The sequence below is a fragment of the Rhinolophus sinicus genome, linkage group LG10 (genome assembly GCF_036562045.2).
Source record: "Rhinolophus sinicus isolate RSC01 linkage group LG10, ASM3656204v1, whole genome shotgun sequence".
In the NCBI taxonomy this organism is placed as follows: Eukaryota; Metazoa; Chordata; class Mammalia; order Chiroptera; family Rhinolophidae; genus Rhinolophus; species Rhinolophus sinicus.
The window spans coordinates 8,394,476-8,461,457 of NC_133759.1; the positions used below are offsets into that span (position 1 = coordinate 8,394,476).

The 66,982-nt window shown below is 53.8% G+C and overlaps 5 protein-coding genes across 15 annotated transcripts in view; 4 read left to right on the forward strand and 1 right to left on the reverse strand.

Moving 5' to 3' along the window:
• Positions 1–586: 586 nt before the first annotated feature.
• PRSS45P (serine protease 45, pseudogene) lies at positions 587–15,395 on the forward strand. 2 transcript variants are annotated; one of them, XM_074312484.1, is made up of 6 exons: positions 587–1,688; positions 3,792–3,818; positions 4,543–4,690; positions 5,209–5,483; positions 6,310–6,473; positions 6,789–7,266. In XM_074312484.1, the coding sequence occupies exons 1-6, from the start codon at positions 1,580–1,582 to the stop codon at positions 7,020–7,022; spliced, it is 957 nt and encodes a 318-aa protein (XP_074168585.1). In that variant the 5' UTR covers positions 587–1,579; the 3' UTR covers positions 7,023–7,266. The 2 variants fall into 2 exon arrangements, with proteins under 2 accessions (XP_074168585.1, XP_074168586.1); XM_074312485.1 differs by lacking the exons at positions 6,310–6,473; positions 6,789–7,266 and adding an exon at positions 15,046–15,395.
• Positions 15,302–26,519, forward strand: PRSS46P (serine protease 46, pseudogene). The gene is made up of 3 exons (XM_019724020.2): positions 15,302–15,659; positions 16,428–16,591; positions 26,164–26,519. The coding sequence occupies exons 1-3, from the start codon at positions 15,404–15,406 to the stop codon at positions 26,416–26,418; spliced, it is 675 nt and encodes a 224-aa protein (XP_019579579.2). The 5' UTR covers positions 15,302–15,403; the 3' UTR covers positions 26,419–26,519.
• Positions 26,520–27,349: 830 nt separating this feature from the next.
• Positions 27,350–32,491, forward strand: PRSS50 (serine protease 50). Its single transcript, XM_074312483.1, has 6 exons — positions 27,350–28,246; positions 28,334–28,555; positions 28,947–29,109; positions 30,094–30,377; positions 31,497–31,663; positions 32,124–32,491. The coding sequence occupies exons 1-6, from the start codon at positions 27,970–27,972 to the stop codon at positions 32,352–32,354; spliced, it is 1,344 nt and encodes a 447-aa protein (XP_074168584.1). The 5' UTR covers positions 27,350–27,969; the 3' UTR covers positions 32,355–32,491.
• Positions 32,492–33,621: 1,130 nt separating this feature from the next.
• On the reverse strand, positions 33,622–42,759 carry TMIE (transmembrane inner ear). The gene is made up of 4 exons (XM_019724024.2): positions 42,247–42,759; positions 38,655–38,772; positions 35,214–35,363; positions 33,622–34,918 (listed from the first exon to the last, which is right to left on the reverse strand). Exons 1-4 carry the CDS (start codon positions 42,346–42,348, stop codon positions 34,833–34,835), a joined length of 456 nt encoding a protein of 151 aa, XP_019579583.1. The 5' UTR covers positions 42,349–42,759; the 3' UTR covers positions 33,622–34,832.
• Positions 42,760–46,916: 4,157 nt separating this feature from the next.
• ALS2CL (ALS2 C-terminal like) overlaps positions 46,917–66,982 on the forward strand; it is a 23,561-nt gene continuing 3,495 nt past the window's right edge. Inside the window, exons 1-23 of one of the 10 annotated variants that reach the window (XM_074312491.1) lie at positions 46,917–47,255; positions 49,989–50,060; positions 51,083–51,206; positions 51,965–52,163; positions 52,493–52,558; positions 53,002–53,167; positions 53,641–53,772; positions 54,466–54,585; positions 56,055–56,113; positions 56,254–56,320; positions 56,790–56,986; positions 58,097–58,162; positions 58,573–58,671; positions 58,773–58,934; positions 59,605–59,716; positions 60,860–60,937; positions 61,802–61,932; positions 63,117–63,290; positions 63,407–63,503; positions 63,699–63,856; positions 64,414–64,482; positions 65,323–65,496; positions 66,523–66,565. In XM_074312491.1, coding sequence (XP_074168592.1) covers positions 51,104–51,206; positions 51,965–52,163; positions 52,493–52,558; positions 53,002–53,167; positions 53,641–53,772; positions 54,466–54,585; positions 56,055–56,113; positions 56,254–56,320; positions 56,790–56,986; positions 58,097–58,162; positions 58,573–58,671; positions 58,773–58,934; positions 59,605–59,716; positions 60,860–60,937; positions 61,802–61,932; positions 63,117–63,290; positions 63,407–63,503; positions 63,699–63,856; positions 64,414–64,482; positions 65,323–65,496; positions 66,523–66,565 — 2,472 coding nt within the window. In that variant the 5' untranslated portion in view covers positions 46,917–47,255; positions 49,989–50,060; positions 51,083–51,103. Of the gene's footprint in view, positions 47,256–47,295; positions 47,415–49,736; positions 49,839–49,985; positions 50,061–51,064; positions 51,207–51,942; positions 52,164–52,492; positions 52,559–53,001; positions 53,168–53,640; positions 53,773–54,465; positions 54,586–56,054; positions 56,114–56,253; positions 56,321–56,789; positions 56,987–58,096; positions 58,163–58,572; positions 58,672–58,772; positions 58,935–59,604; positions 59,717–60,859; positions 60,938–61,801; positions 61,933–63,116; positions 63,291–63,406; positions 63,504–63,698; positions 63,857–64,413; positions 64,483–65,322; positions 65,497–66,522; positions 66,566–66,982 lie in introns of those variants that run through there. The other 9 variants (XM_074312489.1, XM_019724030.2, XM_019724027.2 and 6 more) reach the window with 9 other exon arrangements.

Sequence of the window (66,982 nt, forward strand, 5' to 3'; positions counted from 1 at the left end):
TGTGAAGTTGGGGCATGAGAAATATTTCTCCTCTTCTGTTGCTTTTACTTTCTGCTCACAACTCTGCTACCCCACCACCCCCAACTTTTTTAGCAAAGGCTGGCATCCCCCAGGGAGGAGAGCAAGAGAGATTCACTGTATTAGGATCAGTTCTTCATCCTCATTCCAGGGCCGAGTGTCCCAGGGTGTCTCTCTCTAGCTGCTGGTCAACTCCCTCCCCATCTTCTGTCCCCTGCCCTCCCAGGGGTCACGGTTGTAGCTCCCAGTTATCCGTGGGTTACAGGGGGCAGTCTGTGTCCGTCCCATGTGTTGTCCGAGGAAGGCTGGGGTTGAGAGACCGAGAGCTTACATCAAAACCAGTCTATTAATAAGTATCGAACTAGATGCTTTAAGAAGCCACTGAATAGCCGTGGGTTAACAACATTAATTTAACTTCTTGTTCCTATAACATCCCAACTAAGTGTTCTTGGTTAGCAGGTAGCTTTTCTTCTTACGGCTCCACTTAGCCCTGTGGTGATGCTTTATCTGTATCAGAATTGTCTGGAGGGCTTGTTAAAATATGGATCTCTGGTTCCATTCCCAGAGTTTCTGATCCTGTAGGTCTGGGGTGGGATCTGAGCAGGTACATCTCTAATAAGTGGCCTGATTTTGCTGGTGCTGCTCTGGAGACCATGCTTGGAAAACCACTGCTGTGCATGAGTACAGCAGACCTCCTCCTCTTGACTGCCTTGCCAAGTACACCCCACCTCCACTCACCTCCTATTGGTGGCAACTCATGTGAAGCCCCGTAGATGCCAGGCTAGGGAATGTGGTCCCCAGAGCTGGGACCCCTCCCACTTCACACACACACACACATTGGATAAGAGAAACAGGAATCTTGGTCATCTCCCAATCTCGGCCACCACAGCAGATCCAACGACGGCAGCCTTCTGCAGAAATGCCCTGTGAACGCCAGGGGCCTGGCGAACTCCGGGATCTCTCTCAGTTGCACCATCCGGTTGGTGGTCTGCAGAAGAGGAGGAATGCCTTTCCTTTCTTGACTCCCAGACTCCTTGTTCAAGTCTTAGATCCAGCTCAAATGTCACTTTCTCTAAGACATCTTCCCTGATTCCCCAACTTTATTGTTCTTCTCTTGTGCTTTCTACAGCTTTCCAGATTCTCAAATCAATATAAATTGTGCAACTCTCCAACACGCCAAGCTCAGGGGACCCAGGGTATAGTCAGAGGCTGGGTGACAAGGTGCCATCACTTGTCCAGGGATGTAGGTGTGCTTTCACCGTCCTGGTTCTGGGGGCACTGTCACCCATTTAAGGCACTAGGGGTGCTTTCCTGGTGCTGGCCGCAGTGGAGGCAATCACAGACCCAGGGCTCCAAGGTCATCTTCCAGAAGCAGACAGGAGGTGGGGGCACAGGAAAGCGTTCACCGCTTCAGGGGCGCCGTCACGTGCTCCGCCCGTATTCATGCGCTGGAGGGGCCATCACGTGCCTCGATCTCCGTCAGGTCACGTGCTAGTGGGGCCTTCATGCATCCGGGTACTTTCACGTCTCTGCAGCCACCAGGTGGCACGTCCTGGGCCTCATGGCCGCCCCGCTGTCCCGCCTCAGTGCTGGCCCTGCAGCCTTGAGGTCCTGGGGCCTGAACTGCAGCCTTCTGCTCTTCCTGCTGCTGCCGCCACTGCTGAACTCAGGTGAGGCTGTGTCTCCATAGCGGCTGTTCTCCTGCCTTTTCCCCCACCCCCTTCCTTCCTCTTCCTCACCCCGCAAACCGCATTCCAGGCACAGACAAGGACTGGTCCCAGGGGGGTGGCTGTCCTTTCTGGCCATCTGGGACTCTGTGACCCACCCACCTACAGTCACCTCTCCTCTACTTCCCCCTCCCAGGATCTCACCAGGGCTGTTCCAGGGGTACCAACCCCCTGCCCACTTCTGGCTTCCTCCTGCAGGCACCACCTGCCCCGCAGCCTCCTGGGCACCCCTGGCTTTTCTTCTAGCCGGTCAGCCACTTCCTTCTGCTGTCAGTGTGGATATGTTTCTTAGGACCCCAGCCACGCTCTTGCCAGCAGCCTTAGGCCTCTGCACTCTACCCTCCGCTCCAGGCTCTGTCCTCGCAGGCCGCTGGGCACCGCCACTGGAGACCTCACTGGAGATGTGCTCCGGCCCAGAGAGATTGGTGGGCTCCATCTACTTGAAGAATATTCCAAAATTCACCTTCTCAGACCCTCTATTCAAACCCAGTGTGCCTTCCTAGCAGCTGCTTTGTTCACCAGTGGGCCCTCAGCACTCTCGGCGCTGTCTCCCTGCCTCCCTCCAGCCCCCAGGGGCCCCTCCAAACCTGACTACTCAACACCATCCTCACCTATTTCTTGAGGAGCGGGAGACAAGCCTCCTGTTGAAGGTCAGCCTGTTCCCAGGTGTGAACTGCACGCCCTCCCTGTGTGTGCTCCCTCCGCCACCCTCTCGTAGCCCTTTATCCTGTCCTCGCTGTCAGCTGTGCGTTTGTCCTGCCTCTTGACCCTCACCGCCAGATTTCTCAGGGTAAGAGTTTTCACTTCATGCTTCCTTCCAGTGCTTCTTCACTCCTCACTTAGTCATGGGCCCGTTCCTGGTACGTCTCTGCCTTACTGTCCCTGACCTTTCTATCACTGTCTCCTTTCACTTTCTCTAGTGCCTCTGCTTCTCCTCTGCTTCACGGTAACGCCCTTGCTCTTCCCTTGTGTCCCTCCCAGCCACCTAGGCTCTGTTCATCCCTGATGTATTGGTGTTCCCTAAGGTGCTGTCTGGGTCTCCTCTTCACGCTCCCTGGGTGAACTCGCGTGGCCTGGGGCACTGAGCTGCCATTTATGTGATGCTGCCTCACCAAACGACCTCTCTGGACATGCATCCACCTACTGGACGATTCCCACCTGAATGACCTAGAAACATCTCAGCTTCCTGGGAACTGAAGTTGAGGCCTTCATCTTCCTGCAAACTGTGTTCTCTTACTCTGTTTTCTGACTGAGTGGGTAGAGGCCACTCGTCTCTAAATGCAGACATGGGGCGGTGTGGAGGGGGTCATCCTAGACTCGGCCATCTTCCTCAGTCCTACCTCCAGTTCGCCATGTGTGTTCTCACTGCCACTTCCTCATTCAAACCTCATGTCTTGCCTGGTTTCTGCAGAGGCTCCAGCGGGCTCTCCCGGCCTTCAGTCTCGTCACCTTCCTATCTGTTCTCCACGCTGCCTTCACAATAAAAGCCTGACCTTGTCACTCCTCCACTGGCCTCCTTCCTCTCAGAAGGTCTCACCTCGGCTTCTCGGCCTGGCTTAGGAGGTCCCTCGTGATTGACCCCTGACTCTACTCCCCTGGCATCATTTCTGGCCATCACAGGCCTTGCCCTTTATCCTCCGGAGCCTCAGGCATGCACCACGATGTTTCTTTTGCAAGGAATGTCATTGTCACTTCTCATTTCTCTTTTGCCCTCTCACCCTTGAGACCTGGCACAATATCCTGTCTTCTCAGAGGCCTCTCTGTCCACTACTTCTTCTGGGCTCACCTGCCACCTATGGTCTTGTTCCTGCATTGATGTCACGTAGGTCATTGTGGGTTTCCTTTTTCTCCCCTGCTGGACAGCGTGTTCCTCAAGGGCAGATACAGCGTGTATCTGTCTGTCATACCTCTGTCCTCACCAGCTCTGGGAGTGGGAGATTAGAAAATATTTGGTGAATGAATGAATGAACTTATTAATGACAATAAACCTCTTCACTGTTATCCTGTCATGACCTCTTGGTTCATCTCTGTCCACCTTTTCTCCAGGTTACAAAGAAGACAGCACCAAACCAGGTGAGTAAGGTGAGCCGCTGCTGTATGAAAGTCTCGGCTCCTGGGAGGGTATGTTCTGAAGAGGGTCACATAGACGGTGTTTCTGGGTGTGTAGTAAGCAGGAGTTTAGCGTAAATGTTGGCTGATATTTTATTTATGCTGTCTGCATCTCCATTCATTCGTCTAGTTGCACAACTTGATTGTTGGACTCTGTGCACACTAAGAGTATAAGCTGTGAGCAGGGCGCCTCTGCCGGCTCCAGGCTGGGCTCTTTCTGGAATGGTCTGTGTGAGACTTCTGACACCCAAGTCTGGAGCTTTTCTGCACTCTGAGCAGTGTGGGCATCTGGGATACTCAGCCAGCATTATAGCCTTTCAGGAACATGGCCTAGGGACTTACTTGAGACACAGGAAAACACATTTCTTATTCCGGGGCTCCTTCTGTCTGTCCCTTGTGTTGAGGTTCTGTGTTGATTGTTTTCTGTTATCTCAGTATCTCTCTCCCCCCTCCTGTGAAGTCTCTATTGATGCTTTTTTATCTCTGTCACTGTCATTTTCTGCCTAGCTCAGTGCCTTTGGGCAGATCACTGCCCTTCTCTCCCCCTCGGGTCTCCCCTTCTTTGAAATGTGACAAAGCCCTGGAGTTTAGAGCCTTGTACCAGTTGCCCCACGGGCATCTTGGTTTCATTCATTCTTATCCTCATCTATGTGTGCACTGTGTCTCCCTGACGTGCTTGTCCCTGAAGCTTGTGGGAAACCCTGGTGGTCGGAGGATTTGGACGTGACCCGCCATTGGCCCTGGGAGGTGAGCCTCCGACTAGAGAATGAGCACGTGTGTGGAGGGGCCCTCATTGACTTCAGCTGGGTGGTGACTGCTGCCCACTGCATCCAAGGGTGAGTGTGGCCCACGTGTCCAGGGCCTGGAGACTCAGGACTGCCATGGGCCCAGCCTAGCCGCCTCATTTCTCCTGTGGAACAAAGTAGAAGTGGGGGAGGCAGGGGGAATGGGAAGGGATGCCCAGAACAGGGGAGTCATACTCAGGATCTCACAGGGGCCAGGGACGGAGCTAGGGCAGGAGACCAAAAAATGAAGACTGTACCCTACGCAGGACAACAGACAAACCCAGTATAAAGCCCCCACCCTACACACGCACAAGAACGTACATGTAGACCAACACCTACACACCTGCATACACAACACGTAGACCAGGCCACCTTGAATCAACTTGAATGATGAATGGGGAGGCAGTCCTATCTCTGACCCCAAGGGCCCCCAGGCTGGATTAGCAAGAGAGCGAGCAGAACAAATCAGGTAGGATGTCTGCTGGCGGGGAGGGTCCTTGGTCGAGGTTGGAGCGTCATGCTGCTTGGGGTTCTGACATCTACCAGGTGGGGTTCTGTGTCCCCTGTAGCACCAAAGAGTACTCGGTGATTCTCGGCACCTCCAAGCTGAAGCCCACGGACCCCACAGAGGCCGTCTCGATCCCCGTGAGGGACATCATCATGCACCCCAAGTACTGGGGCCGGACTTTCACCATGGGTGATGTCGCCCTCCTCCTGCTTCATACTCCTGTCGTCTTCAGCAAGTACGTGCAGCCCATCTGCCTCCCGGAGCCCACCTATAACCTGAAGGTTGGGACGCAGTGCTGGGTGACCGGCTGGGGCCAGGTTAAGCAGCGCTTCTCAGGTGAGCAGGATGGGATGGGGGGGAGGGTAGCACAGAGGGTACAGTCTGTTCTTTTTCTGGGGCCTTGCCTGCTGGACCCCCCTCAGGGTGCCTCTCAGGAAGCTCCTGCTGTAACCTCTGCCTGTGGTTGTTGGATGCTTTAGGACTGCCGCTCACATGGGAACCACTGTTTGTGCTTGCTGAGGGCACCTCATGCAGGTCTAGCCATGCCTGGGCTACACGTGATCATTTGCCTCCCAAAAGCTCAGAGTCAGGGATTCATAAATTCACTCACTTATCTATTCATGCCACAGACTTCAAGCATCTTCCACACGCGGAACCCTTGGCCTTGGGGACACATGTCCTGCCTGCAGGGAGTGTGGGTGGGGTACAGGCTGACAGGGAAAGAGGCAGAGACCTGGTCAGGTGATCTTGAGATCAAGCCAGGAGGGATCTGGGATGAGTTTTCAGTGGATGATCTGCTTGAACTGCCCGAGGGAGGAGAGAGTATTACTCAGGTGGCAAAGGGCACGGCCAGTGCAGCGGAGGGTGGCAGTTTGTGGTTGGCGTCTCCATTTGTGAGCGTTTCTGTTGCAACTTGGATTGTGGCCTGCTTGGTTCAGAAGCAAAAGCTCCCCCAGAAAAAGGGGTCCTGAAACACAGGCTTAGGGGATGAGGGGCTTGCCAGACATGGTCCACACGGCAGGGGGAAGGGCTGAGTGAAGGAGGGGGTGGAGGCGTGACGGGGTGCGGCTGAGTCTGAAGGATGGAGGTGACAAGACACAGGAAGAGGCCAGGGCTGAGTGGAATGAGGAGTCAGTGCTCACCCCACTGGGCCCCTCCACAGCCAACTCCACACTGACCCCAGAGCTGCAGGAGGCCGAGGTGTTTATCATGGACAACAAGAGGTGTGACCGGATTTACCGCAAGAAGTCCCTCATCCCTCGCATGGTCCCCCTTGTCCTGGGGGACATGATCTGTGCCACCAACTATGGCGAAAACTTGTGTTATGTGAGTTTCGGGAAGGTTCTGGCAGCTCCCCTTCTGTTGGGAACGGCTCCCAGGTTTGGGAGGCAGTTCCCTGGGGAGGGGTTTGCGTGGCTTCCCTCCTTGTCTCCAACACCAGGCAGTACCTTGCTACCATCTTTCTTCTCCCGTGACTTTGATTTTGCCTGATATTCTGGGGCAAGGTCCCCAACTGAGGACCTGAAGGAGGCCCCCAGGTAGTGACATCCTCAAGGAGTGAAAGACTCTTCTAAGTGGAACTCAGAGGGTGGGCATTCCAGGTGGACCCGGATCCTCCGTTACTCCTCTCTCTTTGCCTAGGGGGATTCTGGGGGTCCATTGGCTTGTGAAGTCGAGGACAGATGGATTCTGGCTGGGGTGTTGTCCTGGGAAAAGGCCTGTGCCAAAGTACAGAATCCAGGCGTGTACACCCGTGTCACCAAATACAGCAATTGGATCAAGCAGCAAATGAGCAGTGGGGCTCTGTCAGGCCCCTGCTCCTCCTCCTGGCTGCTACTCCTGTCCTGGCTGCTGCAGCCCCAGGTGGGCGCCTGATCTCCCCTCTTCTTCCTGCTTTGCCTCTGCTGAATGGGGCCCCATCAAGGTTAGACCAAGGTCATGTGTCCATATTTCACAAGAGTCAGGGTGGGGACAGGGAGGTGCCTGGGAGACTGGGTCCTGCTTTGGCATCCCAGTGGGGAGGAATGCGGTGGATGAATGGCCTTGGGTGTCCAGGAGAAGGGAAGTGTGGCCTAGAAGGGCTCTGGAATAGCAGAATAGCAGGGATTAAATTTGTGCAAATGTGAGCTGGCTCTGTTCTCTTTTCTGGGTGGCTGTGGGGGTTGGGGGTAGGTGGGAGGGCAGGGTCTCCTGGAATTAACTCTGCCAGATGGTTCCCCAGAGTGGGGGCTGATGGTTTTTGCTATATTACTAGTGCTGGGGCACAGGGAAAGGGCTTGGGCTTGAGGCCTCAGTTTCCTCATCTGTAAAGTGGAAGTGTTGTAGGGAGCAATTGAAACACTCCCTATAGGCTAACAGAAGGAAGGACCCACATACAGTGCTCCAAAATCAGCTTTCAGTTTCTTAATGGCATTTAAAAATCTCGATTACAAAAGTATTACAAGTTCACTTCTACGTTTTTTCTTTAACTGTTTTTTTTAAAATTATAAGTGATACCTGAATACATCATAATTTATGAATAAAATTCAGAAATCCATGTAAAGATTCCCCCCTTACCCACCCCCACTACCTGTGCTGCTCCCTTCTCCAGAAGGAATCATCATTAGCATCCTTAAATAAAATACACTTATGAATTTAAATAAATGGGATCCCATATGAATATTATTAATGACCTACGTTTAAATAAATTTTGTGCCTTGAAAACCTTTGTATGTCGGTACCTAGAGCGATGCATCATCTAACATTCCTGCTTGTGTTCTGTGATGGAAGTTATTTAACCAGCACCAGTGTCTAACTGGTTTCTGACCTGTTGGCATTGGGGCCTTGCAGCCAGGAATACACTCCTGTGTGGGGGGTTGGGGGGGGGAGGACACCCTCCAAGGCATTTCCACAGCTGTCTTCCTGGGGGCGGGCTGAGGGCAGGACAGTGAAAGGAGACAGTCTTTTGTCCATTCCACCGATATTTACTGGGAGTCTTCTGTGCAGGTACTGTTTTGGGCCCTGGTGACCCACTAGTGAGCTATTAAGCTAACAATATGCTTTTTCTTATTTAATTTGTTCACGTAGTGAAATACATCACCAGATCGCAATAGATATCTTAGGTGAATCCTGTAACACACTGTGGATTCAAATTTCCTGGCATTTTGTTTATAATTTTTGCCCCAACGTTGGAGTGGCTTACAATTTTCCAATTTTTCTCCACCCTTTGTTCAAGTTTGGTGTCATTGTTATGCTAGCCTCTTAAAACATGTTGAGACACTTTCTAGTACCTTCCTGTGCCCTAGGGCGATGCATGTAACACCAGCATTATCTGTTCCTTAGGTTTGGTAGACTGCGCATACAACTCGCTGGGCCTGGTTTTATTAATCAAATCTGCCTGTTTTAGGGAACCAATCTTTGGCTATTTAAAAAATATCTTTTATAGTTATTGGCCTAATTGGGTTTCCCCACCTCTTTTTGCGTTAAAGTTTTAGTGCAGAAAAATCACTTAATTTAGCTTAGATGTTAAATTTCAAACTGATGTATAATATTTGAATCTATGGCCCTTTATTATTTCTAGTATTATTTATATGTGAACGCTCTCTGTTTTCTTAATTATTAAAGATCAGAATCGCCAAAGTTTGGTCTATTTCATAGGTGGTTTCAAAAAATCATCTGGTGTACTTTTCTTGGTTAGCTTTATGGAATCCATCCTTCCCTCAAATTACCCCAGGTCCTGCTCAGCGGCCCCTACCCTCTGCCATGCAGCTCGTGTTCTTTAGAAGGAAGCGGTCACACTCGTAGCTCCCAGGACGGGTGGCTCACAGGCACGACCAGTTAGCATGGGCCAGTGCCCCAGCCCCCTGACCTCTGGTGGGTCATCACAGTCACCATAAGGCATGGTTAGAGGACAGACAGGCACACTGTCTCTGTGCATGTGGATGAGGAAGCAGAAGGATGTGGGCTGTTGGCAACCATTTTTCAACAAGGGGACCAACTCAGGATGAGGCTGCCGCCACTGAAGGGAGGAGGTAGGAATTTTAAACCTGTTTGGTTAGAAGTTTCTCTTACTTTGGACTTCCTGAATGGTACAAACTAACTTGGTTTTTATTCATCAAATCTGCTATTTTTATTTTATTTCGTTAAAGCTCATTTAGCTGTAGTAATTCCAGCGGTCTACTTTTAGGGCATTTACTGTTCTTTTTCTAACTTCTTGGTTATGCTTAGTTCTTCATTATAGACTTCTTTGGTTTTCACTTAATTGCATAAAATTTCCTCTGAGTCTCACTTTGGCCATATTTCATAGGGTTTGATATGTACTGACCTCATTGTGTTTCATTTCTATGTTTTTAATTTCACACTATATTTCTTATTTAGCCTGAGTCATATAAAAGGGTGTTATTTCATTTCCTGATGGATAATTTGGGGGAGGGATAGAGGCTTCTCCTTTTTCTCTATTAAAAATTATATCACAATATTAACTTAATTATTTCTGCATTTTGGAATTGATTGAGGTTTTATTTGTGCCTCATAGTTGGTCAATGTTAGTGAACGTTTCACGTGTGTTTGAAATGAAAGTGTTGTGTGTTTTCAAACAAAGAGTTCTAGCTATAAACTGGTCGGATAAAGTTTGTTGATTGTGTTATTCAGATATTTTATGTCTATATATAATTCGCTGATTTCTGAGAGATTTGCCATGGGAATGAAGACTTTTCCTATTTTTTCTTTAAGTTCTGATAATTCTTGCTTTACGTTTAAAAGCTGTGTTGTTAGGAGTGCAAGGTTCATGCCTACTTTACCATCTTGGTGAGGAATATCTAGCAATACAAAATATGCCTTTTGTCCTATTTAATATTTGTGTTTTCAAAGATCTGGATCGTTGAGTTTATTCGTAAGTCTGCTGTTCTAATTGATTAGGATATACTTTTATATTCTGTTCACATTTCCTACAGATTTTCCTTGGGTGTATTTTGTACCTTTCATAGTTTCTTGATTTTAGTATTTAATTCATTTACCTTCATTTTTGTTCTTCAATAATAAGTACCTTTAAGGTTATGGATTTGCCTTGAACACACCCAGTAAGATTTTTTATATTCATTATTTTAATTATTAGTATTTTTCTAAATAGTTTATAGAATGCTTTTTCCTCAAAATAAGTTAACAAAGTTTATTTAAAATTTTTCAAATAATTTGTTTTGTCTACTCTTGTTATTAAATCCTGTTTCAGTGCATCGTGGTAAAAAACGTGGCCCAAACTCATTCAGCTTATAGGGAAGTTATTGTGGTTTTCTTAGTAGTCTAGTGTGCGGTCGGTTTTTGTAGGTGTTCCATTCCTCATGTATCGCTGGCTGATTTTGCTTTATATGTTTGATGTTATGTGATGGATGAGCAGGGCTCTTTGATGTTACATGGTCATTGTAATTTTTATCTATCTTTTTTCAACATCAAATGACTTTTCTTTTTCTGTTTTAGCTTTTGTCCTGAATCACATTTTTAGAGATCAACATTGCCTTTTCTATTTTTGCTTGCATATACTTAATATTTTTTGTCCATCTTTTTACTTTTAACTGCTTCATATCATTTTGTTTTAGGTGGATCTCTTAATAAGTAGCATGTGAGTGGATTTGTTTTCCTACCCAATGTAAGAATCTGTGACTTTTAAGAGTGGAGTTGTTTTGTATTCATATTGGTGGTGATAATGGGTATGTGTTTTTAGTCAATTGTCCTCTGGTTTATTATTGCTTGTTTCCCCAAAGTATTATTTTCCACAAAGACAGAAGAGTAGATAGGGGTTTTCGTCTCCGGATTTTCTTTGTGCTCTCTCTCTCTGCACACCCTCCCTCCCCAGAGGAAATCTGATGGTAAGGATGATCATTTCCTTGATTTTCTACCATGTAACCCGAAAAATAGTTTGTTTTGCCTGTTTTTGAGTTTCATGCACTGTAATCTTTTTGTGCCTGGCTTCTTTCACTGGACACTGTGATGACGAGAGTCACCAAGCCACTGTGTGCCCATTGTCACGGCTGTTGAGGATTCTGTGCATCTATCCTGCCCTTGGTGGCAGTGGCGTAGCTTCCAGGTGGGGCTCTACCCAACAGCGCTGCCCCGTCTGTCTTTCCTTCCGCATACGAGTATGCGCATGACGTTCCTAGGGCAGCCACCAGGAGAGGAGCTGCAGGCTGTGGGCTGGGCGCTTTTTCTGCTTTCCTGACTGACTCCAAAGTTCTCCACGGGTGTTGGCCCCAGTCCACCTCTCCTGCAGTGTGAGAACAACCTCTGTACCTCGTGTCCTTGCCCACACTGGTGACAGGGTGGAGCAGGGGTCAGCTGTCCTCGTGGACAGTGTGAGGAGCGTGGCATCCTTGGGGAGGGTCTCAGTGGAATGGTGGGGAGAGGTCCCAAGATGTCATTTGTTCTGCGTGGAAACCCAGGCCTGCAAGCTGCTTCCTCTCAGGAAGCCACCTTCCCAGGCCTGAAACACCTGGTCCCTCTCTACCTACAAGCTGTTCTCTTGAAGATGCAGAACCTGCGGGGGGGAAAAAAGGAAATCTCCAGCTCCAGCCCAATCACCCACAGCAGGAATTGGCCGTCCCCTTCTCTGTGCCTCAGTTCCCACACTTCCAGGGGGGCCATCAGAAGGGCTTCATAAAGCAGCGTGGACTGGGCACTAGAGGTGCCTTATAGGCCAGGCACCAGGAATTGTCACAAGCCAGATACCTGGTGCTGTCACAGGCTAGGGCTTGGGCATACAGGGACACCACCAAGGCCCATGCTGAGCCCAGGAGGCACTGTCCTGGGCCAGGCAGCAGGTGCTGTCACAGTCTCAGGGCGAGGCACCAGGGCACCATCCTAGGGCGGTGCCCGGCAGCAGCATCATGTCCTGCCTTGGTGGGGCCTTGCCGCGATCGCTGTCTCCTTCTCAGCACCCGGATGCTGCCCAGCTGGGTGAGCCCCCACCCCTGGGGCAGCACCCCCTGCTACCCTGAGCCAACAAACCATGAGTTCTAGAATGCGAGCACGTTGGAGACGCCCTGCCCCCACATTGCGTTCTGAGGGTCAGTGAGGGCTGGGCACCTGTTCGCCATGGCGTGTGGATCCGGAGCTCTCCAGGACCTCACATCTCCACTTTCTTCTGCCAGATTTGGTGAGCCACTCTATGTCAAAGGTGTGGCTTTGGGGACATGGGAGAAGAGCAGGCGGGCTGTGTTTGCCTGGGTGTCTATGGCAGCTGTCCTCACGTCTGACAGGCACGTCCTCACCAGACTGCATGGTGTGCCATGCCCGGGACCCAGACAGTGTCAAGACCACTCAAGTTTGCAGGGTGACATGAACACGAGAGAAGAGCCTTATTAAAAACTGGGGAATAATGGATGAGCTTTATTCCATGGAACGGATGAGCTTGTTTGGGAGACACCATCTAGGAGAACCGGGCCTTGTGATGACAATGTGACGTGTGAGTGACTGCTCACCCGACATAAGGCACGTTTCAGACGGCTTTATGTCCCCATTTCATAATAGAAAACCAAGGCCCAGAGACCTTAAGTGGCTGTGGAGCCAGGATTCAATATCAGTTTTTAGTAGACTCTTTGGAGGTGAAAAGTTTGGGGCCCCATGAGACAGAAGATCTCTGAGCTCCCACCCTAACTGACCACATGTAATCTTGTGGTGGCAACCCTGGTTCGCGTCACCTGCCAGCTGTCTATTCTGCCGTTTGGCAGAAAACACTCTGGCACAGTATCTGTGAGTAGGGACGTGTCCCCCAACTCAGGGACTTTGTCTTTTTTCCTCACTGTGTGACTTGTCTTCCTGGACTGGTACGTTGTTGAATGAGTAAGTGAGTGGGTGAATGCTGTCCTGCTTTGCCTGCCCTTGGCCATCTGTGATGTTTCGGGGTGGTGAGGATGAGAACTGCTTCACATAGCTACCTGCTGTGCCTTTGATCATGTGGGCATGAGGGGCTGTGGCCTTATAGGGAAAGGTCATGAACCAAGACCTGTTTTCCTGTCACCATGTGTGAGTGTGGGCGGTGACTTCAGAGTACATCTTGTAAGTCAGTGCTCTGACTCTGGGACTCCAAGAAGGGGTTAGAGGTAGTCTGCAGTGAAATCCGTTTGAGCCACTGAGTGTCCCCTGTATATGGGATGGTGACACTGTGCCTATGGCAAGGTTGAGCTGCAACACCTTATGTCCCCAAATAATCCATCATGGCTCCCCCCAGATTCAGCTGCTGTACTTGGAGCTGGCAGGTGGTGCTGGCACTTCCAGGCTGAATCCTGCAAATCCTGTGTGAGGTTTTGGGGAGGGAGGTTGCAGTCGACGTTGTCCTGGGTATGAGTTCTGAGCAGTGCTGTTCTCGGAGACTGGGGAGCCCGTGATGGTGTGGAGCTCAGGTGACGCCCACTCCTGCCCCTACAACTGTCACTTCTTTTAAGTGGTGACATTCATTTTGCAGGACCCCGGCTCTGCGGGGCCTCAGCTGTGTGAGAAAGGAAAGGGCAAACCTCTGGGAGCCCTCTCTTTCTTCCCAAAGTGGAATAGTCTGGACTGCGGCAGACTGTAATGTGAAGCAAGGTAGCTGCATGGCCACCAGAGTATATTGAAGGGCCAGAAATGAGGCTCTGCCTTGGGGGAGAAAGAAAACAGGACAGCAAGCCGTGGGACAGGGACCTGGGTGAGAATGGAGCAGTGAGAGGGCCAGGCAAGACCCAGCTCCGTGGAGATGCGGGGGCTTGTGCAGGTTCCCATGAATCCCAGTGGGAGGTCCCTGGTGGAGGGTAAACATGTCCTGCAAGGGAACTGGCCATCTATACCTGATAGGACCAGGGGCCCTGGGACACGGGAGAATGATCCCAAACATCAATGGCTTGTGACCCTCTGAGGGATTGCTCTGACGCAGGGCTCAGCAAATATTTCTGCTAAAGTGTATGGGTCACCATAGGTTATTAACCTTGTCCATTTATTGTTGTACCCCCCCACCTCCACTGCCACCATGGACCCCTGCCCCCCACGGCAAGGACAAGACTTGGTTATTGTTGCTGAGTCCTCAACGCTCTGCTTCCCATTGCATACTGAGCGACGGGGGGAAACAGACTTCCTGGAACCATGCCAGCTTGTGACAGTATAAACACATGTCCAGCTTTGCCTCTGTAAGGAGGTCCATGACCACAAGGAACAGCTTGTTGGTCAGCCCAAACTTGACAGCGGGCTATTTCATTTGTCTTTAATCTTGGTCCCCAAGCTTTGCTGTAGAGGTTCTCCCTTTCCTGTTCTCAGTGATGTTCCAGCCAAGATGGTCCAGTTCAAAAATCTCAATTTCATAACAGTTCAGTGCAGCCCCATCTCCTCTCACTCCTGCTCTGGGGGCCAGTGAGGGGCCAGAGGGAAGTGACAAGCATCTCTGCTCACTTGCTTGTATGGTCACAGAGAGCACGCCTCCAGGGGTGGTGGTCTGTGAAGGCAGGTCCTGGAGTTGTACAATGTGACATCACTGTCCAGTGCTTTCTGGCTACACTGACAAGCAACCGGGCTCACTGTCCCCATCACTTACCCCTTGACTGACAGCTTACCCCTCTGATGATTGTCTCTTCTCTTTCACTCCCCCAACCACCTGCTGTGTAAACAGCAGGGCTGAATCCTGGGGTGATGGCTGGTAAAAAGCGCTGGAAGGATTGTCTGGTCCCTATTGTTGGAGGGCTCTCTTTATAATGTGGGGCACCTGCTGTCACTGGGCCTTTGGTTGCCATTTTCGGGCAGTGGGAAAAGCCCCTTTCCACGTGTGCGTGTGGCAGTGGCTGCTTGTGATGGCTGAAAGGTGGGTCCCTCTGCCTCCATGGTCTGCTGTATACGGGCCTGAGGGTTGCCTGTGCTTCCTGGGAGTCTGCAGGGGCTGGCATGACCCCTTCTCTACCTTTTTCCTCAGAGCCATTGTTCCACGGCTGTGGTCAGACCAGCGTCTCCTGTAAGGTGGTGAAGGGGCGGCTGGTGGAGGTTGGCAAGTGGCCCTGGCAGGTGAGTCTCCTGTTCCTAGGTGTGTACATCTGCAGCGGCTCCCTTGTGCACCACCAGTGGATACTCACGGCCGCACACTGCTTACAGAGGTCAGTCAGGGTGGCCAGCTGGCCCCTGGGGCTTTGCTTTCTGGCCTGGGTGGCCCTGGTGAAGCTGGGGTTCTGGGAGTAGGGGCCTGGCTGAGTGGCTCTGTGCTCAGCCTGTGTTTCTCCGACAACGTTTGGCCTCATTGCTGGCAATCTGCCTCCTACCCATGGCCCTGCAGATCCATGAACCCCAAGGATTACGTCGTGATGGTGGGTGTCCAACACCTCCCGGAAAATGGTACTCAGCTCCCGCTTGTTCGCATCGCGATTCACGAGGATTTCAACAACCTCCTATCTGATGACATCGCCCTCCTGAAGTTAAGGGACCCTGTGTTCTGGTCCCCCCTCATCCAGCCTGTCTGCCTACCCACCGCCAATGTCAAGCTATCTATTGGAACCATGTGCTGGGTGGTCGGATGGGGAAATACCAAAAGTCCAGGTGAGTGAAGGCAGGCAGTTTCCAAGATGCCTGCCTCTTCAGAACACAACTCCATCACGGGCTCATTCATTCATTCACTTGTTCACTCCATCACCAAACATTTCCTGAGCACATTCTCCTGACCTTTGTGGCTAGGAAGATATATATAGTGCTCTAGTGTAAAAGATACACATGGCCTGCGTGGACCTCAGCTCCCAAAGTTAAATCCAGTGCCAAACCCTCACGTTGCAGCATGGCAGGAAATTAATCCTTGAATAGGAATGAGGTTTCCTGTCAACAGGTGGCACAAGGCCCATGTCTAGAACGAGGATTGGGCAGCCCTCATATACATTTGTTACCTTGTGGCACCAGTAATTTCTGGAGATCTGCCCTCTGTTGGTGTCACTCTGGGATTCTAGAATCTAGGAGCCTTTGTGGGATCCTGTCTTCCAGGGGGTGGCACACTCTGGACTCTCGGGTCTTGCCACCTTGCCAGGTAGCCATGGAGCGTGCTCAGCCCTTCACCCTCATGGAACCTGAGTTATTGGGGGTGATCTCGCCTTGTCTTCATCCAGTGTCGGGGTGTCGTTCTGAGCGCCCCGGGGAAACTTTTGCTTATTCTTTTTAATGAGCTTGAACTTTTTCAAAAGTGAGGCTGTGGGCTGGGCCTTTATAAATCACCACCCAGGAAATGGTTCTGCCCCCCACATTAGGGGATGTGGCTAACCCCAAGATGGAGTTGTGCCAAATTGTTGGGGAGATGATGAGGCAGGATCTCTCTCTCTATAGTGACCTCAAAGACCCCCTACAGTCTTCAGGAAGTGGCTGTGAAGATCGTAAACAACAAGATCTGCAATCAACAGTACCAGTTCCTGTACTTGAAGGGACAGAAGAAGTTCATCGGGAATGACATCCTGTGCGCCAACTCAGAATGGGGCATAGACACTTGTCAGGTACGGAGTGTGTGGTCCAGGGAAGGGAGGGGGCTTTGAGGGATCAGGCCTTCCTTTGTACATGGCATTGGGAGATCTTATAAAAAGCTCTTCTCCACACACTTCAGCTGCCCACGCTGTAAAATAGGGGTGAAAATAATCTTGGCTCTTGTCCCCGTGGTGGTCGTAATGGCAGTACTTCCCAGGCCATTTGAACACGTCTGAACATCAATCAGATACATGCCTGGATCTGGGCTGGGTGTTAGCAGAACCTGTTTTGCACGAATGGCATCATTCTGTAAGCATACCTCTGTCTCTTGCATCTTCTATTCAACATTGTTTTTGAGATTTATCCATAGTAATACATGTAGCTCTAATTCATTAATTAGTTGTATCTGCAATATTCTCTTTTGTGAAAGTGCCACTGTTGGTCCATTCTACACTGAGGTAGTTTCCAGTTTTTTCATATCACAAACTCTGCTCCTCCGAATATTCTTACACACATCTTCCTACTCGACATATTCCAGAATTTCTCGCCAGGATGTGCCCTGCAAGGAACTGGTGGGTCATAGGCTCTGTATACCTTCATCTTTAATAGTCATTGCCAAATTGTTCTCCAAAGTGATTGTATTAAGCTATATTCTTACAGCAGTGTTTAAGAATTCCATTGCTCCGTATTCTTGCCAACTTGTGGTATCATCAGACTGAAATGTTTTCCATTCTGATGGATGAGAAATAGTGTCCCATTGTGGTTGCAATATATATGGCCCTAATTACTTGTGCGTTTGTGCGTCCTTTCATATGTTTATTCACCATTCACGATTCTTCTATGAATCACTTATCTGCACATTTTTCTATTGTGCACCTTTTTATTATATTTTTATATTTTAGATATTGATTCTACGTTCATTGTATACACTGCAAATACCTTCTCCCAGTTTTTGATTTACCTTTTCATTTTGCTTATACTGTCCTTTGCTGAACAGCAATTTAGATTTTATATTAGTCTAACATATATCCATGTTTTCCTTTCTGGTTTGTGCTTGTTATGGCTTTAAGAAATCCTTCCTTTACCCAAGGTCCTAAAGACATTTTTCTTTTCTTTTTTTCTTGAAAGTTTGGAAATTTTGGTTTCTACATTTAGCTCTTGAATCCACATACATTCATTTTGTGAATGGCGTTAAGATAATGGTCTCTTTCTATTTATTTCCCTGTATGGACTACCAGTTGTCCCAATGGCGTTCATTGAAAAAAAACATTTCCCATACTGACTGTCACCATTTCTGTCATAAATCAAATTTCTATATACACATAGGCTCACTTCATGAATTGGACACCTAGAGAATTTATTTTTGGTCTGTTTTTCTTTTCTAATACGAGTATTTAAGGCTACAAATTTCCCTCTAAATATTGCTCTAGGTTAATGCCACATATTTTGATATGTAGTGTTTTTGTTGTCATCCAGTTCTAAATATCATATATAATTTCCATTTTTATTTCAGTTTGAGCCATGACTTATTTAGAAGTGTTTTTTAAATTTCCAAAGGCATTTTTGCTTGTTTGTTTTTCTGACTGATTTTCAACTCAGTTGCCCTCTAGTCCCAAAGTGAGTTCTACAGTGATACCAGTTATATGGAATGTGTTGAGACTTGTTTGGTGGCCTGGTATGTTGTTACATTTTTCAATGTTTATTTATTATTTTCGATTTCTGTTAATTTTTCTTCTGCTTCCTTTGGGCTTGATTTGGTTTTCTTTTTCTGTCTTCTTGAGCAAAAAGGTTTATTCTTTCTAGTTTTGTGTTTGATATATTTAAAGCTATGCAGTCACCTTTCAGTTAAGCTTCAGATTTGTCTCTTAAATTTTGTACTGTTGTGATTTAATTATCACTACCTTATTTTAAAATATTATGTTTTGTGATTTGGAAGAAAATCCAATAAAAAAAAGTGACACATAAATGCAAAAATTACAAAATGGGACTTTCCTGTAATCAAACTACCTAGATATTTCCACTCTAAATTGTTTAATTTATATTCCTACATTTGTGTGCACATCAAACATTTTAATAAATGTTGACAAGTTAGCCTCCTCAAAGATTTGACCCTTTTATATTAATACCAAAAATATAGGAGGGCCCTTTTCCCTACATCATCACCAGCATTAGGCATTCTTTTTGTTTTAACTTTTGTCTTTTTGGTAGACTAGGACTTTTATTTTTGCTTTAACTTCATGAAATTGAGCAGTTTTGTAAACTGCTTGTGTAACAGGATAGTAAACAGGAAATTTCAACTAAGGCATCAAGATACACTATGTATCAGGATTCAGAGAAGGTTGTGACTGAGATTCCTCTACATGCGTGTGCCAAGGATTCAGGAGGGTAGAATATGAGGTGATTTGTGAGGAGGATTTTCTGGAGAGAGCTGCCTGTCCCACACTTCAAATCTACTGGGAGGGGTGTCAACAGGATCACTCAGAGTGTGACGTGTGACCCCTGAAGCCAGGGGGAGAGTTAGCTGTAAGTCTCCCCTAGGGTCCGGAGAGTAAGTGCCTGTGAGGAAAGCTGATTCTCCTGCCTCCTCATTCTCCTGTTTTAACCTTTGCAGATTCAGAAGACAGGCTAGCAAGATGGGGTAGGAGGAGCGGGAGCTGAAGGGAGGGAAGGGGAGAAAACAGATTCGGCTTCCGCCTCCCAGAAGCCCTAGCTAGCGGTAGGGAGATGTTTTACTGTAAATCAAGTCTAGCATTGTGATTACTGCATGGAAATGGATGTTCCAATTTCTGACCTGAGATGTTTTTGTGACAATATAATCATAGTGATTATGATTCCATTCATCACAGTGAACAAAATGTTCTGGTTTTGCCCAAGTTTTTAACTCAGGGTGAGGGAAAAAAATCTCACCTTCTAAATAAATTTTAAAGGGAGTCCAAATAAAGATGCTTGCTATGTTCAGTGTACCATTTACACTTTCCCCTGTTCTTTGCCCGTGTTTTTCAATTAAACTACATTTGTTTTTGTTGATTTGTAATAACTCTGGATTATTATTTGCTGTAGTAAGTAATGGTAAAGGAACATCATGTCTTTTTCAACTATTTTCAAGAGGTTAATAAATAAACACACACAAACATATATACATATGGCGAGAGAATATAGTAAAACATTATAGTAACAATGTTTTATAGAGAATATAGTAAAACAAATATAGCAAAACATTAACAATTAGTGAATCTCAGTAAAAATATTATACTTGTGACTTTTCTGTAAGTCTCAAATTATTTAAAAATAAAATGTTATACCAAAAAACTTTGGGAACCAGAAGTTTTAACTCTTTGTAAAATGCTAATGCTTTACAAAATTTTACCCTGCTTGGTTGTCATTTACCTTTTTTGGGTGTGGATGTGTGTGTGTGTGTGTGTGTGTGTGTGTGTGTGTGTGTGTATTTGGCGTCAATTTTTTCCCATCGAGTTATTTAAAATTTTGATGTGTTCACATTTGTCATTTCACTTGATGACTGTAGTTTTTGAGCTGTGCTTAGAAATATCTTTCCCACCCTAAGATTATTATTTACTCATCTGTGTTCTTAATTCTTTAAATATTTAAATTTTGATTCATTTGGAAAGTTGAGAGAGGGAATCAGTTTTATTTTTGTCCGAATGTTTATCTCCAGATGTAGCCAGTGATGTAAAAAAAAAATTTCATTGAATACTTATTTTTTTGGCAATGAATTAGAAATGCCCTCTTTGTGATATTCTACATTCCCATCTTATTTTGGTCTCTTTCTGCCCTTTGCAGTCTCATTCCTATGCCAACACCACTCTTTTTAAATTATTGTATCTTTATAATTCTTTTTGTATGTGGTAAGGCAAGTTCTCCTCCTTTATTCTTCTTTTAAAGAAGTGACGTCCTGCCATGTTCATTCTAATTGAACAATCTTAATATCATGTTAAAAAGAAAATCATGTGGGAATTTTGGTGGCACTTAATAGATTAACTTAGGGAAAATACTTTTTTATTTTACTCTATTTTTTTATGTCCCTCAAGCAGGAGTTTATAGCTTTCTCTACGGAGTTGCTGCATGCTGCCTCTTAAGTTTATTCCTAGGTGTTTTATATTATATTTCTACTGTGAATAGTATGTTTTCTTTCATTTTATTTTCTGTTTGTATTATATATTGATTTGTGTGTGTGTGTTTACTTTGTAGTAAGAAACCTTCCTGGGTCTAGTTGATTCTCTTTACTTTTGTAGGTCCAAGATTGATATGTCTGTCATCTGCAAACAAGGATAAATGTGCCTCACTTTTTTTTTTTCCTATTGCAGCGTCAAAAACTATATTCTAGAACAACTTCTCTGTCTTCTAGGAGACACGGTGCCATTTGTTTTAAGTGCTTCTCTTGTAAATAGCATAATGCTGGATGCTATTTTTTTCCAACACATCAGGGAAACTTTCCTTTAATCCATTTACCAAGAAGAATGTTCTTTTTGTTCCCCCAACTTACGATTTGGTTTGATTTTTTTTTTCCAGTCCACTTTTCCCCTGTAGTGGTTTAGAAGTTGTTATATTTCAATGTCATTCTGCTATTGGTCACCTTATATTTTCCATATCTAAACTTTTAAATTTAATATTAAATATTTAATATTTAAATATTTCCATATTTAAACTTGAATTAACACCTAGAGTTAATGTCTCTAGCTTCCTCCTTAGCAGGATGAGGACCTTCCTTTGTTTTTACTTTCCTCATGTCCACTCCCCAGACTCACTCTCTTGTAGAAAACACTTGGGCTTTCAGCTTACTCAACTCTCTTATTATTAACGGATCTTAGAGTTTTGGGCTTTCCAGGCCTACACTCCTGTGAACTGCAGTTAGTAATGATTTCGCCTTTTTCTCCCCCACCCTGTGATTTTTACTTTTTTCATTGTTTTGGGTACCTCTCAGCAAAACAGCCTAGAACTGTAGCTATGCTTTTTCTTGTTGCCAGCCTTCATGGAAGTGCTTCTCACACTTCATCAGGAAGTGTGGTGCTATTTGCCATCTCATCTGTTGGGGAGAGAGCCATGCCTTTCTGTTTTTCTCTGGCATTTTATTTCAGGAGTGAGGGCCCTGCTTCATACAATGAGTTTTCTGCAGCTACCAAGATGACCGTCTGCTCTAACTCAATGTACATGGCCAGTTTCTACAAGAGATTCCTCTCGTCCATCAACATGCATGCCAGGGTCATCCCTCCCTGGTCATGGTGTACTTTTGTTTGATTTATCTTTTGGATTCAGATTTATAATATCTTTTTATTTTTTAGCGTTTATTTATGGAAGTATGTTTTTTCAGGACTCCTCAGCTCCAAGTCAAGTAGTTGTCTCAATCTAGTTGTGGAGGGCACAGCTCACAGTGGCCCAGGTGGTGATCGAACCGGCAACCTTGTTGTTAAGAGCACTGCGCTCTAACCAACTGAGCTTACGGCCACCCCTATAATATCTTTTCTAAGAACATATTTAATTTACTTGTTCATCCAGCCGACACCGTGTGCTGTGCACAGGTAACGTTGGCGCACAGCCCTGGGAGGAGCAGTGCTCTGCGGCCGAGTCTGCACCGTCTTTGTGTTTTGTCTTATTTTCTCCCTCCGGTGAGGCTGGGCTGCATGTTAAGGTGTGATCCTTTGTCAAGTTACAGAATAGTCTTGAATATGCTTCACAAATGTACCATGTCCTGGAACATTTGAAATTACATTAAGTACCTACTTTGTGAACTCTGGATAGAAGTTGCCTATAAAACCACATAGGCCCATTTTCCTTTGAGGGGTAGTAGTTCGTGGGCAATATTTTAAGTTGCCCACGGTTATTGGACTTACGGGATTTGCGTTTCCTAAGAAATTACTCATTTCATCCAGAATTTAAATCCATACAGAAGAAGTTATAAACATTCTTCAGGTTCTGAGAAAGTATATTCTTCCTAGAGGTGGGTCTAGCCTCTTTTCGCCTCCCAGCATGAAATAGTTGCCTTTTCCTTCTCTTTCTGTCTTTCTTGTTAGGACTTTCAAGGTGCTTATCTACTTTGTTGGTGTTGTTTAAGCACAAGCTATTGACTTCATTTCTCAAACCTATGATTTTCCTGCTTTCTAATGCATGAATTATCCCTTTTTTGTCTTTATTAATTCCTTTTCAAGTGTCTTGAGCTGAATGTGCAGTGATAAAGAATTGATGATAATAATGAATAATGTATTTTCATTCTCTCCTGCTTGATATTAAAAGTATTTTTAGACCAGGACTCTTCTTTTTTTAAAGAATTTTTATAAAAGTTTATGTGAGCCAAACTGCCGACATATGCTGAGGAGCAAGATCTCAAATGCTCCCTAGACCAGGACTCTCCTGTGTAAAACGCAGGCCCACATCCCATGGTCTTCACAATATGCTGTGTTCTTACCTTTCTACATTCGAATTGTGGATTTTAATTCCGTTTTTACTGTAATATTTTTGAAAGTTAATTTTTTTTCATTTGGTGAGGTGATTCACATTTTGTTATTGGGTTCTGGTTTTACTTCACAGTGTTGAGAGAATGTCCTCATACGAGATATCTCCCTCCCTCCCTCCCTCCTTCCCTCTCTCCCACCTTCCCTTCCTCCCTCCTTCCTCCCCCCTTCCCTCCTTCCCTCCCTCCCTCACTCTTTCCCTCCCTCTCTCCCTCCCTCCCTCCTTCCCTCCCTCTCTCTCAGTTCTCTTTTCTCTGGGCTCCCAGAGCCCAGTTAACCTTATCTGTCAGGTAAGGATCCTCACATTATCACGGCCAGCTTGATTATCGCTGCCTTGATTTTTTCCCCCCTCGTTTTCCATTTTCTCTCCCTGCAAAAGGCTCCTACTCAAATCTGTTTAATATATGTCTTTAAAGATGTCTGTAGCTTTGAAAAGTACATAGTGTTGCTATTAATATATGTGCATTGTAATGTGCATAAATGCTATTGTGCTACGTAGCCCCTCCTGTATTTGTTTGTTGAGGAGTCTCAATGTGTTAGAGAATACACATTACGTGGTTTTATTCTTTCAAGTCGTTGCCCCTACGTGCCCTATGTCAAACCTTCTTTCCTCCCCCAAACATCATTTTGAGCTGAGTCCATAATTTTCGGTCACTTTCAGTTCTTAAATGCTCTGTCTTATTGTAAATCTCAGTTTAAAAATTGGTTTGATTTAAACCTTAACAAGCCTTACCCCATCTCCCTCCTCTAATCCTCCTAGGGAATGGGGTCCCGGGCTCCCCAAACTATGAGGGAACTGGCAACTGGGTAATCTAGAATCTCTCTCAACTCTCTTTCTCTACTTGTTAATTTTAAGCATGTCCTTAGATAAGCTAAATATTGACCTCTAGTTGGTTTTGAGCAAAGCAAATGCCCTCTCCCAATTTATCATCTGTCTTCAGTGAGATTTGTTGTCCTTCACTGAACAGATAGTCTTAATTTTGATGTAATTAAGCCAAACACATTTCCCCTCTGCAGGTTTGTGGGGTTTGAGTCTTATTTTAAAACACATACTTCATCCCAAGTCATAAAATCATGTCCCTGCATGTTTTTAATTAGCTTTATCTTTGTACCTTTTCACGTTGTAGGGTTTTAATTCCTTAGGAGCTTTGTCATGGTGGGATCCAACTTCATTTTTCTCCATCATTTCCGTACCATCTGCAGCAGAGACCTCCGTTCTCACAGACATGACACTTTCTGGAGCACGTGCAAGTCTCCTCACGTGCAGGCATCACGTTGGCTCTCCATTACACCATTGGTCTAGTTTTCTGTTTCTATGCCAGTACCACAGTTTCTTAATTATAGCTTTGAAATAGATCTAACTCTCTGGTAGGTCAAATCTGTCCCCAGCCTGACTCTCTAATTTGCTCTTTTTTTCTCAGACCTGCCATAGAATTCGTGGACTATTATCCTTCAGTATCAATTTTAGAATCAGATTGTCAAGGTCCTGAAAAACTCCTGCTGGCATTTTATTAGGAGTTGCTTGAACTTTAGAGATTAATGTAAGGAGAACTGATGTTGAATAGAGACAAAAGAATATTTATAAAATATGTCTGAAGAAGAAAGAATAAGACAAGCAACACCTAATCCCCCGCCCCAAGCTGACAAATTAGTGCATTACCAGGAGCTTCAAAGCTTCTGTGTGATAATCCCGAATCTCGGCAACGTGAAAGCTCTGATTCTGCTCTAGGTATTTTTTCTGCCAGCTGGTATTTGCTCATGGCTCCTCATTGTGTCTGAGTGTGGGGCGATGTTCTAAGGGTGAGGACCTGTTCTTTGGAATGTTCTCTGTGGGAATTCTCTGAAGCATGGCTTGAAAAGTGGGTTCCTTTAGACAGACTCTGTATTTGCGGCTGCCAGATAACTGGGCATATGACCAACCCAGGACCACTTTAAACAACATCTGTGGCTTGGGTTTTTTGAACCACCCAGACTGCATGAGTTCAAGTTGCAAGTTCACGTGAGGGCGGGTGTTCCCAGTTGGTCCTCACTTGGAAGGTGTGGTCCTATTTTCGGAGGTATAGCTTCTTGCTGGAGGTTTCCTCTTAGGCCCCCGTTCTTGGGCAGCATTGGGTTTCGCCTTTTGTCTCCCATGAACAAGGCTGGGAAAACCGAAGCTTAATGTCACTGAGTTTGGCAAATGACCTTGGGCCAAAAGCCATCTTTGGGGCTTTGCCAACAACACTCTGGGTTTCAGCCCTCCCTTGAGTTTTGGACTCTGGGAGCCTTTATTTTCTTGCCAGCTCATCCATACATTTAAAATGATAATTTTTAAAAATCTCACATATTTAGTTGTCTTCAGCAAGGTAGGGTAGGGTAGCAAGTTTTTCATACTGTAGGAAGCCACATGCTGAGAATTGATATTTTTACATTGTTTGAAGTGGAGTCACCTAAGAGCAGTGGTATATTTGTACATTCAACTAGGTCTTTTATCATGTTAGGTATAGTTTTATTTTCTCCTTCGGTGTCTTATGCACTCTTCATTAGATCGTATCCTGGAAATCTTGCTTTGCATTACCTTTTAAAAAACCTGTATCTATATCCATATCCATGTCCATATCTATATACAGAGAACTGTTTTTCTAATTTATAAAAGTTTTCAATGATACAGAAGAGTATAAAGAAAGTTTTTTAAAAATAATAAACCTCCCATCAGCAGAAATAACAGCTGTTACCTTGTGATCTATGATGTCGCAAACATTATTCTTATACATGCATCTGCTTTGCACAGAAAGAATCGAGGTGGTTTGCATTTCAAGTAGCTCACTCTGCAAACAGGACTGTAGGAAAGGAAGAGGTCAAGAGCAACTCTTTGGAGGCCTCCCAGGATTTAAGGGGAAGGCAGATGAGGGGGCCAGGGAGTTATGGTCAGATAGTTAGCAGGAGAGTGAAGAGAGAGGCCAGTGTGGTCTGGAGTTTGGGCCCTGGTGCAGCGCTTCTGTGTCCCAGAGCAGGCCATAGTCAGGCCTCCTTATCAGGGACAGCAGAAGCCTTACGCAGCTCATGCTAAGCATATGGCCCACGAAGGGGCGAGTTCATCCAGGGCCCACAGTGCAGCCCTCCTGCTGCCTCCCTTATGCCTCCCTTCCTCCCCTCCACAGGATAACTCTGGCAGCTCCATGGTCTGCCAAGTGAACAAGACCTGGATGCAGATGGGGGTGGTGAGCTGGAATTTTAGCTGCAAAAAGCATCGCTTCCCGGGCATCTACACCAGCACCTCCTACTTCATCCACTGGATCAGGAAGCAGATTGCCGATGGGAAGTTCATCAGTAGGGCCCACCTCACCTTCCTGAACCCGATCTTACTCACTGGCTATATTCTGCTGGTCTCCTTGGGTTCCCTGTGGCTCCTGTGAGTGGTGTTTCCAGGGCGGTCCCTCTCAGAGGCCGCTTCTTCCTCCCCTCTGTCCGCCTTCAGAAGAAGTGAAGACTGGAGGAGCGCAGGACATCAGGGCAGAGCGCCCGTGGGCAGGGCCCCAGAGCCACTGTGTTTTCAGTTGTTCAATGAAGATGCTCTTGAACTTTACACCATTGGCCATCATCTTTCTTCTTGACTTTGGCAGGAACCCTTCAGAGCCTGCCCTGCCCCCAAGAGGCCTGGCTGTCCTCTCAGGGGAGCCTTCCCTGATAGTCTTACTTGTGCTATGTGCGTCACGTTCCCCTCTCTGAACTGCAGTTTCCTCCTCTGCCAAATATGGAGCTGGACTCTGTGACCCCAGCCCCTGCTTAGTCACCACAGCACTCCAGCAATCCCCAGGTCCCATGGCACTCACCTGGGTCTCTGACCAAGTTTCCTTCAGGCCTTCCTGTGAGGGTTGGACTCTTCCGAAGATACTCCCAATAACCAGACCTCTGTGAACCCTGTTCCAGAACCTGTGGACCTCCCCCAATCCCTGCTGTCCCCTTCAGGGTCTACAGAACCTGACCAGTTCCTCTTCTGTCTCTGGCAGGAGTGTGTGATGATGGAGGGTGGGGGGAGGGCAAGGCATAGTCCTTGCTTGGATGAACTGCGTGAACTGTGCCCTGAGCTGCCTTCAGTGGCCTCCATCAGATGCTGGAATGCGAGGACAGGCTGGCCCAAGCTAGCCAGGCTGAGCGGTTAGAGTCCTACCACATGTGTGGAGGAAGTCACAGACCTGGTGGGCCTCAGGTTTATAGTAGCCAGATACCCCTGCCCCAGAAAGGTAGTGGGTGTGATTTGCTGTCTTCTCAGAGACTGGAGCACTGGATGGCCAGCCTGAGTGTCTCTCCCAAGGCAGCAGGCCCTGGCAAAAGTTAGAATGTCCTGGTTTGATTTAACTTTGACCTTATCTTTTATTAGGTTGGAGTTTTCCAACAGTTTTGAACCAAAGCTTCTTATAGGCTTTCCCTACACTATTTAAATGCATTATTCATCTGTCACAGAGCCATCAGAATGTTCCCCATATTCCAACATACAGAGTGGACTTCTGCTCTGAGAAGGGCCTGATGGTTACCATCACTCTTTCTCTGTAAGTAGAAACCTTACCACACCATCTTTCCTAAGCAGGTGGATCTGTAAGGGAAGTGCATTTGCTGAACGGAGGTTGGATTGGGAAGGGGGAACACCACTTAAAATTATGCAATCTTCAAAAATCTCTATTGAAAACTTTTCAGTCTGCTTAATTTCAGTGTCCTGGGCAAAGCCCCACTATAGTTACCAGGCTGGAGGGAAGAGGGAACCACTTGGAAATCATGGATGCCAGCTTCAGGGGTTGGTCCATCTCCCCAAGGGAGGGAGGAAGCCGTGAAACCAGCCCAGGGCAGTGGGCTGCAGGAGCACGGAGGTACAAGCATTGGCGAGGTTACTTAGGGGCTCCAGGAAACTGCTTAGCCAAACAGAGTGAGGAAACCAGGGGGACAGAGGCGTAGCCAGAAACAGGGCAGGTATGAGGGAGGCCTGTCACGAGAGGCATCCTCCTGGGACACGAGGAGCACCATCGCTAGTGGCCGCTGGGGGGCGCCACGCAGGCCGGAAGCAGGGGGGCCGGCACCCACCACCGCACACCAGAAGCCGTTGCGGGCAGCCAGTGGGGGGCGCCATCAGGAGAGGAGCTCCGCGGTGCAGTCGCTACTACCCCAGAATGGAGCCCTGGTGCAGAACACCTGCCCCTTCCCTCCACCGGACCGTTCTGCTGCTGCTGCTGCTGCTGCTGCAGCCCGTGGGTGAGCCCGCCCCCAACCCCCCCTCCCCCGCCGGACCTCACTGTCCACCTCTGATCCACCTCTGACCGTCTCTGCGTCCTTCCACAGGTTGCGCAGACGAAGCCCCGGGGGCACTGTCCTCGGCTGCTCCTGCTCACCCTGGCGCCCCCTGTGCACCTAGTGCCACCTGTCCCTCGGGCGGTCCTCACCTCCTCCAGCAGGCCTCTATCACCCAGTTGCCGACCTTGACCCCTCTGCCGACCTTGACCTCTCTGCCCAGCCTGCAGTCCCAGAGCCCTACTTCTCAAGTCAACACCGACTTACCTCCCAGTGAGTACAGGGGTCTCCACTGGGGAGGAGCGTGTGGGAGGAGTAGTCAGGACGGTGCATCCCTGGGGACAGAGGAGGAAGGAGCAGGGAGGACTGAGAAGAGATCTGTCTTTTACAAGTGTTTGCTGAGCACCTGTTGTGGCCCAGGCCTTTGGTACTGGTGAGGCAGGAGCCATGGAAAGTCAGAGAAGGCCCTTCGGAGGCGGGAGACGCTAGTCTCCACAGAGAGGGCATCGTTGCATGATGACCAGTGGGAAAAGGGGAATCACCGGATGGGTTTGGGCCAGAGGCTGGAGAGGTGGGAGGTCAGGCTGAGGGGAGGGCAGGGGAGGGTGCCGTGGGATGTGGCTGAAGGGCCCCTCCCTCATGAAGCTCTTGCCTTCCTCCCCAGTCTGCGGCATGTCGCGTGAGCTGGACCCCACCCTCAGGGACCCAGAGGCCATGGTTCGGCGATGGCCATGGATGGTCAGTGTGCAGGCCAATGGCACATATATCTGCGCAGGAACGCTCATTGCCTCCCAGTGGGTGCTGACCGTGGCCCACTGCCTGACCCAGTGAGTCGGGGCCTAGGTGGGTGGGCAGAAAGGCATTTGGAGCCACCGAGGGCCCAGTCACCCTGCCCGCTAGCCCAGCAGTGGCAGCTGTGTCCTTTGCGGAACCCCACAGTCCCAGCTCCAGCCTCACCCCAGCTCCAAGCAGGTGGGGTCTGAGTTCTACAGATTCCTTCCTGGAAGCCGGAAGCTTGCTCCCCTCACCTGGTCTTCCATAGATAGGAAGTGGGGGCTTCGAAGCCTTTGTCCAGGCCTCCTTCCTCCTGTCCGCAGAAAGAAGGTTCTAATTGTTTCATTCCACCCCTTTTGCTTCACTTACTCATTCCTGCCTTCATTCAGCCAAAAGCCTTTGACACTCCTTTGAAGCTGAGCACTGGCCTGGGTACTGGGGGCAGAGAGGAGACACAGCACTCCTCTCAGGTTTCTGGGGAAGATAGACAAGAAGATAGGCGCTCACAGGGGAATCTGGTCAGTGTGGGGACAAGAGAGAGGGCATGCCCAAGTTCCAGGGCCAGGGTAGTGGCCTGTGTGTAACGTCTGTGCTGGCTGTGAGGGCTGATGGGTGGAGAAGCACGCTCCAAGCCTCAGGGCCGACACAGAGACCCCAGGGGCATGCCGGGAAAGGTCAGGGCTGATTACACAGGGCCTGTCATTTCCAGGGCCTCGCACAGGGCGCTGGACAGAGTCTAGTTTGGAACCAGAGAAAACTGGGTTCACATCCCAGCTCCACCACTTCCTGGCTGTGTGGCCGTAAGCCGCTCACTGGGCTTCTCTGAGCCTTGGTTTCCCCCTCCATAAAATGAAGGGTGTGGTGAGGACATGACCACACAGTGTGTGCAGGGTTCTTATCGCATCTGTTGGGAGGAGTTGCTTTGGGGGGCTTGAAGCAGGTGGGTGGCCTGCCTGGATTTGCTGAGTGCAGCAGGGTGGTGGAGGCTGGACTGGGGGCCTGGAGCTGACGGTCGACTCACCTCGCGGTTCCCCTAGGCATGGTGTTATCTATTCAGTGCGGGTGGGCAGCCCCTGGAAGAACCAGACGGCTCCGATGTCCTCCGACGTCCCAGTGCAGCAGGTCATCATCAACAGCCGGTTTCGGTCCCGAAGGCTCTGGTCCTGGGTGGGCCGCGCCAACAACATTGCCCTCCTGTGGCTTAAGCAGGCAGTCAGGTACAGCCAGCACGTGTGGCCCATCTGTCTGCCTGGCTTGGACTACGTGTTGAAGGACGGCTCCTTCTGCACTGTGACAGGCTGGGGACTCCCCAGGGTTAACGGTGAGTCCGTGCCTCCCCAGACCAGGGTGGGTGGTGTGGGAGAGGGCCTGGGCACAGACGAGGGTGCCGTATACAGTTGTGTCTGAGACACCGCCCCTAGGAGCCCCCTGCTCCAGACCTTCCTGTCGGGCTCTCGTGTCCAAGGTCTTCTTCCTCTTGAGGGTCTCAGTGGTGAGTGTGTTATGGCCATTCAGGCCTTAGGGGGTCCAGATTGCCCACGAACCCTCAGGCCCAGGCCAAGATATGGAAAGAGGACCTTCATGAAGCCAGAGGGGGCCCAGAGTAGTTTCTTGCTGTCTGCACACAATCCCAGGGCATCCATGCCTTGAAGCAGAACATCCGAGATGAGAGGAACAAGGTCTGGTTGCCCCTCCCCCCAGTGGCCCTCAATCCCATGTCATCCCAATTTAGGAGCAAGGCCCAAAGAGCAGGAGTATTCTCCCTGGCCCTCCAGGGTCCATTTCCTTATGAGCCCCAGGAATATCCACTCCCTTCAGGGACACCTATCCTTTCCAATTAGAGAGGTACCCTTCCCTGTGGCCTCAAGGAGCCGACTTGCCTAAAAACAACCCACGGGCACTCCAGCCCAGGGTGGGATTGGGGTGGGGTGGCTTTTTGTCTTCTCTGCCATGGCTTGTATGGGGGATGTCTGAGAATGGTTGGAAGTCTCCGATCCCCCAGGAGCTCAGGCTAGAGACAGACGGGGGGGAGGGGAGTAAGCAGTGCCTGGGGCCCACAGAGGGTAGGCTGGGCAAGCTCAGGCAGGAAGAGGACTTTGGGAAGGGCTTGACGAAAAGGAGGGATCTGGACCCGAGAGGGGCCTGGCAGGCATTGGGTATGGAAGGGAGGGCAGAAACCAAGATGCTGAAGGAGGAATGGACCCAGTGGATTGGACTCTGCGGGAAGTGAGACCAGGTCCAGCAAGGCCAGACTGTGGGCAGCCTGCTCCAAGCTCTATATGGAAGGGTGCTTGGGAGTGTTAGCTGGGATGGCAGGTGGGCTGACCTCCAGGGCTGCTGCTGGAGGCGTGGTGAGGCGCCAAGGGAGGTTGGACAAAGGCTGGCGGCAGTGGGCAGCAGAGAAACCACCAGGCCTGAAATGGGGGGCCCTGTCCCACAGGCAAATGGCCCCAGTCCCAGGCCATTCAGGAGAAGGATGTCACCATCCTAAACAGCAAGGTGTGTGACAGCTTCTACCGCAAATTCTTCAAACTCCCCTCTGTGATTCGGATCATCAACTCCCAGATGATTTGTGCACAGGACGTCGACAGGGGACAGTTCTGCTATGTGAGCCCTGTCTCCTTTGTTCACTCACCTCCAAGGCACCTGGTCAGGGCTGGGGCCGGGGGCGCAGAGGAGGAGGGGGAGGAAGGGGAGAGGATGAGCAGGGGTGATCAAGCAGGAAGATGGGGGAGGACGGAGGAAAATTATGGAAGTTGGGGTGAGGGATGGGGAGTAGGGGATGGAGGTTGGAGATGAGCGAGAAGCATGGTGGATGGTGGGAAGATGGAGGGTGGGTGTTCAAGGGGTGGGGACTAGAGGAGTGGCATGAGCGAGAAGGGAGATGAAACCCTCTGAGGACATCTCCTGGGCCTGGACCTACGTGGTACCTCTCAGCTATTGATACTTGCGGCCTGTGGGGAAGCTCTGGTGTGACGGTACCCTGCTGGTCCCTGAGCTGGATCACGTCTCCCTTAGGCCACATCTGGCCTCCTGATGTGGCCTGTTCTCCCACCCCTCCCCACAGGAGATAAGTGGGGAGCCCTTGGTCTGTCTTGTGGAGAGCACGTGGTACCTGGTGGGAATGCTGAGCTGGGGCCCAAGCTGCAAGGAGAACAAGGTCCCTCCCATCTACCTGCGGATCTCTTCCTACCAACACTGGATCTGGGAACGCATCAATGGGCAGGCTGTGCCAGCCCCATCCAGGGCCCTGCTCCTGGCACTGCCGCTGCCCCTCAGCCTCCTTGCTGCCCGCTGACACTTTCTGGCTGTGCCTGGGGGTGCCCACCCTTGCCCAGGCCCCTCCTCACCCTCCGTGTTCAGAATGCTACAGGTGCTGCTCTCCCATCCCCATAAGGCCGAGCAGATACTAAGTGTTCAATTAAACACTTTTCTTCCCCATGCCTGCTCGCTCCCTGGGCCTGCTTGAATGGGAGATGAGTGAACTAGATGGGGGTGGGATGGGGATTCTGGGCACTGAAAAGTGCAGAGGCCAGGATCTCCCCCATCTAGAGGTTTGGAGTGGCTCCTGCAGAAGGTGGAAAGTGTGTAGTGACGGTGCTGTGGTCAGAGGATGGAGGGCCTAGAATGTCCTGCACAGGCTGAGGCTGGCAGTGTGCAGCCCTGTTGGGCCAGCAAGGTGAGTGTTTTTTCTGTGATACTTTTGTGGGAGTCAGGCTGTCCTTGACTTTAGCCCCTGTCCTGGCCAGTGGCTGGAACACACTCTCTTATTGCCCTGAAGTACCACAGTGAACTGGAACCTTCCAGCGCTGCCCTCTGCCTGGAGCACCATCAGCAGCCATGCCAGTCCATAAAGGGCTAGTAGAGGCCCAGGTCAGAGGTCAGGGGGGCAGCGGGCAGGGCAGATGGAGCCCGGGCCTGGACTCCCCCAGGCTTTACCAGCTGCTCCTCTGCTTGACTTCAAGTGGCCCCTGACCCTCTGGGCTTCTGCTGCTGGGCCACACACGAGGGCTCTGGTCTGTACAGTAGAATGTCCATTGCCACAACCCTCTGTATGAGAAGCCGATAGGCTGGAGTCTGAGGGCAGAGTCTGGGTTCCCATCTGGTGGCAGAGTGGGGACCTGGCTTGCACAGCAGGGCTCTCTGCAATCTCTCTGCCCCCTTACTGCTCCACTGCTCCATGACCCTGAGCACCTTCCCCCATGCCAGCCTGGATCCCTCTCCTTGTAGAGTAACGATCCAGGTCCTGGTCAGGATCCAGGTTTGACTCCCCTGTGTCCCCAGCACGGGGCTTGGACCATCGAAGGCCTGTTGAAAGCCACAGGGTGGTGTGGAGGGGAGTGGAGAGCTTCGTCCCTGGTCCTGTCGCCCTGCCTCAGCGCTGGGCCCAGCTGGCCCTTTGCTTCTGCATCACTGTCTCTCCCTCCAGCTCATCCTGATTCTGGGAAAAAGGTCATGGGAGGGAACTTCAGCCTGGCATGTGCCACCTGTCACCGATGGCCACGTCACCCTCCACATAAGTGCCCCAGGGAGGGGGCATCCTGAGGGGTCATGGGCCACACAGGTATGAGAAGGCACTCAGCTTTATTCACAAATCTGCCGGCTGTGGGAGCAGTGTCACTTTTTCCAGCAGCTCCCCTGGCTTGGAAACCTTCTCTGGTGTCTCCTCAGTCACGAGGCCCAGTCTGAAAGCCTCAGCTGATGTTCGCTGCCATCTGGAAGTCCCTCTGTGCGTCTCTCCCAAAGGCATCAGTCCCCAGGTGGCCTTTGGGCCTTCGCCTTTTCGTCAGCAGTGCTTCTCTGAGGCACCGCAGTTGAGAGTGGCACGAGAGGAAGGTGCGTGCTGTTATATTCAGCAGGTGGAAGGCTGGTTGCTGCCTCAGCGCCTAGCTGCCCCCTCTGGTGATCTCCTAGGCCCCTGGCACTTCCCACCACAGCTGAGCAAAGGGCCACAGAACAGCCCAAGGTTCCCCCTGGCTTCTCAACTATTCCGTATTCCCAAGATGGAGACCAGGTGCCAGCTTTCTCCCTCTGGCCTGCTGGCCTCTGCCTCCTGCACCTGTGACCCACCCTTACAGCCCCCAGCCATGAGCCCCTGGGCCTCAGGTTGCCCTCCCAGCAGCCTCCGCCCCATCACAACGTGTGAAAGTGTGTCCCATTGCCTGGAGTTTGGTCTGCTGGGCTGGGGGTTCTCCTGCTCCCCGGCCACCTCTGCTCACCCCAGAATCCCTGCCAGGCTTGGGACAGCCCCCTAGCCACCAGGACTGCTATCTAGTTACGTCTGGGAATCTCCTGCTGCCCGTTTTCCACAGTGACCCTCTGTCTCCTCATGGCCAGCCTGGCTGTGGCCTCACCCCCAGGCCATCCAGTTCACATCCCTTTCCGGAAGTGAACCCATACCCCATCATCTCTTTAGAGCCACTGCTGTTTCTGGCAGAAGGGGTGGGTCAGAGTCATGTCTGGGATGTGTGAAGCTGCTCTGGATCTCTGTCGGGACAGTGGCCCAAGACCAACTTTGCTGAGCGGCCACGTGGATGGTGTAAAAGGAGCAGAGTCCAGCCGGGAGGCAGGACACTTGCAGGCTTATCCCTGCCCCTGATTAGCCAGAAGGACATGTCATGGGCTTCAGCAACCCCCTTTGAGCAGGGCGAGGATGTTCTACAACCTCTGTGGTCCATGTATGAGCCTGGAGTCTAAGGTGCCTGGAGCCGAGCCGGGACTTGAGCCCCAGGGCCTGCCAGCCCCAGCTGCCACCTCCAGGAAGCTCTTATTTCTCTCATTTCTTGGCCTCGTTCTTCTCATCCTCCTCTACCTTGATGGCCACTGTGTCTACGGTGTCCTTTTTCTTCTTCTTCTTATCACCTGTGGGGTAAAGAGGCACGTGAGCGGAGTGAGTCGGGGGCCTAGCCTCCCACACCTAGCCTTTCGCTTCCTTCTTCCTTCCAGACGTCTCCTACCTGCAGAAGAGCTCCCTGTTTTACCTGCCTCACAATGGCCAATTTCTGTGCTCTGGGCTCCAGGGCCAAAGAGGGGTCCCCTCCCTGAATCTACTGTGGGTGAAGGGCAGGTATAGGGTGACTCTGGGTGGCAGGACAGAGGAACTGGCTGGCTGAGCAGGATTGGATGGTGGCGGGGCTGGGGGCCCAGGCCTGCTCACCTCCAGGGACATCTGTGAGCTCGTCGAGGGGTGGCACAGTCTCCAGTTTGTCAGTGTACATTTTGGCTGCCCTTCGCTGCAGATAACGGGCTTCAATCTCCTTCCGGGTCCGGGGCACGCGGCAGTTGAAAACACAGCACAGAGTGATGACTGCAGGGATGACAGAGTAGGCTTGGCCAGGGCTGGAGCTCAGACACCCCGGGAATGGTACCCAAACTTCAGGCATGCCTCCACCCACCTACGTATGTCTCACCCCAGAGACTCCCACAGGAGGCTCCACATCTTGACCACACCCCTGTGGACCGTGGGATTTCCGGCATCTTTCCTGAGCAGGGCGGGCTTCATGCAGTCACATAGGGCCCTACCTCTACAAGCGCCTGGTACTTGGCTTAATGCTGTGCTATCGCTGTCTTGAGATTCTTGCTTATTGTTGGACAAGGGCTCTCATATTTTCATTTTACACTGTCCTTGTCACTGGTCCTGGTCCTGAGGGTCCTTCTGAGTAGATTGAGAGTTCCCGGAGTTCAGGGCAGAGGGCTGTACCATGACACAGGCTACAGCTTCCGAGAGGTGTCCCGTGCCTCCCACCTAGGCCTCTGGGCTCCCAGTACATTCTCATTTGTCCTCCCCAGGCTCTGAAGAGCAGGGCCAGAGCAGCCTCAGACACGGGAGGACCTAGCTGCATCCTCCTCAACCTCCCTGAGGACCAGCCTGGGCTCCTCCTGGCTGTGACAGCCAGGAGAGGGCACAGACCCTGCCCTGGGGCGTTCACCTCAGACAGTTATTCCAGGAGTGGTTTTCCTGCCAAGGGTGGCTGCGCCCACGCAAGCTGTGCCAGGGCATGGAGCTGGCCTGTCTAGTGATGGGTATGGCAAGACAGGGCTGCCAGGACCTGGCTGGACTGAGTTTATTTTTCTAAGGCCCCCACAGTCTGACCACCTTGGCCCCAGCCTCAGAGGAGGGGATGGAGCTGCTTCCTATTATAAACCAGATGACCAGACATGACTTCCTGGGGCCAGGAGGGCCAGGCAGGACAAGCCAGGCCTATTTTGGGGAAGATGGGTCAAACCTACGTGGCCTGGGTTAGAGCACCCTCTGGAGTCATCTTGTGTAACCTGTTCAGCCAAATAGTGTGGCCCCACTGAGTCTCACCCAGACAAACAGAGTGAAAGGAACATGAATGAATGAATGAATGAATGAGGTAGTCTCAAAGCTTTTGCTGCTGAGGACAGGACTTGACCCCTGAATGAATGGATGGGGGAGCCAATAGTATCCAGGAGCACTCTGGGCTGCATGAGGGCCCCCAAAGTAGGTCTGAGTGGACACTGCTGTTTAGAGGTGGACTGGACAGCAGGCCTTTCTTATGCAAAGTGCTGGGTCCTGGTCTTCTCCAGACTCCTGTCGGTATGCCTGAGGCCTAAGGTTGGTCCCCAACCCTGACCCTACTGGCTTGGGCCGCCTCTTCCACCAGGCACCTCCTTGGGACCACGCACACTCAGCCTTTCCACAAGGATGGGTTCCAGGCCCTGGGAGGCCTGAGCTTCAAAGGAAGCTCAAAGGGCAGCTACTGGTGGCCAGAGCTTGGCTCAAATACTGCCCCACCCAGCCTGGCCTGGTCACTTCTCTTCAAAGGAGAGCAACCAAGCGTCTTGGACTGAGTTCTCGGGCCCAGGCAGGGGCTTACGACATGAGGCCCCAGGCTGGAGGAGACCCTCAGAGGCACCCCATCCAAACCCAGCCCCTCTCCACAGAGGTGTGGAGGTGATGCTCCACTAATAGCACCTTCCAGGCAAAAGCAGATGGGGAAGCAAGAAGCGGTCTCCTGCACAGGAGACGGGGCCGTCATCACCACTACCTAGAGCCCTGTGTGGAGGGAACGAGCGCTGCCCTGCAGCTCAGGGGCCTTTGGGACCATCCGTTACCCTTTTCTAGGAAATGGGGTGAGGAGGAGGAATCGGTCTGTGTGGATGGTGTCCACGTGCCTCTTTGGGTCTGGCACTGCAGCTTTCTCGTGTGGCCCCAGTCACCTCCACTATGTGGGGCCGAGCAAGGCCCGGGAGAGGCCATTGTGTGATTTGAGGCTGCACGGTGCCCTCACCCTTGCTCCCCAAAGTGCCCCTGAGCTGTGCCCTAGACTGCTCCTGTGGCCTGTACAGGGCAGATGCCTCCCCCACCCTGCCTCTTGGTCCAGGGGGTTGCTCCCCATTGTGGACACCTGGGCTGGAGCTGCAACCACATCTGTCTGTGGGGCCCCCACTGAGAAGCCTGACATGCTCTCAGCCTTGGCTGGGGAAAAGAATGCCGCCTCTTGCTCAGATCCTGCTCCCACTGGCTGTGCAGAAACAGTGGAGGGTGGGGTGGATATTTTCCTGCAGGGAGGGCACTTCTGGTGCCAGGAGAAGCACATGTAACTCAGATGTCCCTGTCTCCCTTGGCGCCCCCACATCTGGATGAGCCTTTTGCTGTCGGCGCTGCCCTCAGGGGACCTCATCCGGGGCAGCTCCGGCTAGAACTTAAATGCTGCTTTAGCCCAGACCCAAGGTGCACTCCGTAAGTGTCCTGTAGGGTTTATCTGTGTGGAGACCTGTGTGGAGGCCATTTCCTCGCATCTCTGCACACACACCATCTCCTCAGCCTGGAGTGCCTTTCTAGCAGTCCCAACTGGAAACCCCACCCATCACCCCACCCATCTGCAGCTCAGGGGACCCCTCGTCTCTGAAGCCTTTGCAGGGGGACTGGGTTTTCTTCTGCTTCACTGCCTGTCCCCCACCCCCTCTGGCCTGTAAGAACCTCCCTCAGACTCTGTGCCATGGGGACCTCTCCCACCCAGCTGGCATTTCTCTGTCCCCTTCCCCCAACTCCAGATCCCCACTCCAGAAAGATGATTGAAAGGAGCATACCCAGCCCATTTCTGTTGCAACTTTGCATCAAGCAACTCGCAGTCCCAGGAGAGGAAGGGGTCTCCTGCTTTTAATTGAGGTGGGTGTGAGTCATTCTGGGGAAATGGTATTTGACAAAGCAGGGTTTGCAGCTGGGAGCCACATCTGCTGGGCATCTGGGGAGCTTCTGGGCTGAGCTGTGGCCAAGGGTGGCCTTGCTGGGGCCCCTGGGTGTGGGCCCTTTAAGCTGGCCAAACTGCAGGAAAAGCATCAGGAGGCCCACGATAGGGGAAAATGACACGTCCTTGTCCTGGTGCATGGAGTCCCCTGTAATTACCATAATTGCCATGAATACTTCAGGTCACCACCCGCCTGTCAGCTCTCCACAGGGACTTTGTGTGGCTCAGGAGGTGCCAGAAACCACAGTGGGCCTCCTGCGGGCGCCTGGCCTGCTTGCACTGCCCGGAATTGCTGCTCTGAGCCCCTGGGGGTGGTGCTGGGTGGCGGGGGGTGCTGTGTTCCCACTGCGGTGTGATGGAAAGGACAGGGAACAGCTACTCACTGATGGACAACACGAAGAGCGAGAAGATGCCCACCACGTGCCACAGGCGCATGTCCCAGAACACCACCGTCTCCTTGGTCAGCGGAGGCGGCTTGGGCTTGGGTGGGGCTGTGCTGGGCTGGAAGTTAGGAGAGAGGAGAGTGAGCCGGGCGGAGGCAGGGCATGGGACTGGGCTGAGAAAGGCCCAGGTCTCAGCAAGGACTCAGCCCAAGCATGTCGGAATCTCAGAATCACGTGTCTTAGACATTCGCAACCAATGCCCTAGACCTTGGGAAGTTCCGGATTTAGAACAAGAGAAGAGAGCAGAGTCCCAGAACCATGGTACTGGGGACTTGGAATGCGTGGGTAGTTAGTGCTTAGGGAAACCAAGGCCCGAAGGCGTAAAAGTGGACGGCCTATCTCCACCAGGGTCAAGGCCTCTTCAGGCAGCCTACGAGTCTCTCCTGCTCCAGTCCTGGGCCCCCACAGGCAGATGGGGACTCAGGACCAAGGCCAGAGACATGGTGAGGTCTGTCCTGCCCTGGGGACTTTACTTTCATTTACCTCCAGTGTGGGGTGGCCTGTGGAACTGGAGTCAGGTCTCTGATTCTGCCATCTGGTCAGGATCCCCACCAGGTGGCCTCAACAGTTGCCCACCCTACCAGAGTCACTTCCTCTGATCAGAAAGCTAGGACAGAGTCCTCCTCCCAGGACAAGACCAGATAAACTGTCTGCAATACCGCAGCGACACCTGGAGGCCAAAAGGCATAAGCGCGGCTGGAGAAGTCTGAGCAGAACAGAGCCAGCCACCTCCCACGGTACCTTCCCAGTGGGACCCACGCTGCCCTGGGAGGTTGAGGAGACACAGCCCTGCCCTGGGGGACTGAGGGGACATGGCCCTGCCCTGAAAGACTAGGGAACACAAACCTGCCCAGGGACATGGCTCTGCCCTGGGGGGCTGAGGAGCCATGGTCCTGCTCTGGGGGGTCTGAGCAAGACCTATAACGATGGAAGGGGCTGACAGGGATATGATCTCTGTCGCCAAGCTTGGCTGAGGGGTGTGAACGGGAGATAGTGCTTAGGAGAGAGGACCCTGGGACATCTGCAAACGTATCCTCTGATTAACCAAACAAGGACAGACAGGAGGAGTCCTTCTGGCTCTCTGGGAAGAAGAGGCAGCCCATAGGTTACCATCCACCCCATCTTTCCCCCAGGCCATAAGCACGGACTGGGCACCTCCACAAGCCAGGTGCTTCCTCCCTAATGAACACCACCCTTTAGCAGGTGTTGGGGACCCTGGGAGAGGATCAGCAGTTTGCCCAGGTAACCCAGAGGATCTGTGTGCCAGGATTGATCCCGATTCCCCGGCTCTTTTGTCTTAACCAGGGTGAACTGGGGTGGGCACCTTCTTTTCACTAGTCCTCAGTTTCTCCATCTGTAACTTGGGTGGGTTGCTCCAGGGGTCTCTGGGAAGCTCTCTCTACCCAACCTGAGTGGTAACATTGATAGGAAGACACCCCTTCTCAGCATCATCCCAGGGGCCTGGATCCATTTGTGGGGTCAGGCACGTGTATGTGGGATCAAGGAACATGTATGTCGGCTCAGACACATGTGTGCATTCAGTGTACTTGTGTATGGGATTGAGGCACACGTGGGGTTGAGCACACATTGTGGGTACAGGGTCCCTGATCCTAAGACTCAGTGTGTTGGCCCGCTGGCTTGTAGGACTAGAAGACTCCGAGGGCCAGAGGAAGGACCTCACATTCTGAGCCTGGGCAGCACAGAGCTCACTACTGACACTTTCATGTTCCAGCCTTGTTCTGGGTGGAATTGGGCCTATACTCCCACCCTGATAGGCGCTTTGGGTAGACGTTGAAGGTAGCAGTTGGGCATCTCTTTGTGGTCGGCACTGCTGGGGAGCTGAACTCTGAAGCTTGGAGACCCTGGCCTCCATCAGAGCCTCTCAGCCTGACGGAGAATGATGCCTATAGGGCTGGGGTGGGTAGTGCCATGGACCCCAGTCCTGCCCATCTTTCTGGTGCTTCCCCAGATCCCCTAGCTCGGCCAGCCCCTTGCTCAGGCTGTAGGTCGATGGCAGATAGATGGACTCCAAATGCAATTTCCCTTAATGAGGTGGGAGAAGATGTGCTCCTGGGGGATGGGGGAGAGTCCTTAGCTCAGAACTGACTGAACCCCTGCCCTCAGCTTTCCTGCACCCAGGTTAGCTCAGTTTCTGCACCTGAGGCCTCAGGGAAGCCAGTGAGCGGCACAAGTACATTCCATGTGGCTCAAGCCAGCCTGGCTCCCCTTACAGAGACACTGGAGCTGACATCTGACTCCAGCCCAGCCTTCTGATCACAGCCCCTGGACAGCAGCAGGGACAGGCCTGCATCAGGGTGCAGGGCTCTGTTCCCACGTCCCTCAGACTCTCTAGTTCAGGGCTGTGTCCCCTCAGACCCCCAGGATAAGGCTCTGTCCTCCCACTCCCATCCTGTCCCCTAGCTTGCCACTTCAGGGCTTTCCGGGTGCCTCCCTGCTCCCTCCACTCTGCCCCTCCCTGCGCAGGCTCCAGCCTCCACTCCTCCCTAGCCCTGCCTTCCAGGCTTTCTCCCTCTGGCCTGGTGCTCCAGAATTCTGGGTCTGGTCTGCGTCTTTGGGCCCCCTTCCCGGCTCAGCAGCAATGGGAGGCAGAAGGGCCAGGGAGGCTGCAGATGGTCGCCACCCTGCCCCTCCCAGCCCTTCCTGGCCCCAGCCAGGCTCCTGGCCAACCACCCAGCCATCTTCCTCACCTCTTCCTGGGCGCGCTCAGCAGCTCCTCCCAGCTCTACCAACTCCATGCCTTTTCCCCATTTAGTCTCCTTTGTCCAACCAGGACTCCTCACAAGTCTCCCCTGCTCAGAAACCTCTGCTAGCTCCTGGTTGTCTCCAGGGCCAAGACAGACCCCAGGGCCCTGGGTCCTGCCCTGCCTGCCCCTCCCCTACAGGGCCGAGCGCTAGGAATGGAGTCCAACTCAACACATGGCTGTTTATTAAGGGTCTGTTCATCCTCTTGTCCCCAGCCTCCAGCTTGGAATGCCCTCACTTCCTTCCAAAGGCTGTCTCCCCCATCCCACAGGGAACCCTGGACGATCTCTGGAGGCAGAAACTGTTTCCTTCAGCAGACCCTAAGATCAGGAACTAGATCTTCCCCATCAGACTAGAGGTCACTGAAACCAAGGACTATGCACTCCTTCCCCCAGAACTCCATCAGAGCAGACTAGAGGAAGGGTGCTGAGTGTTCCCATCAGACTGGGCACCGCTGGATTCCCCAATCAGACAGGGAAGCCTTAAGATCAGGTCAGGGTGAGTCTCTTCCAGCCTCTGAAACCAGGGGCTGTGTCCTCCCACCAGAACAGGGACCTTAGATTCTGGGGTGAGTCTCCCCCACATCCTGGAAGCACTTGGGGCAGGGCTGGGTCAACCCATGAAGCTAGGTCTGGCAGGGCAGGAGGAAGGGAAAAGGCAGCTCCCAGTCAGAAAGTCGCCCCCCACCCTCTGCCTGGATGGTGACAGCCACCCGGAGCCCCCCCAGGCGCCAGCCCCCCGGAGCCCCCCCGGCGCCACTCGGCCTCACCTCCACCAGCTGCCCAGCGACGCCTGCGAGGCAGACTCCCAGCGCCGCGCCGCCCAGAGCCCAGAGGGGCCCTGCGCCCCGCCGCGGCCCCGGCCCCGCCATCTTCGTGCCGCCACTGCCTGGCGGGCCTCAGGTCCGGGAGCCGAGCGACGCCCGCCAGGCCGTTGGCCCGGTGACTGCCCCTTGGCCAGCTGGCGCTTGGCGGTGGCGATCTGGTCGCAGGCTGCGAGTGGGTATCATTTATTCATCGTGGTGTCTGGTTGCTGTGGCTCCGGCCCCCACATCAGTGCGATGGAGGACGGCCCGCCCCTTCTGGGGGGATCAGACTCCAGACTCCCAGCTTCCCTACACCGACCAGGACCGACATGGGGTGGGAGAGGGTGGGAGGGAGAACGCGCTGGGATCAGGCCCTTGATCAACAGGTCCTACCCACCCTTCCCACTCAGGCCTCAATTTCTCCATTTGAGACAAAGGGAGGGGCTGCAATCTGCTGATTTAGGAGGCCCTTCCCATTCTGACGTTCTGAATGTGAAAAACTGTACTGGACCCAGGTGTGTGTGTAGGGGGATGGTAAGGTTGCCATGGTGACAGGCGCTCAGGGATGTCCTGGGCTTTCTGGCCTGGCTTCCTGCCCAGAGGCAGCTCTGGTCACCCTGGACACCAGAGCTGGAGGGGGGATGGGGAGCAGGGGATATTATGGTCAGAGCCACCAGCTGCCAGTGCTGTGGAAGTTTCCTGAAGGAGCCAGCATCTGCTGCCAGCAGGACAGGTGGGCTCCCCCTGGAAGGGCTGATTGTGGCTGACCCTCAGCCTCTGCCAGAATCCTGAGTCCTGACCCTGGTCTCACACTGAACCTGGCCCCCATTGCACTCTGGTCCTGATCCCAGGGTGAGCTTTGACAACACAGGCGTGGAGGGTGAAAGGTTCTGAGGGGGTGTGGAGACCTGAAGAGGACTTTGGAAGAGGAGGGCGGAGGCCTGGGTGGGGAGACTCCTCTGGTCCATTCTTCCTCCCTCCCTCCTTCCCTTCCTCTCTCCCTTCCTCCCATTACTATTAATCTCCTGCCTGCCGAGTGCTGGGAAGCAACTCAGGTGTTGGGCCTCTTCATTCCTTTTCACCAAGAACACCATTGGAGACCTGCACAGGCTGGGGTCTTTGGGCCTTGGGCCCGCCCTCAGAACTGGGGGTGCTATAGTTCCAGAGCCTTATGGGGCTCCTGCCTGGAGGTGCCACAGATGGGCAAGGAACAAGGCCGCTGCAGCAGAGGGCAGAGGGCCAGCCACGGACACCAGACATCACGGCTGGGAGATGACAGGGAGGGCAGGAAAACGGGAGGGCCACTGGCAGAGGACGGCTGGCCCCAGGGCTGGTCTTAAGGAGACCCTCAACAGTGGGTGGCAAAGTTTGAGGGGCTGGGTCACCTCATCCTCCCCATGCTTGCCCTGGCCAGGCGAACAGGAATTCTACTAAAGCCTAAATCGTTTGCCGCAGCTCTCCATCCTCACTCCACTTCCTCATCCATGTCATGGGCCAGGCTGAAGAAAGCCACACTGACCAGCCAGGAAGGTCATCCTTGGGAAATAGGGTCAGAGAGGACTTGGCTGAACTGGGCTGGGGTTACTGAGCCTAACAGTGGCCTTGGGCAAACCATTGTTTTCTGCTTGACTTCCTCATCTGTGGGATAGAGAGGGCAAGACTGTCATTACAGGGCTGATGGAGGATTATGTGAGCTAAGAATGATGAGAGTGCTGACTATATGCTGGCTCTCCTCACGGGACTGCTCAGTGAGGGGAGAGGGGAGGAGGCTTTCACTATTTCCTGTTACGTTCATGGTCTTTCCATCCAAGAAGCAGGGCAAGCCCACTGAAGAACTCTGACAGGGAATACAATCATGTGTGTCCCCATTGTCCCCTGACATGGCCACTGTTCCCAGTGGGTTCCACTTCTCTGCAGGCTCTTAATAATTTTTCCCCAGAGCTTTTTACCCAACACAAGCATCCTAGATTCTCCCACCCCCACCCCAAGCACATTATCAAACACTGTCCCACAGGCTTTGAAGTCAAACTGACTTAAAACAACAGAGTCCCAAAAGTCTCAGTGCAGTCTTAAGTTTCAATAATCTCAGAAGTGTAAAGCTACAAATTCATAAGAAACGCCATTTGAAAATTTAATTATCTAAATTTCCCTTTCTGCCTTCTGAAGATGGCAAAAGTTGACTGAACACAAATCAGTTATTTTCTAAAATTCACAAAACTGGGTTAGCACCAAGAAATTTTATGTAATTAAACTTTCAAATTATGTTTCTTGTAAATTTGTAGCTTGATACTTTATAACTTCTGAAGTTATTAAAGCTTAAAACTAAGACTTCTGGGGCGCAATCACACTGACAGCTGTGAGCCCTCAGTGGGCTACTTAACCCCTCTGAGCTTCCATCCATCATCTGTAAAATGGGTATGCCTATGTATCATAGCACCTGCGCACCACAGGCCTTTGGTAAATGCTAATCATTATTATTGTCATTGTTACTAAAGGTAGTGAGATCTTATACCGCATAAAAACCCAACAATACTTTGTTCAATCAACGCCCTATTGTTGAACATTTGCATTGTTTCCAGTTCTCCAATGGTAAACAGTGAGGGGAACATCTGGAAAGCTAAAGCCTTATTCATATTTTTTATTCCTCTCCCTTGTTTACTCATGAAAAATTGAAGCCCAGAGAGGGGTTGTGTCCTGCCTGAGGGCTCTCAGGAACTGGAGCCTCAAACTCAGTCTTCAGCCCCTAACCCAGGGCTCTGACCACTGTCCAGTACTGTTTCTACTTCTTATGCAGTATCTATGTCTCCCTGCATCTCACGTCTAGTTGGGCCCATCAGGTCTGGGGTGGCAGAGCTCTGGACTCCCAGGTTCCCCATCCTGGCTCCCCTGGAAGGCAGTGTCCCCTCCATGCACGGTGGCATGAATGCTGGCCTGCAGAACCTGTTTATCCCTTGTGTACTATTTTTAGCTCCTGTGAGTTTCCTGTAGGGACCCAGTCCAGGTTCCAGGACTTTTGGGTTGGAAGCCATGAGCAGAGTCAGTTGGCAATGGCCAGGGGACACTGGAGAGTTCTCTCCTAGAAACTGAAACTCCAGGGCTCACGGTTCAGCTCTGGGGAAGCAGGGGATAGGAAGCAGGGATCCCCCAGTCAGAGTCAGGCTGGGATCTGGTGCATCTTGGATTTAGCCGGTGCTGGGGGTGGGGGCTGGGCAGCCTAGACCTGTAACACAGCGGCTGGGGCTTGCTGGAAGCTGGCAGTCTGACCCTGTTGGCCCTGGGCCTGACCCAGAATAGCTTTGTGGCTGGGATGAGCCTGGGTGATACCTGTGTGTGTACAAGCATGCACTTGTGTCCCAAGTCACTTGTGTACATGAGAGTACACATGCACTGTGCATGTGCCTCTGTGTCTGGGTGAGTCTCATTGTGCATTCTGTGGAGCAGTGTAAGTCTGCATGCATGTGGACGTGTACATAGTCTGCACACATGAGCCCATGTGCAGGGCTGCCACCTGAGTTAGGCTACATGGAGACCCCGCCTGTGAGTTCACTAGTAGATGGGTCTGTGTGGCACAAGTGAGTGAGTGTACATGCCACCACATTTCATGACTGTGGAATCGTATATGTGTGCAGGGGGTGTGGGAGTGGGGCAGGACTGGGCAAGGACCCTTGGCTATGTTGCAGGTGGCCAAGGGCAGGTAGACCCAACAGAGGTTGTCCTTTGGGTACTACCCAGGGCACTTCAAATTACCTGGCTCAAAGCCAAGGACGGGTTGGTCTTGCCCTATTTGGCAGATAATAAACTGGACTTGGCAATGCCGGTGAGGTCACCCAGTGAAGGGGGAGTGGGTGAGTGAAGACAGGCCTCCAGCCTTCCCGTTCCCCTAGATGTGACGGAACAGGAAGTCTGGACTCTGGGGAGGAAGCTGAGAGGGCCCTTCCCTTCCTGCTTGAGCCCAGGCAGCACTGCCTTCCCTCAGCTACAGATGAGGAAACTGAGGCCCAGAGAGGGGAAGGGCTGGCCCAGAGACACCCAGCGCAAGATTGGATCCCTCCTGCTTTGGGCCCTGCCCTACCTACCCCAAGTGGTGAGGCCATATGCTCCTGGACAAACGTGCTCTCTCCACACGTGGCCATGGCCACTCTCCAGCCCTTGGCCCTTCCTCCCATGCCCCAAAGATCTTCTTGCCTGCCTACCCCCATGTGCCAGGGGACCCACTGACCCACGAAGACCCTGCTCATCCATGAAGAAACCCGATGAACCTGCCACCAACCCCCTCCACTGGGATCCTTTATTCGGCCTGGCAGAATGGAGCACGACTCCCACCGCCTCAGACTTGAGGGGCCCACCCACCCTTTTCTGCTCTTCTACTGCTGGTCTCTGGATAGGGCCCTCTTCCCCTCAGTGTTCTCAGCAGTGAAAGGGGCAGAGGCAGCTCGGCGACACCAGTCATCTCCTGGAAAGGGATCTGGCCTAGCAGCCCTAGGGGGACCGGGTGGCAGACAGCGGGCTCCTTTGTTACCAGCGTGAAGCACGGTCCCTCCCCCTCCCGGGAGGTCCTCAGTACTAGGTTTACGAAACCCTTTCCAAGGTCGCAGTCCCTGGCGCAGACAACTGCTGGCTTCACGCTCTACCGGTCCATGTTCAGACGCAGGAGTGGGGGGAAGGGGACTTCCCCAAGGTCACACAGACAGGAGTGGCGGCTGGCCGTGGACGCCCGGCCTAACGGGTGGAGGGTGCGGCGGCAGCCTCGGTTTACCCACTCTACAGGTTTCACGAATCCACCCAGCGCTCCAGGAAGCAAGGCGAGCCTGGGAGTGAAAGTAGAAGGGTCAAGGTCCCCTCCCATCGTTGTCTCCCGGGAGTCTTCGGACTCTAAAGGACACCAGAGGGAGACCTCAGGCGAGGCCTCGGGCACTGGGCGGACCGACGCGGCGTCCCGCCTCCTCCTAGGCTGGTCCCTTGGTCCCGCCACCGTGAGTAAAACCCGGAGGCGTGGCGTGGCGAGGGGCGGGGCCGGGGCCTAGTGATACGCGGAGGGGCGTGGTGGGCGGCGGGCGGATCCTGGCGGCGTGCAGGCGGTGGCGAGCGAACAGCGGCTCGGCTCTCCCCGCGCCCCGCACCGCACCGCACAGGTAAGGGCGGGCTCCTTCGCTCCGCGCTCTCTGCGCGCCAGGTGGGACTTTTGTCTCCGCGTCCCTTCGTGCCGCGGCATCGCCGTCTCTCTATGGCTCCTGGGTTCCAGCAGCACTCACACCTATGACGTCCGAGTTTATCCGACCCAGCGGGGTTCAGCTTCAGCCTCCCTGACTCGTGGTCACTTGGCTGGTTCGGGTTTAGGGGTAACGCAGGGAGAGCCTCTGCGGGGACGGGCACGGCAGGAGCGCAGTGCCCTGGGGCTTCCCCTGGGCCGTGGTGCGAGGGCTGCGGGGCCTCACCCAGCCTGAGAGACTGCCAGGAGGAGGTGACACTGGCTGGTGTTGCCTGCAGTGACAACGGCATGGGCGCGTGGGCGAATGCCTGGTGGCTGGAACAGGAGCCCATGTTTGGGAAACTCCAGTGATAGTGCGTGCCTGGCCGGGAGAGGAAGGGAAGTTGTGAAGTATGCGACCAGAGATTAGGAGTGGGGGAGCCTCTAGGACAAGAAGCTGGGGGCCAAGGAGGGGCCGAGGTGGAGACTGAGGGCTCAGCGGTGACGGTTCAGTGCCCCCTCCCCTGGGCAGCCCCTCTCTGTCTACCACTAGGTTTGCTGGTCCATCAAGGGGGCTCCAGAGCGGCCCAGGAAAAATTCTCCACAGCAAGTAGAACGTCTTTGCCTGTCCAGACCAGGAAATACCAGAATGAGTGCCATGACAGGGTGTGGCTGAGGGGCCAGAGGGGTCAGGACTTGGCGAGGGCAGGGGAGGCCTTAGGAGTGACCCTGCCTGAGAAGGACCCAGTGTGGACAGAGGCCAGGAATGCAAGACAGAGAGCAAGTCTGGCTGCTGGTTAGATTGACACAGGGACAGGCAGCTGACTCACCTGGGCACGCCAAGACTGGCCAGTTTTGTGCTTACTCCGCCCCATGGTGAGCATTAAGGCTGCCTGGGGAGGTAGGAGGCTGGGCCCTCAGGTGAGTCGTCCAGCTTCTCTGAACCACGTAGCTCAGGTGTGGCTAGTGGGACTGGGAACCAGAGTTCTGGGTCTGATTCCCATACATGCTCTACAGATAGTGTCTCTGGGGCCTCCTGTTCCTTCCTGGGCCTTAGTTTCCCCATATATAAATCACGTGCAGCCTCCCACTAAGGAAATTTATAACTGGATGGAGAGAGAGGGTAAAGAGGCCATTCTCTTGACCAGAGAGAGGAGGGTTGGGGGTGTGACTGGGTTAGAGAGGAAAGGTTTCCTGCTGGGTCCCTGTCATGTTAAGGTTCAGCACCTCCTCCTGCTCCCTGCCTGCAAACACACACGCTCGGGTATGCTCACGCCACGCCTCACTCCTGCCCTCATATTCTCCTCATCACCTCCAGGATGTAGCCCAAAGCTCCCTCATGCAGGGGGCACCAGACAGTATCCCCCAGCCTCAACTGGCCTGTCCTCTGGACAGTGTGACTCACTTTCCTATGGTTAGAGGCCCCTTTGGGGCCACAGACCTGGGAGGGCTCATATAGTGTCTGCCAGCCAGGTAGGTAAGACTCATCCCAAGGGGCCCCAGCCTCAGAGGAGGCTGAGGACCAGGTCCCCAAACACAGAGCCGCTTCCCTCCACTAGTTTATCCTTTTTAGGGAGGACTACAATATTTTAAAAGTTCTGATCTTTTCGGACCCCCATTTCATAGAGGAGGTGACTGAGGCTCAGAGAGGAGCGGGCTGTGGATAAGTTGGGGCCTGACCAGGCTGAACAGCTGAATAGGAGGCCACAGGGGGTCCTATGGGAGCAGCTGAGGTGCGGGTCATAGCTCCAGGGAATGGGAGCAGCTGCCAGGCCCGTGGGGGAGAGGGGCAGAGAGCTCTGTGCCCTGCGTGTGGCATTGGTATGGGTAGGGCTACCTGGCCCCCAGGTGAGGGTGGGGGATACTGGTGTTCAAGACCTTCCAGAAGTGATATTTACTGCAGGTCCCCTGCTCACCCTGATCTCGTTCCCAGTCTGCGCCTCCTATTCTGGCCGCACCCTCCCTGCTCCGCTTTTGGCCAGTATCCACACCTCTCAGCTCAGACCCCAATTGCCTGCCAGCTGAGGGTGGAAAGGTCATCCCCCAAAGGGCCTTTCCATTCCATCAGTTTCTGGGATACCAGTGAGGGTCAGGTGGGCCCAGGCCACACTTGCTGTACCCCTGATCCATTGGCTGGGCTCTCCTGGTTTGCCTGAGCTGACCTGGAACCACCTGGCCCCCTCCCCTGGTGGGAGGGCTGGGGTTGCTTGGGGGGGAGGGGGGCAGAGAGAGAAGGAGGCTGCAGCTGGGCTTCTAGCAGCTTCCCCTTCCTGCCTCTCCCTCCTGAGGCCTCGCCCTCCTGAAGCAGCAGCAGCAGGAAAGGTGGGGCGGGAACGCCTGGGCCTGGGCCCTTGGCCAGAGTTCTGAGGTACCTGCCCCACTCTGCCCCAGAGCCAGTGCCCTGGGGGTTGTAGGCTCCTCTGGGCTGGGTGGGGAGGGCTGACCCCTTTCCGCTTGGGTCTGCCCGTGTCGTCCGCCCATCATCAGCTGCTTCAATTATGTTTCCCGCCTCACCCAGGTCGGCTAACTCCAGAGCCTCAGACTGTCAGCACCAGGGAGAGGCAAAGTCTGGGCAAAACTCCTTTGTCAGGTGAGGGCACCGAGGTCCAGTAGGAGGGGGCTGTGTCCACTTGGAGGCTGCAGCCTGGCTGTGGGGGTGGGGTGGAGCCCAGACCCCTTGCTGCCCCACCCTCCAGGCAGGATGTGCCTTCTCAGGTGATCCCTGCCTCCTGGAGGGTCCCTCCAGGGCAGGAAGTCCAAAGGTCAACCCATCTGCCCATCCCCACAGCCCCCACATCTTGAGTAGGACTCATCCAGCAGGGTCGGCCTGGTTGGGGGGGGCATGGCGGTTCTGACTCCCACCCACACTCACCCTCTCACTGCTTGGCATTCCTCTCATCTCCTCTACAACTGTCGCCAAGTATATGTCCCCAAGTCTGAGTGACACCACTCCCTCTGAGGTCTGCCATGGCTCCTCCGTCCACCACTTAACCCTAAGTGGTGGGACACCTGCAGAGCCTGGGCCCTCATGGTTCCCCCACCTACATGCCTTGTCTTTCTCTCGGCCTTTCTATTTCTTGCTCTTCCTTCATGGCTCCCGCAGAAACCCCCGCAGCCCCGCAGACCTCTCCTTTCTTACCCAGTCCTATTGGGTGATAGGAAGTCCTGAGCCATGGCCTTGAGAAAGGCTGGGCTCCTCTGACAGCATGTCCTCGTTTCCAGTCAGTGGAGAGAGGGCTAGATCAGAGGACCGCTAGATGTCACTCTGAGCCCTTGGGAGCCATGGTGGGTGTTTGAGCCCAGGAGTGAGCAGACCAGAACTGGGCCTGGGCCTGAGGAGCGTCTGCCTTTGGGGGTAAAAAGGGATGCTTCCCTTGGCAGTTGAGTCCTGTCTCCCACTCCTTCAGGCTCTCCTCAGCTGGGCCCAGGTGGAGCGTGGGGCAGGCGTCAGTGCCCAGGCTCGGAACTTCCCGTTGAGGAGGCCTGGGCTCATTGCTCAGTTCTGATATGGGGTGAGCATGGGCCTTACTACTGGCACATGCCTGAGAGGATGGGCACTGACCCTGCTCCACCCTCTGTGCTGTCTCGCTCTAGTCTGGGCCCCGTTCACAGGCCGAGGCTGGCACACTGGCCATGTGCAGCCCTGAGGAGGAGGCCCTGCTCCAGCTAGAGGAGGTCTTCTCAGCCACCCTCGGCCGAATTAACAGCCTTGTCCTCCAGCCGCTGTTCACGGATGGTGAGTCTCAGTTCTCCTGTGAGGAGGGTAAGGGACACAGGAACTGTCCAGTGGCAGGAGTGTTACCTGGTGGGGCCCTCTGACCTTCAGCTTTCTCACCCTCTCGTGGAAGGGGTGGCACTTGGTGTCAGCATCTTCTCATGGGACTGGAGTCCTGGCCCCCAGGTGCTGCCTGCTCCTTTCTCAGGGATTCTGAGGGGCCAGGCTGTGAACCCTGTCCTAGCCCAGACCTGGCTGTGCGTCGAGACGAAATCCCACCTCTCCCGGGGCACAGGCCTGGATTCTCTGGCTGAATTCGCATCTTGTGCTCCCCCAGGGCATGACTGGAAGGGGGGATGCTGAGGTGTTACTTCCAGTTTGGGTCTCACTTGTCAAGTGACCTGGGCAGGTGCCTTCTTCTTGGGGGCTCTGTCCAGGTGTCTGTGAATGACAGGGACTGCGGGACTCTATGGACTCCACATTCTGGGTCCGAGGAAGCCGAGACTCTGGGGCCAGTAGGGTACTTGGTGCCCCGGGTCATCTTGTCCCTGTTTAGTGAGGAGGTGGGTATGTGCTGTATCTACATGCCAGGGTGCTGCTCACCACTCCAGCCCGCACGGCCCTGCTGAGCTCAAAGGGGGCACATGAGTGTCCAGTCCTGTCCCAAGGACGCTTGGTTGCAGCTCCAGGGCTGTGGGGTGCTGCTGAGCCTCTGTGTGTTCCCTAAAAGGGGGAGTGGCCCTGTCCCCCCTCACAGTGTGGTTGTGCTCCTGCCCCAGCCCCAGAGCCCTCGGACCCCGAGGGCAGAGAATGCCTGCAGCTCCTGCAGCAGCTGCACAGGAGCTCCCAGCAGCTCTGGGAGGTGACAGAGGACAGCTTGCGTTCGCTGCGGGAGAGGCTGCGCCACCCAGATACCATCGGTCTCGAATCTCTGCTGCTGCTGCGTGGTGCTGACCATGTCCTGCAGGTCCACGTGGAGTAAGACAGCGAGGAGGGGCTGGGGCTCGGCCTGGGTGTCAGGGTGCCACCTGGGTCGGCCTCAGTGGGCTTGGGCTTTAGCCTGGTACCGGCTCAGACACCCCAGACCTGAGCATTGGGGCCTCCCAGGGAAGAAAGATTTTGTGAGTTAGAATTGTCTTGTTGGGTCAGTCAAGACTTGAGGTCACCAGTGCCTAGAGCCAGGCCACTGTCGAGGCCCTCAGGGTGGCAGCCACTCAGTGAGTGGGTTCTGGGGACCCCAGAAGGACAGGGACTTGGGTCTGGAGCTAGCGGCTGGGCCTGCAGGGCGCCCCCTATGCTGCCTGCAGGTACATCGAGTCCTACACGAGCTGCGTGGTGATGCAGGCCTTTGAGAAGGCAGCAAAGAGGAGGAGGTAAGCATGGGGTACCACAGTGGGCCTCTGGGTGGATGGGGGTGTCTGGGAGGGAAGAGCAGTGAGCGGCACAGCCTGAGACTCATCCAGAGCACTCCTGGCTCTAACAGTTCCTCACTGATCTACCCCGGAAGAGAGGCAGGGAAGCCTAGTGAGCAGACTCCAGCTATCCACTAGCCAGGGGTGACCCTGGGGTGCGGAAGGGGGACACTCCTGCTCAGGGTGGACGGTTGTAATCACTGATCCCTTGGAACACTGAGATATTGCTACTAAATCTCCAAAAGGGCCACTCAGGATCTGAATTTACCTGCGAGGAGAGAGGTTTGGGGTCTGAGACTGGTGCTGGGATCTCGGGGGATTAGCCAGGCCAGGGAGGTGATGATGATGGTGTGGGAGTGGAGGAGGGGAGAGTGAAGGTGGCCTGTCGCCCTCCCTCCACTCAGCGACTACTGGCGGCGCCAGCGGAAGGCGCTGAGGCAGCTCCTGTGGGGCGTGAGCGCCGAGGGCTCGGTGGGCACCTCGCTGGTCCAGGCCCTGCGCCAGCCGCTCACTCACCACGTGCAGCAGTATGTGCTCCTCTTGCTGAGCCTCAGGGATACCATGGGGGAGGTAGGTGGCAGGGGCCAGGCGCTGCTCGCCATGCTTGTCCCGTGGGGAAGCCCAGGGAGGGGAACCATGCGGCCCTGGCTCAGGGCACCTGCCTTACTCAGGAAGCCTCGTTTGAGAAGGACCGGGCTGGGCTTTGTAGACATGGCTGTGTCCCGGGGGTTTTGAAGGGACATATTTTTGCCCCAGAGTATCTGAGGTACTTGGCCCTGGCCTGGGGGAGCCCCAGAGACCCAGAGAGGAGACGTGGAATCATATACTGGCTGTGAGAACACAGGGCCAGCCCAACTGAGGGAGTCATGGAATGGTCCTGACTCCCCAGCCTGCTCCTTCCTACTGGCTTCTCCTCTGAGGATGAGCTGGCAGGGAGAAAGGGTGAACTTTGGCTTAGACCCAGGCCAGGGCTGGGGCAGCCCTCATGGGGTGGGAAAAGGTTCTGATAAGCTCCGTGCCCTGGCTGCTCTGTCTTCCTGCAGCATCACCCCACCCAGGAGCTGGTGGTACATGCAACCACCCTCTTTGGGAACCTACAGTCCTTCATGAGGCAGGCGCTGGACCAGGCCGTGACCACGCAGGTTCTCTGGCGCACGCTGAGCAGCCGGCCGAGGGTGAGTTCGAGGCCTGAAGATGGTCAGGAAAGGGACTCTGTCGGGCAAGGACTTGCTGGGTGGCTCGAGCTGCTTGCTGTACGCTCTGTGCCTCAGTTTCCCCATCTAGAAGCAGGGTGGTGGCTGAACCAGGTGGTTGTGAGGTCCCTCTGTCTACTCATCCTCACCCACTTGCTGACACCTCCTGGACCAGGCGGGAGCTGGCTCTGGGGAAGCCTAGTGAGCAGACTCCAGCAGAACTGACCCTTGCTTCTGGGATGTCACCAAATGATTGCATCCCCACGCCCCTGCCCACTGTGTGGACTGCCCCTGCAGAGGGGACAGTCCCTGTGTCCTGAGAAGGCGTGACAGGCTTGAGGCCCAGTGTAGAGAATCAGGAGAGCAGGTGAAGGAGACAAGAATTGTCAGAGAGAAGCAGATGTGGCAGAAGTCTGTGTGAGATGATGGCGGCTTGTCTGAGGCCATGGCTTGAAGTGGGTGGGGGAGGACAAGGTGACACTTTAAAAGAGGTTGTGCTGCCCTGCTGGGAGTTGCCAGAATGGCCCTCCAGACCTCAGAGCCCCGTCACTGTCCATCACTGTCCACCACTGGCCTAGGGGCCTCCAGGAGATGCTCAGAGTGGAGGGTCCAGGGTGGAGGCAGCACCCAGGACAGGGGTGCCTGAACCCTGCGCCTCCCCCATCCTCTCCCCAGGACGCACTCTGCACTCCTGCTCGCCGACTCTTGCAGGACAGCCAGGACGTGCCCGTGACGGTGACCCCACTGCGGGCAGAGCGTGTGCTGCTCTTTGATGATGTCCTCGTCCTTCTGCAGGTTGGGGGCGTGCTGACTGGCGGTGGGGGGTGGTCTGGGGTCTGGTTGAAAAAGGAGTAGGAAAGAGACAAAGAGGTGGGAGCGAGACCTGGGGCTCGTGGGGAAGTGATGGGGCAGAAAGGCAGAAGGCCAGGGAGGGGGCAGCCGGCACGAGTGGTCCTGAGGAGCGTGGGCTGTGGGGCGGGTGCATCTGGACTCAGCCTTTCCCAGCCATTGACATTGTCTCTGCTAATGTCTTCACGTCAGGTTCCTCATCTGGAAAATGGGATCATTGTGAGTGAGTTTGTCCTTCAGCAGATGCTGGACAACTCTTAGTTCTATTCCTCAGACAGGAGAGGAACCCCAGATGGGGGGCATGGCTGGCCCTTGGTGGCTGAGGAGGGCTGGATGAACACTCAGCGTGCGCGCAGGCATCTAGAGAAGAGTGCCCCACAGAAGCGGTGCCTGGGCTCTAGGCACAGAGACGTCAGGAGGGAGCCAGGCCTGGGTTTGGGATTGTTCCGTGGCCAGTTACCTTGACTGCTTCGTTCCCCTGAATTGTTTGCTCTTGTGACAGCCACAGCACTGTCTTCTGTCCCGCTCTGGAATGTCAGTCTGGAACTCCCCTGGAGACAGGGAGGCTGAGGTCCGGGAAGGATGTTACTTACATCACCCAAACCTGTGTCCCCTGAAGCCTGCTTTGGGGGTTCTGATTCAATCTGAGTTCCCCTCCACTCCTAGCATTACAGGCTGTGCTCCGGGTACACTGAAAAGATACTGTCATTTAAATGCACTGAGCCCTTTCCTACCTCTGGACCTTTGCACATCCTGTTGTCTTTGCTGGACCCACTCTTGTCCCTTGCCTGTGTCTGGCCCACTCCTCCTTAACTCAGCACTGCGCCTGGTGCCTTCTCTTCCTCCTGTGGCAGTGACGCCTGGCCTGGGCTGGGCGGGATGTCATTACGTAAAATCTTCCAGAGGAAGAGGCGTTCAGTGTGACTCTCAGAGCAGGGATGGTATTTCAGGTAAAAGGAACGTCAGATCGCGGAGAGTTTGGGGCAAGCTCGAGAAGGTGCGAGTGTGGAGTGGCGGGTGATGCTGTGCTGTGGAGAAGGGGACGCGGTCTGTATGGACTCAGGTGGTAGGCTCAGCAGTGAGGTCGCCATTCCCCAGGCAGCAGGAGCCTTAAGGAGGTTTCCAGTCCAAGCTGCGTTTCCAGACGGCAATTGTGGTAGCCATGATAGACCAGGACTGGGGGGCAGGGAAGGCTGATCCCAGGTTCCTGGCCAGAACCCTAGGTGGGAATGAGCTGGAGGAGCTGCCTTGGAGATGGGAGCAGGCCAGGGTGGTCAGGGACTCAGCACTGGGCGTGCTGGACAGAGCAGCCTGGGGACACGGGTGGCCGGTGCCTGGGGACAGGGCCGGGCCAGAAGAGTAGGTGAGCAGCTGGTCTGGGCTCTGGATGACACCCCTGCCCTGTCTTCTTCCAGGGCCACAGTGTCCACACCTTCGACCTGAAGCTGGTGTGGGTGGATTCTGAGCAGGACGGGTGAGCAGCCTCCTCCGTGACAGCCCTGGCCCTCCCTCCCCCTATCCCATTAAACCTGCCTGCACCCCAAGGCTCCGACTCCTCCCCAACACCCTCCTGGATAGAGCTGGGGCCTACTCGCCACCTCCATCTGTCTGTAGGTGCATGTTTCACCTCCTCACACCCGAGGAAGAGTTATTTTTTTGTTCCAAGGACCCCAAGGGCCAGGTGAGTGTGGAGCAACTATGAATTAGGGTTGGGGCCACGGGACTGAGGAAGGCCACAGAGGGGAGGGGAGGACATGAGTGCACAGCCCTGGGGGATCCATGGGTGTGTCAGACCTGTGGTGTCATGGTCAGAGGGAGTCAGGGGTCAGCCTGGGGTCAGGCATCAGAAAGCCGTAGAGAGCAGGTATTTTCCTCTATGAAGCCAGCACTGGGGCCCGTGTTACCGCTGCCCCATGGTTTTGTCTGTCCCCTCTGGGCAGGCCCTGAAACTGCACAGAAGGATCTCAGGTCTGGCTGGAGGGCCCTAGGGAGCAGCGTGGAGCAGTTGGAGTTTCCTTCAAGTGACAGAGTGGGGTCAGGGGTGGGGAGTGGGTTGGAGAGAGTCATACTGGAGCCACTGCAAGAAGTCTTCCTACAGGGGCTGCCTCCAGCAGCAAAGACCTGTCTGGTGTTTCCCCTGTCCCCACCAGGTGGTCTGGCAGTGGAAGGTGACCCAGGCCGTGTGCCAGGCCCTGCGTGGGAAGAAGGACTTCCCGCTGCTGGGGATGGGCCTGGAGCCCTCCAAGCCCCCCATCTGCCGCTCCATGGCATACACCTTCCTCGCGGAGGGCCGGCTCTGCCAGGCCACCTATGAGGGCGAGTGGTGCCAGGGCAGGCCCCATGGCAAGTAAGTGACGGGGGCTCTGAGCTGGGCAAGTCGGGGCTCCTCTTAGGAGTCTGAGGGGCAGACAGCCCCATGTGGACCTAATTGCCTTGGAAAACGATCCAAAGGCTGTTACTTCCTATGGTCAGTTGATCAATTCTGTTGGTCTCCCAGAGTCTCTCTTAAGTCTTCTTGGACAGGACCTGGCTCATAGTAGGTCTGTGCCGTATAAAATTTTGATGGTGATGCCAGGGCGTGGGGCAGACATCCGGTGGCTGGCCTGCAAGGCCTGCATTTGCCCTTCTGTTCTCAGGAGGTAAAAGGCTGGACGGTCCTCATATCTACGTAGAATGGTGTGGCAGTGGTGGAAATGGTTTGCAGACATCCTGTCTTCATCAGTCCTTACAACAGTGCTCTGGGGGAGTGGTGTCACCCATTTGATAGGTGCACCAACTGAGGCCCAAGACAGGCATGACTTGCCCAAGGCCTTAGGGCAGGTTATAGGGTGTTCCTGGCCACAATCTCAGGTCTATCTGACCCCACAGGCACATAGGCTTTTGAAGAACATGTGGCCACCCGCTGTGCTACAGCTGGGAAAACCAAGGTCCAGAAAGCACTAGGGACTTGCCAAGGTTATGCTCCGAAGCATGTTTGTTAGTTCTGATCCCTGAGACTTCCAGAAAGGGCTTGAGAAAGCTTATGAACAAAAAGACAGAAAAAACTATGCCGTGTCAGAAGAGAAGAGGAGGATGGTAAAAGCCCCACTGACTATAGCATTTGGCTTGAGCTGGAAGATTAGCTCTGAGCTTCCTGTCCGTCAAGGGGAAAAGGGAACCTGGATGTTTCCAGAGTTCTCCCTATGGAGTGTGGCGAGTGTGCCCCTTGAGGCTGCTGGGGCAGTTGTGCCAGAGAAGGCTGAGAGCTGTGGGGTCACAGAGCTCAGAGAAGAGGGCTGAGAAGGGCAGAGAGTACAGTCCAAGGGGAATCTAGGTCTCTGAGCGTCTTGGGCGGAGACAGGCTGGGGGCCTGGGCATGTAGACGGGTGCGTCTGGGGTGGAGGGTGGCTGGGGGCCTGGGCATGTAGACGGGTGCGTCTGGGGTGCCTGATGCCCGTGGACCTCAACTGTGTTCCAGGGGAACCCTGAAGTGGCCAGACGGGCGGAATCACGTGGGGAATTTCTGCCAGGGCCTGGAGCACGGGTAAGGCTGGGGCTAATGTGGGAATGTGTGGTGGGCAGCAGAGTGGTTTTCACCCCTGCCAGTCACCACCAGTCTGGACCCTCCTAAATTCCCAAACCTCAAGGAGGAACTCAGAGGCCATGTGGTCCAGGTTCCCTCATTGTACAAAATGGGAACCGAGGCCCCGAGGAGGGGTGGGCCGTGGTGGGAGTGGCCCAGAGCCAAAAGGTGCTCTGAGCGTGTGTGGGGACCAGGGGGTGTCCTGAGAGAGGCCCCTGGAAAGTCGAGGGCCTGAGCACCTGTGAGATTCTCCCCATCATCTCAGAAGCCCCTGGAGGCAGGGACCCTCCCGGGTGGCATGGAGGGGTGTGTGGCCGGCTGTCTCAGGTCAGGGTGGGGGTGCCCATGGTGCTGACTTCCTTCCCTGGCAGCTTTGGCATCTGCCTGGTGCCTCAGGCCTCTGAGGACAAGTTTGACTGTTATAAGTGCCACTGGTGGGAAGGCAGCATGTGCGGCTATGGCATCTGTGAGTAAGTGACCCTCGGCCTGTTGGGAGGGTGGGCTCCAGGGCTGGTCATCTCCCCTGGGCTGCGCTCCGGGAGGCAGGACCAGCCGTTGGTGACCTCTCCAGGTACGGCACCGACCAGGTGTACAAGGGCTACTTCCAGGAGGGCCTGAGACATGGATTTGGGGTCCTTGAGAGCACCCTGCAGGCCCCCCAGTACTGCAAGTACACGGGCCACTGGAAGAAGGGCCAGAGGAGCGGCTATGGCGTCGAGGAGGACGGTGACAGGTGAGTGCTTCACGGCCCTCCAGGATGGGGGCAGAGAGACCCTCACAGACCAAATTGCCTCAAGTCAGTGAGTCCATTCTCTGTGTCCCCGCGGGGTCTCTCTGAGGTCCCTCACTTCCCCCTCACGCCCTTGGTCATCTCGGGGCTCACGATGAGGGAGCCCTGGCCCCCTGACTGCGGGAGACTCCCTGTCCTGGCCCCTCTTTGTGCTGTCTGAGAGGGTTTGTGACTCCCAGATCTGCTGCTATCTAAGGATCACAGCCCTTCACGGCTCTCTGGGCTCTGAGGCAAAGCTCAGGGTCCCTGGCCTGGCGTGTAAGGCCCCGCCTACTCCTCTGACCTCACCCCCGCCCCTGATGCCCATGCACCCCTCCAACCTTCTGAACCACTGAGCGGCCCTGTATGTCTGTCGTACACTCCTACCTCCATGGCTTTGCACGCGTGTGAATGGTACCCCCGCTCCGTCTGTGTTTCTTGCCACCTCCAGGCAGGCTCCCTCCATCTTCCCCCCTCTTGGGGGTCCTGACCTCACCTGCCCTGTGTCTGAGTTGCGTGGATTCAGGCGATGTCACTGCTTCGTATCTGCCCCTCTCCCATGCCAGCAGAGCACACCGAAGGTGCATGGGAATGATTCCGAGCCGACTCTGGCCGTCACCCCCTTTCTCTCCAGGGGGGAGCACTACATCGGCATGTGGCAGGCTGACCAGCGACATGGGCCGGGGGTCATGGTCACCCAGGCAGGAGTCTGCTACCAAGGGACCTTCCAGGCAGATAAGATAGTGGTGAGTGGGGTGACCCACGCGTGTTCTTAACTACCCTCCCCCTGTACGGGGGCTGAATTCTGAAGCCCTCTGCATTGGGGTCTCTGAAGCTGAGCTGAGCAGGCTGGTCCGGGGTGCGAAGCTGGGTTCCTAGGTGCTGGGGGGGGGGCCAAAACCTGGACTAGAATCCAGTTCTGCCAGCCCCCTACCCTGGCCTTTTGGCTAAGTCCCTGCCCCTCCCAGCCTCAGTTTCCCCATCAGCAACTCAGGTTGCCCAGTTATCGTAAAGACTCAGTGAGATAGCAAGGTGAAGTGCACGGTGATGGTGATGCCAGCAGCCTCTGCAACCAACATTTATAGACTCCTGACTGGATGCCTCGCTCTGGGCTCAGCCTCCCAGAATGATCCTGTGGGATCCTTCCAGTAGCCCTGCGGCTCACGTCATTGTCCCTAGTGTGTGAATGACAAATGTGACACTCAGAGAGGTCAGAGAACCTGTTTAATGTCACATTCTACTGAATGGCAGAGGTGAGCCTCAAACCCAGGTCTCGAGCTGGGGCACCCAGCACTCGCCTCCTGCCTCACGTACACCCTGCCAGGGGCTTGGTGCACGGCAGGGCTCTGGTCTGATGGCTGTTATTGTTATTATGGCTTGTTTGTTTATTTATTCTACACTCGTTCTGGAAAGGATTGAAGGAGGAAAAAAAGACAAGGACAGGCACATAACATATAGTCAGAAATAAGTAGAACAGAAATTGTATCCTGTTTGGCTCTGAGCTCCCTGGCAGCTAGTGCAGCACGGGCATCTGATCAGGTCCACGGTCCCCCCCCCCCCACCTCCTCGGGTCAGTGACAGGGAAGTAGGCTTGGTTCAGGGGAAACACAGCACTTCCTGAGCCGTAGGCGCGAAGGATGGGTCCCCCAGAGCCAGGTCCGAGGGTGTTTGTTGTTCAGGGTCACCTGGGGATGAGGTTCGGGGGGCTCGTGCTTAGTGCACAGCAGGCCAGGGCTGGCACCCCACCTGGCTCAGTCCAGCGAGGTGTGCCACGGCTCAGGACCCTGTTCCCCATGAATAAGGCCCTTTCCCTACCGTTCCCTCCCCACGCCCTGTCTTCTGGTCCGTGCGAACCCACCACTTCTCCTCTCCCCGGCTTCCTTCTCTAGGGCCCAGGGATCCTCCTCTCTGAAGATGACTCCTTGTACGAGGGCACCTTCACCAGGGACCTGACCCTCATGGGGAAGGTGAGGGCCACTGAGACCCTACTGCACTCCCTGCTGAAACTGGGCTGCAGTCTGTAACCTGCTGGGACCCAGGCGGAGGTGTGAGCAGTGGGTGGAGAAGGTAGGGGAGGGCCCCTCCCATCTTCACCACGTCCCAGGGGTGGGCGCAGCGACCCTTCCCTGTGGAGGGTGATTTGATCCTGGCAGGAGTCAAGAGGGGCGGGGCGGGCTTGCTTTGGGTGCAGTGGGTGCTGGTGGTCCCCTGGCTGTGTACCCTTACAGGCCCACTAGTGGGACTCCACCCCCAGCACCACCACCATTAGTGCCTTGGGCCGATGCCCCTGGAGTGACTGCTTTCCTGCCTGAGCTGACCCAGCTAAAGGCAGTGGTATCCCTGCTGGGGCTTTGGAAATGTGGGGGCTGTTTTGGTTTTGTAATGACTGGAGGGCACCTTGGCATCTGATGGGTGGAGACCAGGAGAGCTAGGAATGGGGCAGCCCCATGCAGCAAAGAATTGCCCCTCCCCAGGGCTGGTAGTGCCTCTTGCCCTCCCGAGGCCCCTGCCTACCTCTGGACTTACCCACCCCAGCTCCATAGTGGTTGTTCTCCCCATTCTGAGCTGTGAGTGTCTTCTCTCTCCCCCTGTCTTCTACCTTAGAGGTGAGCCCCTAGGCGAGGGGGACAGGTCTTGGTGAGGGGACTCCTGCGTGGGTGGAGCATTAGGAGTCCCTTGGGTGGAACAGATTGAATGGATGGAGGGAAGGTCACCCACTAGTTCCTAGCCTCTATGGCCCAGGATGGACAGGCCTGTCATGATTGGATGGAAGCACTGACGGACAGACAGATAGTAGACAGACATCCCTGCCTCCCTCTCCTGGCTTCCAGGGCAAGGTCACCTTCCCCAATGGCTTCATCCTGGAGGGCTCCTTTAGCAGTGGGACAGGGAGAGGACTTCATACTCAGGGTGTGCTGGACACAGCTGCCCTCCCGCCTGACCCAAGCAGCTCCTGCAAGAGGTGAGACCCTTGTCGTCTGGCCCGGGCATTCTGGAGCCTGTCGGGGGCAAGGGCGGGTGTCTGTGTGTCTCTGTTTCCACCCGAAGGTCTCAGATCTTATCAGAGGGGCTTTTCTATACTTCCTCTTAGCTCTTTGGAGAGTTCAGAGCCACCAGAGTACATAATCCTCAAGTCAGACACTCTTGGAATCAAGGGCTTGTGTAGTGGTAACTCCACATGCCACAAAACTAGAGAAAAATATTATATGTAGTGTTTGCTTAGACCCTGCTTTTCTTCTAAGGAGGGTATAAGACAGCTTTTTTCTTGGGAGGGTCTAAGCTGTCTGTTTTATAAGACAGCTTATAACACAAAACAAACAAGCAAGAATAAAACAGAAAATAAAAATGTGAGTTGAGCTTAAAAGAAAGGGAGGTGCAGATAGGCCTTATAATAGTTATGTTTGAGCGTTAGCCTTGCTCTGAGTTTCCCGGCAGCCAAGGTGAAGAAGGAAACTTGCTAAGTGGAAGAAGGAGACTTGGTTTTGCATTAATGAGGGCATTAGTGGTGGTTCTAACAGGGTGCAGTCCCAGCCAGCATTTCAGATGTGGGGAGGGGGTACAGTTGGCTTCTTGATCCATCATCCCTGCATGCTTCTCCCTGACAGTAGGAGCTGAGCATGGCCAGCAAACCTTAGGGGCATGACCCAGCCTGGGTGGGGTGCAGGTGTGGGAAAATCTGTGAGTGTGACATGGGAGGGCAGTGCTCCATTAGACACACACAGAGCCAGACCCCGAGCCTGTTGGCCAAGACAGGATCAAGCTCAGGAAGGAACCAGATGTGGGAGGGAGAGCGGGGTCTTGTGGAAGGGAAATACTGGACTTTTGGGCACTGGTCTCTCTTAGGACAAGACCCCACTCTCTGGACTGGGCCTCCAGCTATCCACATCTTTCTGTCTCCTTTCCAGGGCTCTGTGTGGCCCTGTCTCTCTCCTCCACCGAGCAGTAGATTCTCTCCGTCCCTTCTCGGCCTCTCCTTTCTCCTCCCGGAGCGTTGGAGGTAGCCCCATCTGTATCCCCAATCCATCCACCCTTCTGGGCCCTCACTCTGGGCCAGGCTGGCTATCCCCACCTCTCCAGGGGCCTGGACAGGGTCCTGCCCACCCCTGCTCCATTTCTACCTCCTGCCCTCCACCACCCCCATCGCAGGCAGCTGGGCCTGGGTGCCTTCCCTGTGGAGAGCCGCTGGCAGGGTGTCTATGGCCCCTTCCGGGACTTCGTGCGTGCTGGCTGCCCTGGGGACCTGCAGGAGGCCCTGCTGGGCTTCCACGTGCAGAGCTCGAGGGAACTGCGCAAGTCCCAGGAGTACCTGTGCTGCGAGAGGTGAGGCCAAGGTGTGCTTGTGCCTGTGCACCCCTGGGGGCATCCAGAAGGCTTCCTGGAGGGGGTGGGCCTGGGCCCAGGCATGGCGAGAAACATGTGTATGTGTGATGCCCCAGAACCCAACCGGATGACAGTGCGGGAAGAATGGAAGACATCCTGGAGGAGCTGCTGCAGCACCGGGACCCCGAGGCTCTGCAGCAGTGCCTCAGCAAGGTGAGGGCCCTCCGGGAGAGGGGCCTACATCAAAGGGGCCTTCTCACTGCCCCTAGTGCTGACTGGAGGGGAGGCCCTTCACCGAGGGCCTCAGTGTTCCCATCTATGAAATGGGAGCAATCTTGGGAGTCTTGTCCGGGCCCACTGCACTCCAGCCTTAGGCCCTGAACTTCTCTTTGCCTACGCACTGGCCAGGCTCTGAGCAACTCGCTGCATCCCCTGGGAAAGCTGCTCCGGACTCTGATGCTGACCTTCCAGGCCACATACGCAGGTATTGGGGCCAACAAGCACCTGCAGGGGCTGGCCCAGGAGGAGGTGAAGCAGCATGCCCAGGAGCTCTGGGCTGCCTACAGGTGAGCTCAGTGGCACACGTGGGCAGGCACTGCCCTGTGACCCCAGGGGGGTGAGCTCTGCTTTTTCTATGCATCGGCTCTGCCTGGCACCCTGAGCAGGAATGGTGCCACTTCCTCAGGTCTGGATCGAGAAGGAAGCAGAGGGTGGGTTGGTCAGTGTGCAGCTGGTGAGCAAAGGGGTTAGAGGGTAGAGAGATGATGGCAAGGCCTGACTGGGCCCTGGGCTGACCCCTCACCCCAGGGGAACTCTAACCCCACTGCAGGCTGAGCTTGACCCTGGACTCAGGCCCCATCTCCAATTCTGCTGACCTGTGACCCCCTCAGTCATTACAGATAGGGCCCTGGATGCTGCAGTGCCCTGTATTGTGAGGTTCTAGGCCTCGGGCTGGCATCCTATCCTCCCAGACTCGTAGGCACTGCGGTTTGGGAGGCTGGGCTGTGCAGCTGGTGCTCCATAGTTCTGAGGGGAGGAGCCACCTGCCTTGGTGGCAGGGCAGGTGGAGCTCTGGTTTTGTAGCAGGTGGCAGCCACGCTGTCCCTGTCTCACTGGTTTGCAGGGGTCTGCTGCAGGTTGCCTTACAGCGCAAGGGCCAGGCCCCGGAGGAAGAGGAAGACCCAGAGACAAGGTAGCTGCCCCCGGCCCCTGGGGTCTGTGGGGTCCTCCCCCTGATGGCAGCCAGGCTCGGGTCCAGAGAGGCCTCACACCTTTGCTCCCGGGGCCTCCCTTGGGGAAAGGGGTGCTTCTGGGGGAAGTGTTGGGAGTTCATGCCATCGACCGAGCATTATTTATTGACTATTCGAGGATCAGAATGACCCATGAGCTCTGTTCCACCAGCAGCCTGGGAGGGGGTCAATACATCAGGTGTCTCTGTTCTGAATGTGTTAGCCCAACCTCCTCTCCCTGGTACGCAGCTGCCCCAGGCACCCTCCTCCCTGCGCACAGATGGGAAGCTTGAGGCTACACAGCAGGAGTTATGTGGGTCATTAAATCTGTCCTCCCAGGACCCCGAGATCAGACCTTATAATTTGCATTCAGACTCCCGGCCTGGAGACGCTGCTCAGAGAGGTCTTCCTGTCACTGCCGTGCAGGGGGCGTGGGAAATGGGGTTAGACGTTAAGGAGAGCGTCTCCCTGGAGTCCTATGAAGCACAGAAAACTGGGAGGCAGGACTGGCCTCGCCCGGAAGTTCTGCTGCCAGAGTCATTTGTCCATCTGGGGCCCTGGTTTTGCTACTAATCAAATGGGGATCAAAATCCTGCCCCACATGCTCCATTGGCTGTGCTGTGACCGAGATCAGGCTTGGGAAGGGTTTTCTGCGGAGTGAAGAGGGCTGGAGGCAGGGACACTGTCGTGGGCCAAGGAGCCATGTGGGCTTCTGGAGGGGCAGCCCAAGGAGTGATCCCCACCCCTAGACCCCCAGGCCCCCACCGTGCCGACCCCCGCCTGTCCTTGTCGCTGTCACTTAGGGACCGGCAGGTGCATGGATTGATGCTGCCCCTCATGCTGCCCAGCTTCTACTCGGAGCTCTTCACCCTCTACCTGCTTCTTCATGAGAGAGAGGACGGTCTCTACAGCCAGGGTATCACCAACCTGAGCCTGTTCCCCGACATCAAGCTGCTTGAGTTCTTGGATGTGCAGAAGTAAGCCCTCCCCCCACGCCACGTTTGCCAGAGCTCTCGTGTAGCAGGGGATACAACCTCCACTCTTCTTTAGCGAAAAAGGGAGGGCGTCCATTGGCCGTGTACCCATGAAGTCCTAGGTTATGCTGGTGGGGCTGAATTCAGGTGTGGCTGGACCTAGGTGCTCAACGGCATGCGAAAAGGAAGCAACTTCTCTCTCTCTCTATCTCTGTTGGTCTGTCTCTGGCTCCCCCGTATGGTGACGAACATAGCACCAGCCACTCAAGGTTTATACTCTCCCAGCTCAGTCCCCACCACTGTCCCCACAGGGAGCTGGTGTCGCTTTCCCAACAGCTCCAGCAGAGCCCCTAAAGTCCCTCACTGGCTTGGCTTGGGTCTTGAATGTGCCCCTGAATGCTGACTGTGGCCCAGATTGGCCGGGCCTGTCTCAGTATGCTGCCTGGGGACAAGATAGTAGGGAAAGGTCACCTGCTCCCGGCTCTTGGATTGAGAGTGGGGGAGGGGAGTCCCTCCTCTCTCAAGGGGAAACTGAGCAGATCAGAGCCTCTCTTCTACCTTTGGTTGGAACATATCCTATCTTCTCAGCGCCCCTTCTGATCCCTGATACTGCAAGTAACCAGGACATGGATGCTCGGTCCCCTCCCATGCCCGGTCTCCTTTGTCACACAGTGACAATGCTTCCTACCCCATCTCCCCTTTCCTCGTGTGAATGTTTCCTGCATGTGACCAGTCACCAGCCCAGAGACCTGGTGGCCAATGGCTTCCCAGGTGCCCCTCTTCCACACCCCCTCCTGCTGCCAAGTTCTGCTCATGTTTTGGGGCCAGATGGAGGCCGCCTTCTCCAGGATTCCCTCCTGGCCTTCCCTTCCTTGGACTCCACGCGCGTGCTCTGGGACGCCAGGGTGGACCCCTTTCCTGCACTCGGCCCTGCTGGGAGACATGGTGGCACAGGGAATGTGCCCTCTGACCTCAGACCCTGCCCCCTTCCTCTTGGCAAAGCCTCCTATCCCATCTTCCAAATTTCAGGCACCTGTGGCCCCTCAAGGACCTCACACTGACGACCAATCAGGTGAGAGAGTGGACCCGTTAGCTGCCCCAGGGGAGGCCCGAGCTCTGAGCTGGGCCTGCAGATTCACCCAGGCTTCCAAGCAGCCTTCTGCCTAGTATTGCTGGTCAGCGGCTACAGAGGATCCGGGAGGAGCAGAGGCGGGGGGGCAGAGGCGGGAGGGGCAGAGGCAGCCGAGGGAGGCGCCAGGTTTCAGCGTTGTCCTGATCTCCGTGGGTGAGGCTATAGCCGCTGGCCCGCAGTGGGTGGGCTCAAACACAGGCTCTGCCCTTTTACAGGTGTAGTATTTGATCTCTGTGCCTCAGTTTCCTCTTCTGTGAAAGTGCCACCTCCGCTGTACTAGTCTGTCTCATGGGGTGGCTGTGGGGGGAAGTGGGCAGGCACTACCCAGGCAGTGGTCTCAGAGGGTGTTTGCTGGAC

Coding starts and splice junctions, on each gene's coding strand:
- PRSS50 (XM_074312483.1), top strand. CDS start 27,970: ATGAGGGAGGCCTGTCACGAGAGGCATCCTCCTGGGACACGAGGAGCA. Junction 28,556..28,946: donor CAACACCGACTTACCTCCCA/GTGAGTACAGGG, acceptor CTTCCTCCCCAG/TCTGCGGCATGTCGCGTGAG. Junction 29,110..30,093: donor GTGGCCCACTGCCTGACCCA/GTGAGTCGGGGC, acceptor CGGTTCCCCTAG/GCATGGTGTTATCTATTCAG.
- TMIE (XM_019724024.2), bottom strand. CDS start 42,348: ATGGCGGGGCCGGGGCCGCGGCGGGGCGCAGGGCCCCTCTGGGCTCTG. Junction 35,364..38,654: donor GCTCTTCGTGTTGTCCATCA/GTGAGTAGCTGT, acceptor TCATCCCTGCAG/TCATCACTCTGTGCTGTGTT. Junction 34,919..35,213: donor GCTCACAGATGTCCCTGGAG/GTGAGCAGGCCT, acceptor TTTACCCCACAG/GTGATAAGAAGAAGAAGAAA.
- PRSS46P (XM_019724020.2), top strand. CDS start 15,404: ATGAACCCCAAGGATTACGTCGTGATGGTGGGTGTCCAACACCTCCCG. Junction 15,660..16,427: donor GGGAAATACCAAAAGTCCAG/GTGAGTGAAGGC, acceptor CTCTCTCTATAG/TGACCTCAAAGACCCCCTAC. Junction 16,592..26,163: donor GGGGCATAGACACTTGTCAG/GTACGGAGTGTG, acceptor TCCCCTCCACAG/GATAACTCTGGCAGCTCCAT.
- PRSS45P (XM_074312484.1), top strand. CDS start 1,580: ATGGCCGCCCCGCTGTCCCGCCTCAGTGCTGGCCCTGCAGCCTTGAGG. Junction 4,691..5,208: donor GCTGCCCACTGCATCCAAGG/GTGAGTGTGGCC, acceptor TGTCCCCTGTAG/CACCAAAGAGTACTCGGTGA. Junction 6,474..6,788: donor ATGGCGAAAACTTGTGTTAT/GTGAGTTTCGGG, acceptor CTCTTTGCCTAG/GGGGATTCTGGGGGTCCATT.